This window comes from Poecilia mexicana, unplaced genomic scaffold (assembly GCF_051168715.1).
Source record: "Poecilia mexicana isolate PSO_F unplaced genomic scaffold, ASM5116871v1 scaffold_7, whole genome shotgun sequence".
Classification (NCBI taxonomy): Eukaryota; Metazoa; Chordata; class Actinopteri; order Cyprinodontiformes; family Poeciliidae; genus Poecilia; species Poecilia mexicana.
In genome coordinates, this window is record NW_028263376.1 from 12,344,118 (window position 1) to 12,415,762 (window position 71,645).

Sequence of the window (71,645 nt, forward strand, 5' to 3'; positions counted from 1 at the left end):
ACCTTTGCAAAATGTTTGGCTGTAAAAAAAAAACTTAAAAAGTGGTTACAGAAGAATTTCTAAACTACCAAAGGCTCCAGTGAGGACTGTATGTGTCATAATCCGGGGGGTGGAAAGAACAACTCATCATGCAACCCTCCCCCTGTAGAAGGAAAAGCATGTAAAAACCTGTTTAAAACGCGTAGACAATCTTGTGAAACACTAAGAACATACTCTGGTAGATGAGGCTAAAGTTTTTGTGTGTGGGTGCAATGAAACGCATCGTGTTTGGAAGCCAAAAGACACCATGTCATCCCATAATAGTGAAGTCAGAGGTGGGAACATTATAATGCAGTGGGCCTGGTTTTCAGCATTTATATGATGTGTTTTGTTTTCCTGCAGAATTTACATCAGTAAAATAACTTACTGACCAAATTGGTTTTCTAATAATATTCTAAAAGTATCTTAAGTATCCTTTGTTCCAGAGGAATAAAAATGTGAACAAGGCCTTGAAGTTGGTTAGCCCAGTCTATTGAAGTGCTTCTTCCTCTAAGCTAGCGTTTCACATTCTCCTGGGTCCATCCATCCATTGGCTGCAGCACCCTCTCTTATCCGTGCAGGCTGGTGTGTGAATAAGGTTTTCTTTTTCTTTTTTTACTCTAACTCCACAAGATGGCGGTAGAGAGCAACAGACACTATTTTGAGTTAAAGGTACACCAGTTATTTGGGCTCCAGGTGGAGAATTATGCATCACTTCAACCATTACTGAGCACACTAACATGTAGAGTGCTTCATAACGCGAAGCTTTGTTTATTTAAAAGATAGGTCAAATATCTATCTTCTTTTTGTCTGCATCAGGTATAATCTGCTTATCTTTTTTCTTGAAAATCATGTGCTTTGCCCTGAAAACTGGGGGGGGGGGGACATATTTATTTTTAATCTGATCAGATATTTTAAAATATTTTTAAAAACACTACCTAGTATTTTTGAAATCCTTCCAAGTGAAATAAAAAAGCCTGCAGCAACATGCATTTGTTTAGGCTTGAACCGTGTCTTTTGGCAGCGTTCTTATCTTGCAAATGCGATCTCACTTCAGTTGCGTGTCTCCTGACAAGTGGGAGAGGCTCTGAGTTAGATAGAAATCATTTGTCAGTGTGCTGTCACAATCATTGCTGCTGTCTTAGGCTGGCCTCTGTATTCCCAGCTGTTCCGTGGAAAAGAGGTGAGAACGGAGAAGTAATGATGTGGCGCCTCTTTGCATAGACAGCCTTAGACATGGGGCACGCATGTGGCAGCAGGCTGAACCTGCAAGAGCCAAACCAGCCAACCAGGGCACCATCATTGTCCCTGAGCATCAGCAACAGTGTTCAAAATCTAAACCAGTTCTAGCATGAGGTGCATATGTCAAAGTGGAGATTTTGGTTGCCACTGATGAGATGATTTTAGCTTCTGCACAGCCTGAATTTTGCTTTCAAATTGTCAGTGGAAAAAACAAAGTGTAATCCTTGCAATCCATCACTCAGGAATCCATGTTGACTTTATCTTGGCAGAAAAGTTATTTTGAGAAACGACAACAGATTGACACAATGCTATTTTCACTACAAACCCCATAAGCTGATACCTTTATGGGCTCAGTAGAAAGGCCAACAAGACAGAAAGCTCACTCGAGGAAAAGCTTGCAAGTGGAAGATAGACTGGAGGTATTTACAGTGAACCATGAAATTAAATGGATTTACAATATGTGCTAAAAGTATTCACATTGCTTAAACTTTTACACATTTTGTCAAGTTACAACTATAAACATTAATGTATTTCTTTTATTCATGTGATAGATCTACAAACCTATGCACCACAAAAGAACTGAAATGAAAATAACTAGTTTTAAGTTTCACTTGTATGCAGCCACTTTTACTGAGGTGCCACTAGATAAAATCTAGGACAAACAACAGCGTCCATGGGTAAATAAAGGCACTTTCTGAAGAGTTTGGTCTGGCTTTTATACAAGAGTGACAAGAAGAAAGCCATATTTTATTTAGGTAAAGTCAGAAAATTTTTTGTCTACAGTCCACAGACACCAGTGAAGGGACAAAGCAGAGATGTGGAAGAAGGCAGGATGACGAAGGAAGGTTTTGCTCTACATGTAGTGAGTTATGTGGGGAGGAAAACTAGCTCTACCCCTCGTTCAAACATGATAGAAGTACAAAATCACACACATGAACAAGGATTACGAAAGGCTCATATTTTTGTACCACAAAGCTCGAAAAGGAGTAGGAAGAAGAAATAAACTTATGAACTCCTACCCCATAAACTCATACAATATACTCGGATGCACCCTCATTATTAAAAAAAAAAATTAAGAGAATGACATGTTAATTAATTTTCCATCTTATCTGGGTTTACATGTCTAAATATATACATCCATACCCACATGCTTCAATTTACATATACACATTAGTGCGATCTCTCACCCATATTTCTGTATCTCGTGAAAATGACCTCATTATATTTCCTTTTAAATTGTATAAAATGTTGACTTTGTTTTAACTCGTCATTTAACTTGTTCCGTAATTGTACACCATGAACTGAAACACAAAAGCTCTTTCTTGTGCGTGTGCTCTGAATTCTTAATTCTGGCACAACACGGTGGAGGCAGAAGTATGCAGAGGGATTGCTTTTCTCCACTGGGACAAGCCTGAAGGAAAGCTGTTAAGAGGCTCAACTTGAGACTGAATGGAGGTTCGTCTGTCAGCAGGACAACTAAACATGCAGCCAGAGCTACAACTAAGAATCTGGGGCACGACTTAATGTTTGATTTTGACAGAGGCTCTTCATCTGATCTGACTGAGCTTGAGCTATTTGGAAAGAGGTGAATATGCAAAGGTGGTGAGAATACTTGTTTAAAACATTAAAACTGTGTACAGTTCTTAATCTCCCCCCCTCCACCTCCCGCCACCAAAAAAAAAAAAAACAAGAAAGAAAACTTGAACATTTGTGGCTCTCAACAAAATGTGGAAAAAGTGTGTGCATGTGTGTGTATAAATGAACATGCATTCATGCTTCAACAGCTTACAGATAAAGGTTCAGGAAGCTTGCAGCTAAAAGTGTTTTTCTAATGAAGGCGTTCAGGCAGGACAGGACTGGTGCAAGACTGGTTGGCAGTCAGTCACCGAGAACGCTGCAGAGTGAGTGGCATGTTCTCAGAAGACGAACAGGTCAACTGGATTGTGACCTGATCATGGCACTCATATTTTCGTCGCATGAGAGACAGCCACACCTAACAATGAGCAACAATCAGAGAGAGAGAGAGAGAGAGAGAGAGATTTATCTTGTATATGTCACTATTACACTTACATGTAGTTAATTTTTAGTTTGATTTATAGCCAAGCCTGTTTGGCTTGTCATTGTTTTTAATCTTGTGGATTAGGGAAGTCTGCTCCTTGAGCCTGAAATGACTACGGTCGGTCGAGAACTACAAAACCTGCTGCTGTGCAGAACGAACCTCTCCATCACTGGGCTTTCGTCCCCTTTCATCACCGCTTCAGCGGTGCAGGTGTCCTGGAGAGACGACTCAAGTTTCAGTGCGTGTTCATCCAAGAGCTGTTAAACGTGGGGTTTTTTGTTGTTGTTGTTTCGTTATTTCATTCAGGTCTCGACTTCCAGTGTTGATCTGAAAAGCCGTGAGATGGAGATGATTTGCATCGAATGTTTTGTTGCTCCATTTGGAGAATGAACTCATTATAAAATGACAGGGAGGAGTCAGTGAATTATTCAGCTCTGTGATCTGAGGCTGATTGATTTTAATAAAATTAATGTAAAAACATAATCATTTACTATCGTCAACACAGTCCAACCACATTCGGAGCAGATGACTTTATGTTTGACTCTTTAATGCGACATATAGAACAGTTTGTGGCGAGTTTTAAATCCTGCTAAGCAGGCCAAGATTATCAGCACAGAAACACCCAGATAAACGTGTCTGATGTGTTTGGCTTGCATCTAATACAATGTTCTTTAATTTTAAACATCTCCTCCGTCTACATAAATACGTTGGTCCACAAGTATTTCGTGTTGTTTAAACTCCTATTTTTGCTAAGCATATTCCATGCTGCAAGATGCTATTTAAAGAGGACACCTGCTCCAGGTAATCTGTCCCAACAAGCCACCCTTGTTCTTTGTTTTTTTCACATTTAAATTTTATCTTTTTGATATTTAAAATGCAATCTGTGGTCTGGAGAGCCCGGGAGGGACAGGAGTTCTTTGTTTTCGGCTTGCAAGTTTACAAAATGCTGCAATTGAACAGAGGGTAACCTCACGAGACCTCTGTGGAGTGAATTTATGTTCATGAATTCAGTTTCTTTCTTTCTTATTGGGAGAGTTTATGTTTTATTTGAGTTAACAGGTGTTTGCTTAACAACATATTGGATAAATTAGCTAAAGGTAGGTAGTTTTTACAGCTGTGTCCTCTGTTAAGGAGGAATCATAAGATATCAATGTGACAACAGACCTGAGAAAATGGAAGTAGCGCAAAATTTCCAGGATTATGACTTTTGGACCTTTTTGGTCTTCAAACCACCGTCTGTCGGATTCTCCAAGTGTTGAACCACCTGGTCTCTTTAAGGCGTAAAAATGCTTTAGGTCCACAGTGACTTCATAGGTGTTCATGCCCTTTGAACTTTTCCAAATTTTGCTATTTGGGACACTTCAAGACATTTAAATGGGTTTTTATGCAAAATACTGACACAAAGTAGTGAAGTGGAAGGGAAACGGTGCAGTTTTCAATTTGATTTCACAAATAGAAAATGCTAAAGAAAAGCATCTCCTCTAGCATGATGCCTGCACCACTATATTTTACCAGTTGTGTGCGATCCATAGCAGTAGATCTGGACAAATGTAACAGAACAGCTGGGTTCCTGAAAACGTTGTTCACAAATAAAATGTACAAATCTTTGCTTATCCATGACAACTTCAGAACTTGTTTTGATTCCTGTAGGCGGGTAAAATGTTTAAAACTTGCGGATGATCAGAGATTGGCTCTAAAACGGTTGCTTATCAGCTACAAAACAAGATGGAATCAGTAATTTCCCTCCTTCTTTTCTTGGTTCGGTTGTTTACATTTGAAGTTTATTTTTCTGGAAAGTGCACGGTTCTTTCCTTTCACCCAAACAGAAACTGCAGACTTGTCTTATTTCTGCTTTCCATATTTGTCCAGTAATTTGCCTAAATAAGTGTTTTGTGGTCTCCTGTTGTTTGTCCGACTTAGAATATAAACTGCAGTCATTCTAAATGATTATTTTTCATTTGTAGGCTGTCAATGATTAAACATATTTTTTTTTCGTAGCTTCAAATTGCCTCTCTAGTTATGTTTCATGAGTTCAAATATCAATCTTTTGGTTTTGGGAGGCGATTCCACACATTTCCTATGAAAACTGAAAAGGTTGGTGCAGCCTCAGTTACCCTGGTCCTGTCAGGATGAATGGTTGTTTTTAGCGATTTGTGCTTATGTTGTTGAACAAGCCCTGGATGTGTCTCTGGTGGGACCACGCTTTCTGACACTGGCCAGTTCATTTTGCTCCAGAAAGTCTTGACAGCACCGATTCAAGACACACTGTGACTGTTGTAGCCGCAGACTGATGACCGAGTCCCCTTCGTGTTTCACTGAAGGAACGGCACTGTTTACTTTGAACGCATCATTTATGGCTTGGCAAAAATCCACCATTTTGTGTGTTGGAATCTTTGCAGCTGGTTAATTTGTATTTAATTTGTAATTTCAAGACTTGATTTGCTTACAATTTGCTTTGAACAATGTTACCTCCTTAGTTACCTCTAAGTTCACCTGTAACCTGGTTGTGATCATAATTAGACACAGCCTCCCATCTCTACTTTCATTTGGTGTCTAACTTTGGAAATCTGTCTTTGGCTTCCTAAAGTTAGTTGTTTTACGTTCACACATTGAATACAAATAAAAGCTTTGCGTTGAGCAAACTCACAATCTGGACTGCATCAGGCGTTCTGGTAAAAATGATGAAGGTTGGTAGTATTCCTAACTCCGAACTACAACACTTCATCTTTTTATCCAACACAAGTCACTTTTTGTTTGAACACGCATTACATGAGTGTAATAAATGTATTTTGCTCCAATGATAATAATTTAAAAATGCCCTTTGATTGGCATCAGGGAAGCGTTTGTTTTTCACCTGGCTGCTCCCCTATAGATCAGTTCAGACAGACAGACTGCCTGGGCAGAGCAGGCGATCATTATCTGCTTCCCTCAGCATATTGACAGGCCCGCTGTTCATACCTGACCGTACGTGTGTAGGAAGTTGGGCGCTGATAACCTGAAAACCTGCTAAAGTACTTCTCAACCATGTCCACGGAAAATCCCAGCAGCTTGTTGCCATAGATAAGTACTGTGTAAAAGAAAATCACCTGCATGGAAAAGCGGGGGGAAAAAGAGTCTTTGTGTGTTGCAATAGGTTATATTCATGGATACTTTTAGAGTTCAAGTCAAATAAAAAATGAAAAGACAACTTTAAGTGCGGTCATGATAGAATGACATATAACAGAGCTGATCAAAGGCATTAGTGAACTAAGCTGCTGTTTGGGGCCCCTAAACTATTCGTCCCATAAAGGCCGGATCATAAATCTACATTTTTACAATTTTTTTTTTTGTTGGTAAAGAGAATATTAGTAAAAAAAATTGACACTTTCAGTATAAGTAAAATAAAGGATTTTAAATGGGTAAAAAAAATAAATATAAAGGAATTGGCAAGTTTACTCTTTAAATTGCTCATTTTAATCTTCACTGTTTGATTATTGTGTTACCATAGTTACAATCTGTTGCTTCGAGTTTAATCCTTTATTCTTTGTGTTGGAGCTTAGTTTGATTACAAATTACACCTTAGCAAAAAATAACCTTTTCTCAAAGCCAATTAAACTTGGTCCCCGCTCCCAGATTCTACCAAATCTGTAATCTGTTAGGGGTGGTGATGATCTAAACAAGAAGACAGGCCCAAATCTAATTCTGTTTAAGGCTCCCACCTTGAATCAGCCCTGTTTTATCAGTCAGTAGAATAGCCTGCTTTAGGCAAATGTAAACTGAAATCACTGCTTAAGACCTCCAGGCCACCAGGGGGCCTCCAAGAGCCCTTCAGATCCCACTCAGTATCCATCCATCCATCCATCCATCCATTTTCTTTACACCCTCGTCCCTTGGTGGGGTTGGGACAGTATCCATCTCATGCTAATTATTTTTTAAGTCACATGAATGAATGCAGGATTTCATAAACTTAAGTTTTAAAAGAACTGACAATTGTCAGCACAAAGTAAAGCTATAAAATGTCTGTTGTCTGCTATCAAAGTCAAATATAGACACAAACAAATGATGTGTCTATATTTAAATCATCATACGTTTGGCTAAAGCAAGATCACATTTCACACTTGCTGGTCTGTTTACAAAAAAATGTCAACAGTTTATTGAAGCTTTTACAAAATGCTCAGAAACACAAAGGGTTAAATTTGCATTTTCCCTTTTTTTGTCTTCATAAGTCAGAGAAATATCACAATATCCACAGTTGATTTCCTGCTTTTGCCTTTTAAAATACTTTGCTCAAATGCACTTTATTTAAATGAAGGAAATCAAATTTCACAAAACTTCTAATATATATATATATAACTTCTAACGTTCAATCCATAACCTTAGTAAATTTCTTTACCAAATGATACATAGTTTATCTGCATGTGATATGTAAAATTAGTACATACCTTCTTTCTTGTAGGTCTTTGAAATGTTTTATAAAACTGGTGTTTTTCTTACAGCTGGGCCAAGCTAACTCAACATCAAATGCAAGCATCAATGAGCATGAAAAAACTGTAGAGTTAAGAAACTTTAGGATTGTAGAATTTTATGTTAATAGGATTTTAAGTTGCATCTTCATAAATCACAATATTGCTGACCACAACACACACACACATATATATATATATATATATATAATTGCTGCTTGTAGTCCTTTTTCCAACACATGTTTTCCTTCCACTCAACTTTCCATTAATACAGCACTCTGCAAATAGTCAGCTTCTGTAGCAACAATGTCTTGTTTGTCATGAAAGACGCCAATGACTGTTTTTTTTATTATTATTATTATGGTATTTAATTAGCTGTAAGCCATAACGATAACACACACACACACACACACACACACACACACACACACACACACTTGTAGGTAATATAATTTTCTGAAAAACTGAATGAGTTTTTATTTGATGAAAGCCAAAATTGTAAACTATTAATTCAACCTATCTGTCAACACGTGACATTTCACGTGTTTAAGAATTTATTCTCTGTGCTTTTGTTTTATTTTATGTTTTTAGTGTATTTTGCACTTTGGGCATTTTGTGAATAAAGAAAATATATGTGTGCTGACTGGTTTATCACGTGGATTATTGAAATAGGTTAACCTTTTAGTGACATTCTAATGAATTAAAGTGCCTCTAGTTTTAAATAAATAAATAAAGTTCAAGTATTAGAGACCAACAAGGACCACTGTAATAAAATGCAGTAAGTCCTCATTCAGATGATTCTATGCTCATTTCTTGGTCAATGACTTATAAACAAAAAATCCGATTTCAAACGAGAGCTATCGTTTCAAGAGTCGCTTCAAAGTCCTAAGTATGTATTTGATTAAAGCGCAATCCTTTGACCTGTGGCTTTAACCAAAAACATTCTTATCAGACCAACACACTGGGGCATAAACAGCGTGAGAACCAGTGTGGCATCAAAGAAAGCGCTTGTTACTTCTGTGTACAACCTGTGGGCGGAGTTATCTGCACCTGCGGACATACTCACGCCACTCAAAACACTCCTCTTCCATCATCGGGACGCACAAGCGGACAGTCTAGCTGAGCCATGGCCGCAGAGGAGAAAACCCCCGGGACCCAGGAAATGCAGCTGCTGGATATCAGCTCCAGCTCTCCCCAAACAGAGTCGAAAGGTTCGGAGAAAACAGAGCGTGAGGACGGGACCGTCCAGCTGGAGAAGCCGCCGTATTCATACGTGGCTCTGATTGCGATGGCAATCAAAGAGAGCCAGGATAAGAGAACGACTCTGAGCGGGATTTATGAATACATCATATCAAAGTTTCCATACTACGAGAAGAACAAGAAAGGGTGGCAAAACAGCATTCGGCACAATTTGTCTCTTAATGAGTGCTTCATCAAGGTCCCCAGGGACAGCGGGGGGGACAGGAAGGGCAACTACTGGATGCTGGACCCGGCTTTTGAGGACATGTTCGAGAAAGGGAACTACCGGCGCCGGAGGAGGGTGCGGAGACCCTACAGACCCGCCGGCCTGCCTTACCTGACAGGAAACCCTATGGAGTATCCAGAGTCTCTCTACCTTCAGCCGTATGTGAGCGGCACCTGGGCGAGTGGGTACCCTGCGCCCCAGGTCGTCTCCGGATCCACCCGCGGACTGCCCATTGGCGGTTCCTACTGCCCGCCGCCACCCTTCCATCCCTCCGTTTACGGGGCCTACCAACATCGCCACCCGCCCGTGCTGGTTCCACACAACGCGTACCCTTACGGAGGAGTGACCCAGCCGGTGAGCCCGGACGGAGGCACGGTGTCTGTGCCTTGCCCGCAGTTCACTTCCTACTCACGACAAGCGGAGTCGCCGCTGGTTTATTTCTCGGAGCAGTGAGGACTGCAGGTTTTCTGACTGGTGGCCGCCTGTTCACAGGTTCACGGTTCATGTGCTTCACTATTTCAGGTCAGCTGGCTGTCGTTCATCAAGTTTGTTAAGTTTACTGTTTGATGGTTGAATTAGTTAGATCACACTTTGAAATGTTAGCTCTTACACATTTGTAACATGTCTAGATTTGATTGAAGTTGTTCAAAATTAAATAGATTAAGCTGCCAGAACATGAGATAAATACAGATATTTTTTTCCAGTTGTGTAAGGAAAATGTTGTCAGCCTACATATTTTATTAACTTTTATTTTTGTATTTAGAAAACGCTGAAATAGGCTGTTTATGTACGTTATTAACTGATTTTTTTATTGTTGTAATTCTTTGAGCTGCTACATTATTGATGACACTGATGCACTGACTCGTTTATATTGTTTAAATTGTGAATATTTCAATACCGTAAACATATATGACTGTTTAAATAAAATATTTTTGCATACTGTCATTCATTGTCTCATTCCTTTATGTTCTGAAAATATTGTTCATTTGTAGAATAAATGTTCATTTTTTGTAGAAAACAAATATTTTGTATATGGAAGCATCTTGACTTTAAAGAACAAATAGTTGTTTCAAGGCAAAATGAGAAGTTTAGTTTAATGATTTTATTACTTTCCGCGATTATAAAAGTTGACTGAAGTTTCCTGGGAATCTCTTTGGAGATTTATTTGTACGTTTTTGAAAGGAGGGCGATTTAATTCTGAACGACGTGAAAAAAAATGTCATAAAAAATATTTAAAAGTCAATCTCAGATAAAGATTTTGGTGTTGCATTTGAGGTACCTCGGAAGTAGTAAATCTGGAGGGGAAAAAAACTGGGAAAACTGTTTTCAATGTATTTTTCACTTAAACCTGGTGAATGGCTTTGTTTCTGAAATAGATGATGAAATGAGATTTGAATAAACAGCAGTTTACCAAAAATATAATACGTTTATTTTTTTATTGCGTACTTTAATGGAAATTAGGTCAAATATACCCCAATTTTGAATGTGTGCCCAATTTACTTAAATGTTTGACTAAATGTTACCCCAGAGAACGCGTCTTATAGTTTCTACGCACTTCCGCTTCTTGTACAGGGGGCGTGAACAAAAGGAATTTCTTTACCGCGTGCTCCCTCGCGCAGTGTTTACCGCTGCACTTAAAACACTACGATAATATTTTAGCTTAGAAATGGAGACATTTAACATGCTGCTGTTGGAGTACCCTCAGTTAATGTACGGCGGGGTCGGAGCTACGGCGTTTATTGCAGGCGGAGCGCTGATCTACAAAATAGCTTCTAGGTAAACGCTCCGCTTTTTCGGCCATCTAAACCAGTGTCCTACGGTTTCTAACACGGTTCGCAAAAAATGTTTTATGTTTAATTTGCTTTTTAAAGAACTGTTGCAACTATTTAGATGAAGTGTTCATATGTCAAGAATGCATACGTGCATTTTGTCTCGTGTTTAGTACTCGTCTGCGAACATACGCTAGCCTATGTGCTAATGATGCTAACAGCTGTATTAACCTATTGCGAAACACTTCCATACAGCTATTGTTTCTTCATGTTGCTCAAATCTGATGCTATCCAGTGTAAGAACAAGGTTAATAAGGTGTTGTCCAATCGTTCCTGACCCATACCGACCCTATGAGCTCCCCAGGTGTTGATCTTGAGAGTTACTTTTTCCTTTTTTTTTCTTTTCTTTTTATTTTTGTAGCGGAACATGTAAATTAAGAAAATGCTGCTAATACCTTGATATTTGTGGGTTTTTTTTTTACTTGTTAAAAATAACGAAAGAACTATAATATTGATCATAGCTTACACCCTTCAGCTTTGCCGGATTTCTATCAATCTAAAAATTGCTTTACATTACCTCACTTGCTTGTATGTATTTACTTATTGGTAATGATGGGAGTTCTTAGTTTTAATGCATTAAATTAACATGGGGAAAAATGTTAATTTCCATGTTTAACCTGCTGATCGGAGATCACTCACTGAGAGGAAAATTATTCCCCTCTTGCCTATTGACTGATTCATTTTTAATCCTAAATATGTAATGTTACTGAGGGTGATGAGTAGCATTTCCCTCAGTTTAAACACCATGACTGTCAACTTTTCACAGCTGGAGTTGTTGCCACTTACTCCACCACATTTCTCTTGTATATTTGACAAATATGTTACAGGTCTTGTTATTGTAACCTTTTTAAAACCTCTGTATAGTTTTTGCACATACGGCCATGAGTTTTTAACCGTTCCACACCTTCCTCTTGTAGCATCCTGCCTCTGGGGCGTAACGTGATGGAAAGTGCATCAGCACGTTTGGTAAAGAACAGAATCAACTAAAACTCGCTTATTGCTTGCAGGAAGAAGCCCGCTTATGCAAATGTAAACTGCTGGTTCTGCAATCAGAACACAGTGGTGCCTTATGGAAACAGGAACTGCTGGGATTGTCCCAACTGTGACCAGTACAATGGCTTCCAAGAGGTAATTTCCAAAACAATTTTTTTTTTTCTTTTTAGCTTTGGAATCTTTTTTTTTTTTTTTGTCACATAGAAGCATTTTTATGTACTTCTTCTGTTTTCTGTTTGTTTTGTCTTTAAAAGAATGGCGATTACAACAAACCCATCCCAGCTCAGTACATGGAGCATCTTAACCATGGTGTAACTGGAAGCGTTCCTTCACCTGAGACACCCAAGACTCTGCAGTGGGTTAACTGTCAAATGCTGCTGTGCAGAAAGTGCAATAATAACCAGACTGTGAAAATCAAGCAGTTGGCTTCGTATGTTCCCAGGGATGACGTAAGTAATCAGTTTAAGTGTGCTCAAATTCAAATAAAACATCAAATTTTCAAGCAGGGTGGCAAAATTCCAAATCTGATCCCTTTTTTTTTGTCTTTTTCTTTGCTTTTCTAGGACAATTACGATGAGGAAATCGAAGCCTACAAGCATCACCTGGAGCAGACTTTTAAGTTGTGCAGGCCATGTCAGACTGCGGTGGAATATTACATAAAATATCAAAACCGCCAGCTTCGTACGAGGCTCCTGACCCACCAGCTCCGGCGCTCCCGAGAATCAGACTTGGGGTTTGTGAAGGTCAGTGCAACCAAAGTCTAAATAGGTACATATAGTAAAGTTTTTAGCAAAAGGAAAAATATAATAAATCAGTAGCCATGGAAATATCACCGTGAAAATTATCACGTTGAAACATGAAACATGTTTTATCACAAACGTACAAAGTTGTTGAAGCAAAGGTTGATTTTGTCAACCTTTGCTTATGTCCCAATGATGCATTGTTCCTTGTTTTTCTTCAATGAAAGGAGTAGAAATGGAGCTATGCTTTCTCTCCCACAGAGCTCCCATTCTCTGTCCTCGCCCACCGGAGTCGTACTGTTACGGTCCCTGGCCTTCCTGATTTGTGCGTTCCTTCTCACTACGTTTGTCTATAAATTGCCGGAACAGCCTCTCCCTCCAAATGGGCCTCAGACCTTAAGTGGGGGCGTCGTTCCTCAAAAGCCAAAATCCAGCAACGAGTCCACCGCCAGCAACACCACAGATTTGCCTGTGTGGCAGGGTCTGCTGGACTTCATCCCAGAAAAGGCTGTTGAAAACGCCAAGCTAGTCTGGCAGCACGGCAGGGACAACCGGCTGGCGGTAGTGTCCGTGGGCCTGATGACGTGTCTCACGGCTATTTTCTTAGCCGGACCGACGCGGTAAGCGTCCACCGCGTCTTTGTCGCTTCTGTGCAACATTTTAACTTGCAATTCGTAACTAAAGCGACTCTGGTGGTTTGAATTCCCAGGTTGAGGAGAATCGACGCCATAGCCTCTGTCCTGTGGTTTGTCGTCCTGTGCCTCTGCCTGGCTGAGAGCTACTTGACCGACACGCCGAGCTGGATGGACTCAGTGAAGCTTGCTAGCGTCTCCCTCTGTTGCCTCATCGGCCTCGCCGCCGCCGCCGCGACTCGCAAGCCACTGGGTCAGCGAAGAGCCAGATATCGAAGGTCAGATTCTGAGCAGTAATACATGTTCACATCGTGTTTGAATGTTGGGAGTCTACATGTAGTCTTCTCTGGGTGGTTTGTGTAACAAGATCGAACATGGCTGTGGTCGGTTTTTCCTCAAATAAAAACCCATACCCTTATTAGATAAATAACACTTTTAATTTATCAATCATGGTTTGAATGAGTTGTCATTTTCCTGCAGTGACTGTCAGACTGATCTCAGAACAAATGACGGCATCTTTATTGGATAACGCAACACTATAGAGCTTAACCTCAATCCAGTCCTGTACAAATGTTTTAAATTACTTTGTTTTTATTTGAGGAAATCTATTTGTCATTTCTCCCTATTTCACTGTCTTTTTTTATTCTGTCCCTTTGCTATACTGTTGTGAGAACAACTGACTGTGCTATGATGACATTCAGATAGCAAACTCTTTACTGAAGGACAGTGTAATAATTTACAATAGACACATGGTTTACCATAGCAACTGATTCATGGAAGAAAAAGTTGAAGAGATCAACTTCAACCGATGAGGTACGATGATTTTAGAAAATGTCCTCCATGTTTCTCAAAGGTGGTCCAAACATTTCTATAATCCATTGTGTTTTTACTAGTTTAGATTATTAACTATATAAACCATTAACAGAATCACATTTAAGGTGAGGGACTGTAGTCACATTCCTGTCAGTATTAACTACTGTATGTTTTTATAGTGCTAGTATTTCTGTTTAAAAATGTCTTGAATGTGCTAACCTATATTAACACTACCTAGATGCTATTGCATGGATTACTAATGTTAACTCTCAAAATGTGAAAAAAAAAAATCCTGGCCTGTATCCATACAAATCACTCGCAGCTGCACAAAAGAAAATTTTTTTACCTTGAGCGCATAAAGCAGCGGCTTCTAAAGCTGAATGACGGTTTAGTTTCATACAAACACTCAGTATGTTAGCTTTGCTGCTTGCACAGTGTTGGTACAGGAAAAAAAAAAGTTGCACATGTAACTTTGGCTTTGCTAATAATTGCTTGAAAAAGCCTTTAATTGTCATAATACTGAGCACTGAAAAAACGGAAAACTTACCAAGAACTTTGAACTAGCTGAATACTTTAATAAAGAAAAGCATGTGACCTTGTAGGTAGCATACTGTGGGGGACGACGCCCGTTTCAGGCAGATCTTGTTACGTTTTCGGTTTGTACAGTAGCTCTTTGTAGCTAAGAGACCAGACCGTTATGTCATCTAAATATGTTACATTTCTAGATTTATTTCTTAAATTATATGTAAAGCATTTAAGCTGATTCATGTCGTAATCAGATTTGATATTTAGACATTTAAATCTTAACCCTTTTCTTTTGCCTCAAGTTCTTGCACAGCTAATTACTTCTAACTGTGCATGGTCACAGTCTCGGCCTGGTTTCCATGTGAATATCCTGACATTTTGCAGTCTCTTTTTTTCAAAATAATCCTCCATCTGTCTCCACTAATAAGCCTCTAATCACTGGAAAACATTTGCTCTGTACAGTATTGTGCAAGAAGTTGAAATGCTATTTGTCTGTAGTGATCAACTGTAAATTGTAGAAACTTAAAGCAGTATTAAGATTGTTACAGAGCTTTTTCAGGGCTTCCTATGCTGCCTTTAATAGTCTGGAATCCAGCTTCAGCTGTGTGTGTTTTCATTAGTTCTCAGTAGAATAACTAGTAAAAATCCAGCTAGGTAGCTATTCAGTTACTCAAGTGTCTAAAATGTAATAAAAATGAATAAATCTGAATTGGAATGTTGAGTGGAAAGTTCATAGCAGTTCTGCCCTCACATATTTGATCTTTTCTGCAACATCTCTGTTACACACGGCTTTCTCGTTTCTTTATAACAGTGGACCGATGTATGGTAACATGTTGGTAGTGGTGACGTCAATTAAAGCAGGACTGCGTACTCTTAACAACAAACATTTTAAGTCTTTGACACTTGGAATATTTAGTAACATGATTGGATCTGATCAAATGCCTCCCATAAGCAAAATCATGTAAAGTGCCTACATTCTTGCACAGTACTGTTTGTAGTTATCTAAACATGTTTAACTTGATCATAGCAATCTGATAGTTGAATGCCTGACAACTAAACAGCTTGTTTAGGTTTACTTTGCAGATTAGAGCATTGCTAAAGTGTTTTATGGGATTTTACGTAAACAGAAATATTCTGAAAATCCGGCGCACTGATTGCTACAATATTTGTAGGATACTAATATTCCTCTAATCATCTTTCTAATTTGTTGATGCATTTGTTCTAACACTAACGTTGCATGAAGTTAACACGTCAAACCACACCAATTCTCAGTATTACTTTATTTAACTTCACTAAATGAAAATGGAAAATAAATTAAAATGTGTCTCCAACTGCACAGATTTATTGTTTTTTTTGTTAGTGCAGTTATAAACTGCAGTGTTAGGCGGCATTTCAGCGTTTGACAGGCTGTGAAAATCATTAGATGAGAAATGTAGTTTGTTTGTTTTTAGAAAGAAAAATCAACTTTATTGTAGTTTTCTGTATTTATTGCTGTGAATTTTCTTTTGGTTCTCCATCACCGTGGAACGCCTCACATAAATTAGACGCTCTGAGGTATTTTTAGCGTATTGAGTATCCTGACAGTTGCTGCCACGTCTGTTGGTTATGAAATTTGCATTGCAAAAGTATTCATGCCCCTTTTGTTTTTCCACATTGTCGCATTACAACAACAAGCATCAGGGTGTTGTTTGGATTTTATCTGATAGAGCAACACAAATTGCTTCATATTTGTGAAGAGGAAGAACATCCTGCAGTGTTTTTTTTATTGTTAAAAATATTGTTAATATGTTTGTCTGTATTCAGCCTCCTTTACTGATGTTTTGAGTTAAAAGTTGCTTCATGTTTGTGGGCTTAATAGCAGAAAGACACGTTGTGTTGCCTCTTTTACCATTTAAGAATAAGATTTATTAACGATCTCACTGTAAATAAGTACAAAAAAGTGTCCGTCTGCATCAGATCCATTTTGCTGAAGGGTCAAATTAGTACTCATATGGGCCATCAGTCGGGGGGGCCATACAGAATTATTCTAAGGGCCGCAAATGATCCCAGGCCGCACATTGGACACCCCTGGAGTAAAGGACGCTGAAATCAAATGCATGTCTCATTTTTCAGATTTTCATCTCTAAAATTTCTTTAGAATTTATTATTTTTCCTTTCCTAGAGGAATGCATAAAGGTTTGTGGTTGTAACAAGATGAATGTGGAAAAATTCAAGTGCGTCTTACAGTCGTAGCAAACAAAACTTTTCATACTGTAATCGTTGCAGTAGAGAAGGAGAAATTAGCCTTTTTCAAAACCCATCAGACTGAAAAACCTTTTTTGTTTCCTCAAATGCCAAATCGCTACTTCAGTAACTGTGTCTTACGTATTTATGTAAAAGCACAACTTGCCAAAGTTTTACATACTGTGCCCAAAACTGGCTATAAATATAGAGTTTGCCTGTTTGGTATGTTGTGATATTAATTATCCCCAGCCTCCATATTTATCAGTTTTGTTTTGTTTTTTTTGCCATTTTGGGTGAATTGCTGTATCAGTATAATAAGCTGTCTGAGTGTTAGTATTTGCTAAGTAAACATTAAGCTGTAAAAGCACTGCATTACAACCCTTATGGTAATTTTCATATATAAGCTGCCATTTATGAGAACCGCAAACATATTTTGTGTGGTTTAAATATTGATTGCTCCTTTCTTACAGCATAATGTTGATATTTTTCACCTTCTCTGTGTTATTGTGAATGTGCAGCACGTAGCTAATAAATGTGAAATTTCATACATAGATGTTGCAGCGATGTGTGGACCCCATATATATATGAGGGCTGGGGGTTTTTTTTGGGTTTTTTTAACAGAAGGTCATATCTGTTTCCATCATTTTGTCTCAGATCAATCTGTTCTCTGGTTTCTGATCTGTAGCAGCCATGAAAAGGGAGCTTCATCACTGTAGAGAGGTTTCTTGGAGTTTGCACATAGAAACATTGTGTTCTGGATACTAGCATGATCTTGATGTCTGGCTTTACTTTGCTGATTTTTTTTCTTCTCTTTTTTTGTGCTTCCTGTTGTTGGCTTTAATAAACAAATAAATACAAAATTGACTTCTGGTATTTTATTTATCAACCATCATGTCACATCTGTGCTCATGTCTCTTTCTCCTCTTCTTTTCTCTGTGTATGTTGCACTATAAACTCCCACTGTAGCGTCTTATATCGTTTCTCTGCCTTTTTACAAAGATCAGATCTCTGCTTTTGCGTTTTCTTGAGCTTTTCTTTCTTGTAAAGCCAAACCTGTGTGGTTGGTTTTCTTCTTCACATGCAGCATTAACGACACACTTGAAGTTACAACCCCGGTTTGGATGTCCACCTGCAGTAATTTGTTGTTTGAGGTAGTTGGGTCTGTTTGCTGTTTTGGTCTCGGCTGTTTTGTCTGCGTTTCAACTAAACCCAGCTGTTTTTATTGTTCCGTCTAGCTTTCCACACCGATTATTGACGCTGCCCACAATCGTTTCTCAGCAGCGGACCAGTTTGGTTCTGACCGTGTTTTCTGCCAGTAGACCATTACATTGCCTTTGTGTTGCAGATACCTTGCAGGCAGCGCTGCAGTCCCGCCCTTCAGCAGCCAGCCTCCTCCCTTTCACCCACCCGACATGGCAGACAGCTTCATCCTCACCCCGCCCCCCAACATTTCTGAGCTTATCAGCCGCCAGCACAGTCCTCGCGAGCGCAAAGCTTCCCCCTCCACTCTGCCCGGACGCCTCAGCAGAGCCCTCTGCCTCGGGACGGTCCGCTCCCTCACGAGGACAGGTAACGCTCAAATCTAAATTGGAGTTTATGAAACCATTTTTTCTTTTTTTCTTTTTTTTTTCTTTTTCAGCTTCTGAGTAGGATTCAACTTATAGGTTGGAGTTTGCTATTGTTCTTTTTGAGTAGATTTGAATTCTTCTTGCGATAGTGTGATCAACTCATTGATCACAGTATCATCCTGCGATAAGTAAATCATCTGTGATTTACTTATCATCCTGCACTATATTAAAAAAAAAAAAGTAAACGAATGGCTCAGAAATGTCCAGTTTGAAAGTTTTTATGAAAATAGTACGGCTTTTGAAACGTATAACAAAATGCTTAATTTTAAGTTAAGATTGAAACTGGGGGGAAAATTTTAAAAAGCAAAAACCTAAAAAAAAAAAAAAAAAAGGCTGCTTATGTGGGCCAAGGGGATTTTTACACTTTCAGTGATATAGTTATGAATATGTATGTATATAAATCAAAGTCAAGTTTGTTTGTGTAGCACGTCAGTAACAAAGCAGCTCAAAATGCTTTACACCATAAAAGCATAATATTGTTACCAATTACAAAACAAGCAATAAACATTACATTTTGTCAGACATCATCAACAAAATCATCAGGCAAATATCCATCAGATATATTTAATCAATGCTCCACCACCTACTAATCAAAGGCAGCTATAAATGGATGGAGTTTTAGCCTCAGTTTTTTGGCATCTTTGCAGTTTTCTGGAAGTCTGTCCCAGATTAGAGGAGCATAAAACTGAATCCTGTTTCTCCATGTTTGGTTCTGACTGTCACGGCAAAGAATAAAAACATCCAGTGCATTGCAATGTCATATCAAATTGCCAATTTGTTGTTTGCACAAATAAATCTGAGTAAGTAATCCTGAAAAATGAAAAATTCAAAACTTCTTTTGTGTGTGTTTTCATGGCGTTATACTGGTTTTCTCTTATTGAGCTCTACACGACAAAGAGTTGTTCTTTTTCGCCAACAAAAATACATTTTTAGAGGTATTTTCTGTTTATAGAAAATATCTACATTTTGTGTTTTTTCTCATCTTCAGGTTCTGGCTACCTTTTTAGTGGTAGTAGACCTGGCTCACAATACAAAGACTCACCATCATCAGGTACCAAAATGTCTTGTTTTCTCTGATGCCACACTACAGAGTGAGGTTTTTTTTGTTGTTTTTTTCACCAGTTTGTTTTTCTCAGATTACTTTTCTCTGAAGTCCGGGAGTCGCCCATCATCCCCGGCCCCCTCTCCTACCCCTTCGGTGGCCGGGTCGGTCACGTCCAGCTCTGGTTCGGCCAGACAGCGCCGTCCCCTCATCAGTCCGGCTCGCCTCAACATCACTGGCCAGAAGCTCCGTCTGTTTTCCAGCGAAGCAGAGCCAAAGCTCGTTTCTCCACCTTTGTCCTCGTTTCCTTTTTGCGTTGAGCCGACGCCTTCGATTTACAGCGGCTGCTTCTCACGAGACGTCTCTCCTTTCCAAAGTCAGAACGGTAAGAATCTGCGGTTGACCTGGACAGAGAAGTGGTTGTTGCAGGCTGCATGTAGCACCACTAGATGGCAGTGTAGAACATTGTCACGCCTGAGTGTGGGTAAGGCTAAGGTTTATTACATGGCTGAGCTGCTTTAGCTAGGGGTTTTGGGTAATTTGATGTGATTGTTTTGTAGATTTAAGTTGCTTACTGAGAGATGGAAGTGTGATAGAAGAAGAGGAGAAACAAAGCAGCTCCTCGGCGTCCTCCGCCTGCCAGGTTGGAACAACAACACAAAGTCCTGAGAGCTTCTCTGCGCAAAAAGGTAGGCATCCCATTTGTAAGTGGAAGCAAGAGTAACTCATTAAGTCAATAATTACTGATAAAATATGTTAACCTACACTAATCTGTGTAGTGTTATTGGTCATTTTTATCGGTTTTATTCCCAGGTGATGTTCAGTGCATGAATTTACCCACAGAAAAGCTGAAACAGTGACTACTGATTTTGTCATTGCATCAGCAAAATAAGGGCTTGACTGCTTTTGTGTCAGTATTTGAACTCTTCCACCCAAAATGAGTAACTTTAAGTAATTCTGTAGGATCACATCGCATGTTTTGATATATAAAATTTAGCTGTATGGGAATATATATTGGTGTATGTTGGCCAATGAAAAGTACAGTTATCTGTTTCATGCTGTTCACTCTGAAGGATGGACTCATTAGTTGTAGAAAAGATTTTCAGCTGCTTCCGTTCACTGCTGCCATACTTTACACACCCATATAGAGTATGTTAGAGAGTCATTTGATGCCTGTGCTAATAATAATAATAATATTTAATGATAATACGAATAGTCAAGACTTAAGCAGTCTTGCTTAAGTCAAGGTCTGTAAACATGTTTTTAGACAGACCAAAAACAGAACATGTTTTTGGTCTGTCTAAATGTTGCCATATTTCATTTTTTAATTGTATTATTAAATACCATGTCAACGCAGCAAATTACCGGGCAGATTGGGTTTGCCACAGGACTTTTTGAATTTCTTGGCCAGGTGTCAATTTATAAGATCTCCAAGCTGCTGCTGTCAAAAAGCCGTTTCTACTGACTGTAGCAATATCTATAAAACTCTTCATTGTGTGGCTCACGATTGACCTGGTGTTCTGTAATAAAGGCTGAGCTTTTATTACAAAAAAAAAAAAAACTCAAACTGCATGCGAGTCTAATGCAACTGTTGACTGAGTTGTCATCTGCTAAACGCATAAATAAATGTAACTATTGTGAGCCTGAGCATAATTAAAAAGAAAATCACAAAGTTTGCCCTTTCAAGCAGTGTTTCTTAACCCTGGTCCTCACCACCCCCCTTGTCCTGCATGTTTTAGGTATTTCCCTTCTGCCACACACCTGAATTGTATCTCTGGGTGATTAACAGGCTTCTGCAGCACTTGATGGTCATGCAATCATTTGAATCAGCTGTTCTGGAATAGAGGCACATCTGAAACATGCAGAGCAGGGGGGCTGTGAGGACCAGGGTTGAGAAACACTGGTTTAAAGTGTTAAATTTGGGAAACCATTGAGATGCACACATAGTTTTTGTGGTAATGTTTTATAAAGCAGTGTTATCCTGAGAGCTGTTCAGTCTTGTGCAGATTTCCCCACCATTAGAAAACCTGCAGCTGCATGCTTAATTCATGTGATCTGTACTTATTTACCAATTCTAATCATCTCAAGGTCAATCTGGGTTTTACGGTAAACGGGAGAACGACAATATTTAAATATTTAGTGTTTTTAGCCTTGGTCTAGAAGAGACCTGTTTCCGGTTTATTGAAATTTGAAATGCTGACAACAAGCTGAAAAGTTCCTGTTGCCTAATTGAGATTCTTCTTCTTCTTCTTCTTCTTCTTCTTCTTTCTCCTCTCAGGTTTTGTGAAACATTTGATCTTACCCTCGGTTTTATTGACGAGCCTGACTGCCAACCTGTTGTTCGGCTGCTTCTATCTCTACCACAACTGGGGCTGAAGCCTCAGCGAGTCTGCTGCTGGTTTTCTCATGAACTGACCAGAGAGCCTGGGCCTCTGGACCTTTTTTTTATGTCTCTGGCCTCCAATACCAGAAACCCCCCGTCCCCCCACCCCTCCACCCCACCATCTGCTGGCGTTTGACTTAAAAACACAGCAGATTTCAGCAGACACGTTTCAGTTCGAGTAAGACCTCCTGTTTTGTGCTAGATTGAAATAAGAGAGCGTGAACCAATTGGTCGATGGTGTGTCAGAACCCACATTTGGACGTGCGCTACGTGCACGATTGGGCGCTGAGGGGGTCACACGTAGCCTGCTGGCACCGGTTGTGATGACTGGGTGCCTTTCATTAGCAGAAAATCTTTTCTGGTTCTCTGTCAAAATGAAGGGGCACGCTTTGTTCCTGAGATAAAACATGTTCTGTTTTGAAATGTAAAGATATGTGGTGTTGATGTGTATTGTTGTGTACATGCAGGTGCAAAACGGTTCCCTGGTGCTCTGTTGTTAACTCCACCTAATGCAAAGGTTACATTTATTCACTACTGAAAAGATTCTCTGAAAATAAGGTATCTTTGTTTATATTTATTTATCCAATCAACCATTAGCGCCATCAAGAAGAATATCTTTTTTTTGTTTGTTTTATTAGTATTTAGTCATTGCGAGTTTTCTTGCACTGTTTGAGTTAATTGTTTAGTTCTTGGACTATGTGGGTTTAAAATCGTGTAACACGAGTGCAGGTGTTTTCACACTTGGTGTGAATGTTGATTTGATGTAAGTTACATTTGTGAAAATTGTATAGGATTTTTTTTCCGGTGTAAATGGGGACTATTTTAGTTTTATGTTTTGCTGTGACTTTTTCTTTTAGACAAGTGATGCTAATTAGAATTTTTAATTCATCTTTTTTTAAGTGATTCGAAGCAATGTAAAAACACAAAAATGCTACTGTAAGGTCTCTGAATGACTGCTTAATGACAGACGCATGAAGCTCTCATTAGGCAGCCTTAGGTTTTTCAATTTACTGTACACTGAACGTACCTATGCATTTATACTTGAAGTGTGACGGGCTTACGTTTGAGATCATGTTTGAACGGAAGTGATCTTTTCTACTCCAACAAGATTAACCTCAGAGAGTTAAAACATTTTTTTTTGTTTCAAAATGATTTTATCTTATTGGTAACATGAACACAGTGCATGTTTGTTTTCTTTGGACTTCACTAGAGCTAAATCAGAGACATTGATGAGATGAAGTTGTCTGTTTACAACAGTGGTGTGAAGGTTTGTGGTTCTGCTGTTCGGCTGAGTGTGTTACTCTCTGGTATAACGCTCATCTGTACCCGTGCTTCTTTTTTTTTAAATAAATGTATTTTTTGTAACTCAATTTGTGTGCTTGTTCTACTTTCTTTCTTTTTTTTTTTAAGACCAACAGATTTACTTTTCTCACACAATTTGCTGCTTTAGGGTTTAGTATTTTTGTCACACATTTTTTTAAAGCATACTGATACTTCACATTAAATTTCTTTTTAGGTTTTTAATTTACCCTGCTGTGCTGGAGATCCTGGTTTACAGTGATGCATTCCTGTTTTTTAAAGTTTGACCCACAGGTTCTTGTCTGGGGAAATTCCTGATAATTAGCCCAACCTTTCATTGTTTTGACCTCTGAACCACTTAGTGATTGCATGTACATATGACCTTATGTGCTCTTCCATCATGCTGGAAAAAAACATTCGTCCTCCTACCAGGAAAGTCATTAAAGTTATTTCTAGTCTTCTAAATTTGATAGTTATTTATTCATGGCGGCATTTTTGGCCATTTACGTGCAGAAGAGGTATCCCATAATAGACATTAATGTTCTCAAAATGCTTCACTGCATGTGTGAATATCTTATGGTAAACATCCCACATTTCCAGATGTCCTAAATGGTCTGAAAAGAGGAAGAAACTCTACAAGTTGTTGGTTCACATTGAATCGTAATAGCCTCAACTTCCTACCTGTGTAGCCAGTTTGTTCCAAAGCAAGGAAGACGACATCTGTCCAAAAAAAAAAAAAGATCTGAACACTTTTCCTTACATTAACCATAAGGTCATTGACATGACGCTAACACATCATGTCATGGCATCACTTATACCGAAAGTTAGTTATTTATGGGTGAATATGGTTTTTAATGAACTTTCGTTACTTTTGCATTCATTTACCCTTTATCTAGGAAACTACTCGATGCAAAAAGGCCACCATCAAACATAAAGCATCAAATTTCTTTATTGTTTTATGAATTTCATCATTCATAAAACTATTGTTCCTGTTTTAGATGGTTGTTAAATCTCTACTTTGTGTTCTTAAAAGCACATCTGCCTGTTAAACAGGATTCTTCTCTATGTCGTCTCAGTGTTTTGTCTTGTTTGTGTTTTTTTTTTTTGGCGTCTTACGTAAGCAGTCCTTCTGCTGACTCTGAAGCCTCTGAGAATAAAATGCGACCAGATAAGCTGCTGTGGCATCAGCTCAAAACCATAACTATGTAAATATAAAAATAAATATCTGGGTTCTGGTTAAAAACCTATGTTATATCACTTTTACATCCACAGATTTCCTCTAAAACACATTTCTGAACGAAACATCATCAAGGGGATTACGTATCAGAGTGTAAGCTGCTGCACTCTGTTTTTAATCATTCGATTTTATTTGTTTCCATATGCATTCAGTTTGCTTGTCGCGTTTTATATGCCCATACTTAGTTGATTTGAGTCCTGCAGACTGGAAATTCAAGGGTTTTTTTTTATATCATCTTGAACTCTGACTACAGCCAAGTCGAAAGTTAGTTGTGTTAAATATTCCATTTCTAAATATCGCTCCCTCTGGCCGCTTTGTGCATCCACTTTGTTTTTTCCTTTTGTTCTAAATTAGTACATGTTTTGCTTCCTCTTTTTTTTTCTTCTTTTTTTTTACTTGTTTGATTTGGGCCCCCTTCTCTGTAACTCTCAGAATAACTTTTTCTCGGAACTGCCTCTCTTATTTAACCTTTCTGTACAACTGGTTTCAAAAGAGGAAGCTCGAGCCCTCGTCACTAAAGCTGCTTCACAGCAAAGCCGGGTGGTTAAAGGAATCCAGAAAACACCTGGCTCTTGGAAACATGTAAACAAGTTTGTTATTTTATGGATTATATTGTCCATAAAGGCCGTTTCTGCAGATTTGCTCACAGCTTTGAGGAGGAGGCTGTCATTCTCTGGACTGCTAAAATAAGACTTTGGTGACATGAAGCATGTTGAAACCAATTTTGATATAAAGCAAAAATAACCTGATTAGCCAATAAGGCAAAACTCAGCCTGATCCCATATGAAAAAGTATTTGATGAGACTTGCTGGTGAGCTTAGAAATTACTTTGAAGCTTTAACCAAACTGAAATGTTGTTTCCAACCTGATCTTGAAATTCTTGAGATTGATGTGTTGCTTTGTGAGGCCCTTGAGCCCATGAGCTTCACGTTGTCAGATTTTATTACTGATTCCTTGGACTGTTCTATCCAACAACAAATGGGTTTTATTTCTACACCCATTCAAAGTGCTCAACTCTTTAGTTGAGTTTAGGGTCACTTCTGTGTTATTGAACTTCATCTACTTTCCCATCGGCTCTGTTTCCATATGAGAAAATGTCTGCGTCATGATTCTTCCACCACCATGTTTCGCTATGCAGACGGTGCATTCAGGGTAATATGCAAAGTTTTGCATTCAGGCCAAAAAGTTCATCTTAGGTCTCGTCTGACCAGAGCACAATTCTTCACATTTGCCGCATACCTTACATAGCTTATTGAAGTTTGCCACTCTTTTGTAAGTACTTGATATTTTTCTTCTTGCACAACTTATTTGTCCTTTTAGCAGCCTTTAGCCTTTTTTTTTCCCCTCTAATGCTCTCAAACACCACATCTCTGAGGCGTCATCAGATCAGATGGATTTATACTCGCACTAAATTACACTCTGACAGACTCTGTTTAACAGTCAGGTGTCTCCTGACATTCGTAGTTGACCTGGATTTTGTTTGAGCTTATCATAGTAGGAGAGGCTAAATTCAAAAGCACCCTGCATGTTTGATTTTTATTTCTAAAAAAAAAAAAAAGAGTGAGAAGCATGTTTCTTTCATTTAACAATTAGCTACACATTTTCTTGTACACAAAATTAATATGTTTTTTTTTTCCTTTAATTGAGAGTTTAATTTTTTTTAAATCAAAGTTTGGAGTTGTAATGTGAAAAATTATGTGGAAGACTGTAGGTGATTTGAATATTTTCGTTAGACACTATTTAGGTTTATGTGCATAAGCATCTCCCAAATTGTTTCCATCAATCCCACTTTTTTTTGTGTATATATATATATATATATATATATATATATATATATATATATATATATATATATATATATATATATATATATACATCAACCTGTGCTGACTACGTTTTGCAGTTCATATCCAGGAAGTAAAAGACCCTCTCTGGTCTCCACCACAGCGCTGCGGGTAGCTTCAGCTGAAAGACAGTAAACAGGTCACCCATCTGAACGTCACATGGTTCAAACTATTATTGCGTGTTTGTTTATTGTGTGAGATGATCGACGGTAGATCGTGTTGTTGCTCGATGTTGAAGCTGAAGCCCCCAGTTTAAATCAACACCAACAGAGATGCTTCCCTCAAAGAAAGCGAAATTTAGCAAAACATCAGGAAAACGTTTGACCAGCGTGTCAGTTCTGCACCTTGTTTGCCGACGGGGGATTTTATTTTATTTATTTATTTAATTTATTTATTTATTTATTTCTTTTCTTTTCTTTTCAGGCTAAGCAGTCGAAAATAGTTTACCGGCTCTGTAGAGTGAAAGGGTGGGAAGCATGTTCGTGCTTTCAGTCTGCCGATCTGGCCAAAAAGGTTTCTCTTCTGCACTGTCGTTTCCTGTTTTTTTTTTTTTTTTTGTACCAGCTGGTCTGAATTGAACTCAGAAGTTCATGTTTCATTTTTTTCACAGCACTTGATAAGATCTACTAAAGCAGGTCTTATGTTCACACAGGGAAGCAGCCTTCTGTGAAATTCAACGGTTATAAAAAAAAAGGGGGGGCTTTCAGAAGATGTGTACCACAGAGAAGCTGAAGCGAACTGGACAACTTGACCTGGGCAACAAACAAGTTGTCTGTCTTGATGTAACTCTTGTATGTTTTAGTCAGAGTTGTTCTATTAAATTCAGTTTGAAAAGAAGCCCTTTGCTTTGCAGAGCGCTCTATTGTCACACTGTTGACATTTCCTCTTTCTTACTGTACGGTTGTAGCTACTACTGTGGTTTATGTTGCACTTCCATGAACTCACTGTTCGCACTGCAGCGGAGCCGAAATGTAGCTGATTGTCATGTTCTCACAAAGAAAGAGAAGAAGAAGAAAACAGAAAGGGAGATTCCCATAGAGTTTATTTACCGTGAAGACTTTTTAGCTTGGAATGCTGTGAACAAATGTATTTACTTACATTCAGATTTGACTAGCGATCTTAAATTTGTGAATTTGTTTAAATGTCTGTGTTGCACACGGATGTGGGGACTTGGTGTTTGATTTAATTACAGAAAAGCAGACTGAAATCCACAGAGACACTGGCACTCTGCTCTGGGTCACAATACATCTCAATTAGGATACTTGCAGTGAAATTGAAACTGATTATTTACCTGCTAATAAATAACCAGCAAAACTTGTTGAAAGCTTTGTGCCTCACGGATTTGAAGTTGTACATAATGTGCTTCAATCTCCATGCAAGAAAAGACATATAACCACGTGACAGCAGCATTAGTTTCCCTTTTATTAATTAATACGGATTGTTTTTACATGTGACGATTTCACCAATGGCTACGACGAGCAGGGTACACTGCTTGGAAAACCATTGATTTTTATTCTTTTTTTTTTAAATAACTTCACAGTGATTATTTTAGGAGAATTATATACCGGGAGATAGGAACTACTCACAGCCTCCCAGCAGAACCCCATTTCAAAGACATTTGAAGAATCCCATTAGGATGAGTTTTGATTAAAAAAGACAACACATTTTCAGAACTTAAATGTGTAAGTTAGCAACTGTTTTATTTTGCTAAAAAGAAAATATACTGAAGTGAAAGAATAGCAAACTAGCACAATGCAACGCAGGAATCAAAAATATTTTTAACACTATTAGATTTTTGTTTTTATCTCTATTAAAATGCTTTCCTTTTAAGGTTTTGTCACAGATTAATGACCCTTAACCTAAACTAAATAAATTAGAGTGTTAGTGTTGTAAAATCACACTTAGGTTAGTGAGGGCTAAAAAAGCACGTGGCAACAAATCAATACATTGGACTTTTAAGTGCATTTGAAAACATGAATTTTTAGACTTAGCTGTTATAGCAGTGATTCTTGAAAATAGGGACAAAACAGGTCCTATGGATAAAGCACAAAATTTGAATAAAATATACACAAAATATAATATTTTCAAATATCTGACTAAACTAACCTGGGTCATGTGAGCACAACAATGTATATTTTCCTGGTGTTTGGTGAATATTTTTTATTTTAAACATTGTAGTCGGTGGATGATGCCTGTAAAATCCCTTATCCCAGAGCAGAACTCAATACATTATAATAGTTTAAAACAATTAAAGAAATACTACAATTATATATTATGAAACTTAAGTATAAGTAGTCATATAAAAAAATTATAAAAGTATCAATAAATTGAATTAAAAATAATTTTTATATATTTTCCAACTCCACTGAAATTTGTCCCTAGTTTTTGTCAACACCGTTAGACATGAAAAGAAAGTAAAAACATCAGGCATTATTGGGGGGCACCAGAACATCTAAGGACCCCATGACCTCTTCCTTTCTCTTCCTTTGCTAAGAGGGCTAATTAGCTCTGGTTAGCTTATGTTATTCTTTAGTTTTTTCTTCTGTTTTATTCCTAAGTTGCTCGTCACAACCATGATGTGTCAACTCCATAACTGACAATTGACAAAACTTTGATGAAATTTTGTGAAATAAAAGCTTAATTTTGGTCAACTGTAAAGATTTCATGGACCTGACGAGCTACAGTATGGCCTCCTTCAGAATAACATCATATAAATTGAGGTAGTTTGGCATTTTGTGAACTCCGTCAGATGTCAACTCCATCAGAGTTTATGTGACTCTTTCAGTGAAATTCTTCACAAATTTCACTTAAATGTGCAATTAATTCATTGTAATGTATTTGACATAAATTGCATTACTTCACATGTATCAAGTTTTTCATTTTACTCACTAGTTTGTCACCACCTTCAGTTCTGTGTCAACTCCGTCATGCACTGTCAACTCCGTCAGATGGACTTTTTGTTGTTTTTTGTTTTAAATAATATTTCTTTTGTTTCTTGAGAAGCATTTGTCTGTAAAATGAGTAAAAATATCACTAATAGGGTATTTTAAAAATCATTTTATATTTATGTTTGTCAGATGTTGATGACAAAGTTCTGGGGCAGGTAAATTAAAAGTATAATTTGCACCTTAGCCTCTTTATATTTCCAAAACATTATTTGTCATATTTGCATACATAAAGTTGAGAAATAATAATAAAAAAAATATTGGAAAATTAAAACCCATTTTGTCCCTATTCTCAGGAATCACTGATAGACTGTTTACTCAGTTTGTATTTAAATGATATTAAAACCGCCCATTAGACATCTTTGCTTTTTCCATGTATTAATTCATTTTTTACATGTTTATTAGAAATGCAAACTTATTTCAACCAAGTTAAATAAGCATAAAAAAAACATCAGAATGACCGGGATTCCAACTCATGATCACTTTTTCACCCACTATCTTTTTACCTGACAATTGCGCTTTGGTACCTTAGCTGGATAATATTTAGGTCTAGCGTTTCTGAAGTGGGAATTTCATATGAAAACTAATTACTTTTTACGTGCAAGCAAAGGTTCAACTCTGTTCCTCATCTGTCAGATTCTTGTCAGTATCACGTCCTCTGTCTGTGTCTCAGACTTATGAACAGCTCAGCCACAGAAGTGGAAGTCCAGTAGTTCTGACTGGAAATTAAGATTTGTGCTGAATGTTGGACATTTTTTACGGAAAAAAAAAAAAACCTGACACACACACATTGATGTTGTCACCTTATCTGGAACAAGGATAACATTGGTTCATGTAAAGCTGTCTGAGTTATGGTTAATTCTTTCTGGTATTATTGATATTTTTGTCCACCTTATAAATATTTAATTTAAAGTCTAAGCACAGATGCCTTTTAGATCAGGCAGTTTGTTTAGACAAACATCAATGGAAAAAATACACAGGTCTGAATCTGGGCACTTTTAAAGAAATCTCTTTTTTTTCATATTTGTTAAAATATGTTGTGACAGCACAATATAAGACAGATAATCTGTAAAAAAAAAATCGAGCTCCTCCACCTCCACCAAGTGCTATTATTGGCGTCAGCAGAAATGCACCACTCCCAGTCAAAAACAACCAATCAATTAGCACTGTCAATCAACTCGTGTATGCGCTGCTAAGTATGACATTGGTGGAGAAACAACTTACCTCTCCAGGAAAACTGTTTACCTGCCATTATCAGTAGCTATGGTAACTAGACTGAGTGTTTGTAGCAGTTTAGTTATGAAGACTGGTTCATGTTGGTGAACCCTCTTTCTCTCTAATGTAGCAGAGAGAAAGAGGCATGGTGGGACGAGGATGACTGACAGCACTGAGACCCTCCTACTGCCTCTGATTGGTTGTTTCTAGCATCGAATTTCTGAAAATGGCTGCTGGACTCCAGGGAGAAAGCAGAGGGGTTTGATTGTTTTTCACTAATTATTTGTCTCACATTATACTATCAAGACATAGTGACAGTTTTAGCAAATATTTTAAAAATTAAATTAAGTTAAATATTTTTTTTCAAAGGAGTGCCATACTGCAGCTTTAACTCAGCGCTCCAGTGTGTGACAGGAACCCAAAGGAAGATTAAGATCTTTAAAAATAAAAAATAAAAAATCGGACCCACATTTTAGGTTTCTTCATAACAAATCAAATATAATTACTAAAATGTGAGTGTTAGTCATTCTAATTTGTTGTGCCCTCGTTCACAAAACTTTCTAGAGAAGCCCCTTGTATTTTAATCAGCTTCAGAAAAAAAAAAAACAGGTTCTACAGCTTCCTTTAACTACATGTTTACTGATGCTAAACTAACGGAGCTTATCTTACAGCGTAACCTCTGAGGAGGAAGAGGAGGAGGAGGAGGTGGAGGCGTTTCTGCAGCGCAGCAGCGTCACCGCATGAATGACAGCGCGTCGCGTCGAGGCAGGGAGACACTTTACCGCCGCCGCCTCGCAGGAGCTGCTGGAGCCGCGCAGGACGCCCACAACCCGGCCCGAGCAGGTGGATTTCCGAGCAGCGGGCAGATTCGTCGGGATGCTCCAGCTTCCATGTTCGCCGCGGTGAGACCATGAGGAGATGACCGGGCTGTGGCGCTGACAGGCAAGTAATGTGCGCCAACAGGTTGGCAAAGCTTTTCGCCATCACGTCAACTAGACCCGAGTTGCTGAACGTTTCAATATCGGCTTTTTCTTTCTCTCTCTCTCTCTCTCTCTCTCTCTCTCTCTCTCTTTCTTTCAACCCCCTCTTTCGCGTTTTTTTATTGAATGTTTCCCAGCAGCAGCGCAGTAAATATTCTAATACCGAATCATAGATTGAAGTGAGACGCGTTTCTGTTGTAAGCCAGCTCTGTTCTGCGGAGACAGAGGGAGAGAGACAGAGAGCGGCTCTCGGCGCACGTTTCCTCTTAGTAAAATCAAACATGGTAGTTTGAGTTCAAGGCAAACCGTCAGACTGTGCTCTGTGGGGGTTTGTGGGAAGCAGAAGCAGCTTTCAAAACTGTCTGCACTTTATGGTTTAGCTCAGTTGAACTGAAGTTTACGTGTTGCTTGTCCTGACTTTATTTGTCCTTTGAGTATTTCTGTCTGTGGAAAGGCAGTTATTTAAAAAATAACAAAAAAAAAACCCATAAAACAATCAAGGCCAGTGGCATCCAGTTGAGAGCAGCATGCACAGAAAAATGTATGATAGTCACCAGAAATCTGTTACTGTGGAAGAAAGCTGATGAGAATAAGCAGAGAGACCCACTTTGCTGTCATATTTCATGTCATTCATTGGCTTTACACTTGAACTACACATCCCCCGTCCCCCCCCTCCTCCTCTATCAGATGAGCTGGGACGGTTTTGCTTAGTGCTCATATGCTAATCGTGGCCCTATCATGTTGAACTTGGCCGCCACTTCCTCTGACTGGCTTGTGTTTTCCGGCCAGCAGCAGGGGAGCTGACAGTAAATGAGAGGCCATCACCATGCCCCCGGGGAAGTATGGGACGCAGGAGGAGTGGGAGCAGGACGGAGACCGGGAGATCTACATGGACTTCCTGCTGCCCACCGGGATCTTCCTGAAATTCCCCGTGTCTCGAAACGACACCATCAGAAACATCAAGAAAGTACGTCTCCTCACCTCGGTTCACCTTCTCTTGGTTTAATATTTGTGTTTTCTGTTTTTCTTTTTTTTTTTTTTTTTTGCTTTGTTATATCCCACATTGTTCATGGATCATAAGATTCCCCTGTATCGTTAGTGGGCTTTAATCGATTGACTGCAGATATGCTCTGTGGCTCAGATGACCGCACAGAAGCAACTATAGCTGTTGTTGTCACTCACAATGCATCCGTTTAAAGTAATTGGCTGGCTTAAGATGTGGTTCAAACATTAAACTAATAAAAAATAAATGAATAAGCCGCGGCTCTAGCAGCGCTCGCTGGTTCTCATCCAGCGATTCGAGAGGGAGCTGCAGAAATGCTTCCCAGAGCGAACACGGCCAGATCTGCTGCGAAGTGTGAGTGTGCCAACAGTTCTGCCACTTCATGCTGCTTCATTCAGCCGCGTTGGGTAATGATTCTCTCTCTGAGGCCTCGGGGAAGATTATTTAAAGACGAAATCCCTTCCCGGTCATCCAGAGTTATTTTATTGGAATAGCTCTCGGATGTGATCAGCAGATTTCCCCAAGTGTTTCTGTACTGGTTTCTGCAACAGAGAGCTCTGAGTTTTGTTTGTGTTTTATTTCCACGTTTGTCAGATGGTTTGGAAAAACGCCAGTCGCGAGCCCCTGTTCTTTGGACTGGGTGATCCAGACCTGTACGTCTTCACCTGCATCAACCAGACGGCAGAGCGGGAGGAGCTGGAGGAAGAGTCGAGGAGGATCAGCGACGTGCGGCCTTTCATGTGTGTTTTGAGGCTGGTGGCGAGGGAGGGGGACCGCAGCGAGAAGCTCACCAACGCCCAGATCAGCCTGCTCATCGGCAAAGGTGAGCTGAGCTGCGTCCGTCTCCCAAAGGCCGCCATGGTTCTTTTGGAGCCACTTTGCCACTGGCACGACCTGCTCTGAGGTTATGAGAGGTCAATGTATTACCTGAACTGGAAAACTCCAGTCATTGTCTTTGCAACCTGGAAGTCAGATTTTCTGAGTTTCTGGTTTGAAATGGAGCAAGAAAATCCTCTGAAGTCTGAGTGGGAACGCCGAAGGTCGTAGAGAACCTGTAGAGAGTCGCAATTCCTAGTCCTGGGAATTCTGAATGGATTCAAAAATGCTCGAAAATCGATTTTTAGTCCGCTTAATTGTTTTTAACATTTTTCTTTTATTTAAGAAAAAGCCAGCTAAGCTTAGCTAACGCTCACAGAATTTTATGCGCAAATCTATTTTTGTTCAAATATAAACTGATGGGATTTGATACTGTGTGGCACAGTAGAGAATTTCTTTAAATAAATGTAAAAAAAAAAAAAATAAAGGCTTCTGAATCAAAAATAATTTCCGAAGTGACCATGAAAACTGTAATCGAACTGCTAGACACTGAAAGATTTGCATCTCTGGAAAGTTGCAGAGCAGTATCCAATATGGCTGCTTCAAAAGTTGCAGATCGTGTCTATTTATTATCTCTTCTGAATGTTTGAATCACGTTAACATGGTGGCACAGATAGTTCTCTACAATCTCTGTATGTGATCATGTTCCTTTTATTGTTCATCTGTCCCTTTATAGCCTTGGATGTTGCACACATAAGATGCATTTGGGAAGAAAAACAAAATTATTGTTCTCTTCTGCTTGTTACTTTGTCAAATAGGGGAAATAAGAACCTCAGAAAGTGCTTTATCAGACATGTATGAATAAGCTAAAGCAGTGGTTAGCAGAATTTGTTCAGCTTTTTTCCCCCCAAAGAAAATTAACAAATTTCTTGCATAAAGCAGGAATTTAGCATTAGTTGCTCTTGATAAGCTATATAAAAAAAGGGAAAGGACTCAACAGCTGCAAATTCACAACACAGAAAACAATCTAATGAATTAATAAAAATGGGGGGGGGAAAAGTGATCATTCATGCATCTCCCTCAGGCAGGGTCTTTTCGATTGTTTATTTTTTTCATCACTTTTGCGAAAAAGCGAAGCTTGATTTCCGCCAGAGAGATTTGTTGTTGTGTTTGCGACGTCGCACGTCTAAAGCGTTTTCCTTTGCAAAACGCCAGGTCTGCACGAGTTCGAAGCCCAGAAGAATCACGAGGTGGACGAGTTCCGGACCAAGATGCGGACGTTTTGCGAGGAGAAGTCTCTGGAGCGGCAGAATTTGCCGTGGCAACGGTGGATGGAGTACAGCTTCCCGTGCGAGCTTGAGCCGTGCAGCTCCCCGGCGACCGGCGGGAGCTCCAAATCAAAGCACGGCAAAAAGCTCTTCGTCAACATCAAGTTTGAGTCGAGCGATGTGAGTCGTCCTGCTGTTTTACTGGGTTATGAGTCAACTTGGCAAACGCTTGTTGGTCTCACAAAGAGCGCTGTCGCTTTGATTGGAAAAACATCGGTTCCGACTTGAGTAGATTTAATGTGGGGGTTGATTTCTTTTTTTTTTTTTTTTTTTTGTAAGCAGCATTAAGAAAATTTGGAAATCCCCCACCTACTGCATCAACCCAGCCTTCTAAACATCTCTCAAAAAAAAACAAAAAAACAAGCTCGACGGCTACTTACTTTAAAGTTGCCACCTAAAATTTGTCTTTATTTATTTATTTTTTACGTTTGACTCTTGCAGGAAAGCTTCATGCTGCAGCAGGACTCCCAGGATCTGCCTGTGGCTCTGATGAAGAGCGCTCTGAAAAAGAAGGCCACCGTCTTCCGCTCGGTTCGACAGGAACCCGAGGACTACACCCTGCAGGTCAACGGGAGATGGGAGTTCATCTACGGGCAACACCCGCTGTGCCAGTTCAAGGTGAGGAAAAACACCCCTGGCCAATGTTGCTTACATTCAGTGTCGAGCTAAAACTGCATCCAAACCCAACACATTCACATATGAATCTACATAGACGCGTAGTTTATGACGAATTGAAAGTTGCAAAAGTGCTGATGTCATGATCGGTCCCTTTAATCTTTCCAGAGACGAGAGTAAAACACGATGGCTTTAGTTTAGTCTGAAAATGTGGATTTTATCTCACACGTGAATCAATTTTATTTATTTATTTTTTTCAGACTGAACTTAACAAAGTTTTTTTTGTTTGTTTGGGGTTTTTTTGCACCAAGGCTTTCGCAGAAAGAAATCTAAACTGAATGAAAACACCACTTTGTTTTCAAAATGTTCCAGCTCTGTAAAGAGATGTCGGCCTCGACCTTGAGCGCGCAGTCAGACGTACGACTGCACGCTGATAAGTCATTTTTACTTTGTGTTTCAGTTTGTGTTTATATAACATGAGGGCTTGAGTGGAGATGCACCGATCGATCGGCCACCGGTGGGAATTGGACTTTTTATTTTTATTTTTTTCTCATTGCCACTTTCTGTTTTCTGTTCATTAAATGTATAGAAAACTAAAAACACTCACTGTTTTTAATCTATAAACACACAAATTAACAGCATGTACTGCTATATTGAGCTGTTTCATTTAAAATTAAACAAAATAAATACTGTCGTTGATAAATACTTGATACTCCATATTTTGATTTTCTGCTAAATTCAAAACTAATGCTTCTGGTAAAAGCTGCTGCACATTTTTTTCTCTTTTCTGTTTTATAATCCTTAGAAAAAAAGATCTGATTTAATAGGTCAGTCCTCAAAATAAAACCTATAATTGGTATTGACCAAGAAAACACACCTCGATTGGTTTGTCTCCAGTTTTAAGCCTTAGCAGTCATAACTGTTCACGCTTTTTATCACCTGGACCAAACATTACGTCGTCTGTCTCCCCGATCTCGTCCTTTTCTGTTTCATGTCACAAAACCCCAGGTTATGTTTCTTAACAATGTTTTTAATACTTAAAGACCATCCTCTGACGTTTGCTCAGCTTGGCTGAAGCTTCGTTTCAACTTCTCAAAGCTTTCCGCTATCGTTTTTGCAAGGAACTACGTTATCTTAAGAAGCTATTTTTAGATTTTTCAGCTATCGTTTTCCATTAATCAACTTTCACTTGAGAATTTACCGGTAAGAGAGAGGCGATTTTTATCAACGCTGCAATACCGTGTTGATTTCTAAATGGTGCTGCAGTCGGATAGCTGAATGAGGATGAAACACCTCCCACTCCACTGCTGCTGCAGCTCCTGCAGCTCCCTCTCCTTAACTGGAAAATATTCTCCAAATTTTATGTGATACTATTCAGTGTCCAAAACTGATGCCATATAATACACACCTGACCTGCCAAGCACAGACAACAGGTGGTGTTTTCCATCATGGGGTTTGTTTTTTCCTGCTTTCTTGTAATCCCAAGCATTTCAGAAAACCCAACTCCCTGTGTCGGCTTGTAGATTTGTTTTTGTGCATTGCAACTGATTTTATCTTTTTTTTTTTTTCCTGGGGACTGAAAAAAACAAAAATGAGCAAAAACATGCTGCAAGTTAGAGCTAGGAGTTTTGAATACTTTGGGGAAAAAAAAGTATTCAAAATTATCCTGAGAATTTCAGGATAATTCGCAGGGTGTCCTTGAAGGGTGATCAGAAAGTTGTGAGCCTAATATCAGCTTCAATCTGCGCCCACATGTCGGCGGCTCCTTGGAGAAGGCACCAGGCCTGCCACAATAAGCAGTAAATTTAATCGCATGGTAAGTTAGAACAAACTCAGTAATTTTCCATTTTTCTCGTTTCTTTCTCTCTTTCTACCAAAAACTGGATGTCAAAAGTCTCCAGTCTGGTGCTTTGGGTTCAACTAGCCTCTTTTTTTGAAGGGTTGTTTACAGAGACTTCATAAATCATTTTATTTGTTGTTTTTTTATTATTTATTGTGGATATTTAAAATGTCTTCCAGTTCCAGAGTTAAATCTTCATTAGAATTTAAAGTTTATCGATCTTTGAGAAGGTATTCTTGCATTATTATGCCATTACCATTATATATTCCTTGAAAATGGTCTCAAAGCAACAATATTATCGTTTATCGCGTTAACTTCTGGGACAATTTATCATCCTGGAAAATTTTACACGTGTTCTTGACCTTTACCTTATTTTATTGAACTTAAAAAAGTGCATCAGAGTCCATGTAGTCAATTTATGGTTTATAACCTGGATCTGCTTTTTTATTTAGAAGATATTCAATAATTAGGGGGAAAATGTATCGTTAAGCAATGAACAGAGAATTTATTAATTTCAACTTCTGGCTAATCTTTAGTTTCCTTTAGTCTTTAATTTTGGTGTATGATGGCTTTTCTGACAACAAATAAATAGATTTTTCTTTTGTTTGTTTGCTATTTATTCTTTTTTCAATAAACCTTTTATCGATAAATCCACAGGTCAATTAGAGCGGACTGCTTTTTGGTGAAGGGGTCCCTTAAAGTGACGGGAACAAAACATTTCTGCTCTGCAGAAATGTGTTGAAAAATTAAGTGTTTGTTTAACTATGAATGCTGTATGTAAATAAATATCCAAAATAGTATAGATATTTTAAAGATAAATTTTTCTCACTTTCATGTAACGGTGAAAGTTACTGCCAGTATTCTTCACACGGCTGCCAGGTGTCCAAATGAAGAAATCAGTTTTGTTCTGGGCTCAGATATTGTTGAGTTTTATCTTTCTGAAGCAACGTTTCCCAAAATGTGGTTTCATTCAGACCGAATCAGATATTTTTATAGTTTGCTGTATTTGTTCCTACGCTCTCGAGCCTGCTGGACCTGCTGCAGAGAGGCACTTAGCACAGATGTCACAGTAATTCCTCCAACAGGCTCTCTCTCTCTCTCTCTTTCCATGAAGAAATGTCTTGCAGAGCTGCCAGTAACCTCCCATCATTTATGTCCTTCTTCTACAGGAATTCAAAGCAAATGTACACGTTTGTAGCTAATTTTAAGCTGTGTCGCTTAAAAAAAAAAAGTAAAATAAAATAAAACACACTTATGCGGACGGACAGTTGTGACAAGAAGCGAAAATCTTCATAATCAGTTGGTTTCATTTCAGGTCTGCAGTTTGGGCTTAAGGAAAAACTGCAGCAGCTGAAAGCGTGTTTATTCACACGTCTGTACGTTAGTCTGGACCCGTGCTGGTCGTCCGACGTAAAGCCGGGGCGGCTGTCGCATCAGAGGCGGGTTGAGTCGAGACTTTTGGTGGCAGGAGGCTCCCCTGTTGATTTTGAAACCCCGGCTACCTGATGGAGTGACTCATATCTGTCCGGCAGTGCTGCAGAGAGGAACTGCTTCCATCCAGACATAATGAGATTTTCACTGCATTAACTTACAGCAAATGAACAGCCTTCAGGAGTTTAACCAGTGCCATCAGGACGCTGGGAGATATCTGTGGCTGCTGAGCTGACTGATTGCTCTACCGGTAAACAAAAAGAGAAAATAAAAAAAAGTCCTCTTTTGTTTTCTCCCCAGTACATTTTCTTCTGTATGAGGAATGGTCAGAACCCCCAGCTTACCATGGTGCACCACTCCACCATCAGCAAATACCAGGAGGATCAGGGCAGAGTGTGCAGCCAGATGTACAAGACCCGCTCCCTGTCCAGACCGCCTCCTCTGCCCCTGAAGAAGGTAAGGAGTCGTCGCCCATTAACCCAGCAGCGCTCTCTGTTTCCAGTTAATCCTCCACCAGCCTGTGAACTTTAGCATGCTTACAACTGCAGTGCAAAATGACGCGGATCAGACGGAGCCGTCTCAATAAATACAAAGATATCCACAGGTTGAGCAGGGCTTAGACTTTCCAAGCTTGTTTTAAGTTATTGAATAAAAATGGATGTTTACTTTCACTAAAATTTAAGGAACAGATAAAAAATGCCAACATTTTAACAATTTTATTCACTGATTAAAAGGCTACTCGGAGGTTGTTTGAACTTGGTAGGAATGAACAGCACGTCGTAATCCTTTCAAGGTTTTGCACCAACCTTGCCCAAAAATCCAACATGGCTGCCTTGCACGTAATTCTTAGTGACAGTTGCAGTAAACAGTTTAGGCTGTTTGATTTCTGTCAACATGTCTCAGTAAGTCTGTTGCGCACACTGAACTGATTCATTTAGGCAACGGGTGTGAAAGTGGAAAAAGCAGAGAAATGTGTTGGCTTGTGTTTTTGTATCAGAGATGTTCAGAAGCCATTTTTTTCTGATTAAGTTTTTTTTACCCAAAGTCAGAGTCATCAATTCTTTAACCCTACTTTCATCATAGTTTAAGGACTCTAATTATTATACTGTGATAATTAACATTGTTAATTATCTTTCAATTTTGAATACTTATTAACAGCCGTGCTTTGTCAATTTATCATTGACTTTAATCTGCTGAAGTCTTCTTCATATTATATTGAACATTTTATCAAATGTAATATGGAATATATATATATTCCCTCTTTAGAGTCAAATTTTGAGTTCCTGTGTGGAAATTAAATAAGTTTTGAACATCTGAATGAACTGGAAGTGTTTTTAGTTTGACGATGTCAGACAGAAAGGAGATAAGGTAGGACGTTACGTTTAAGTGTATTTTGTTATGAAATCATCCAAAGTCACTCCTTTGGAGAACCACTCATGTGGTCGTCATTATGACTGTTATGAGCCGTTACCTTCCCATAATTCACAAATGCCACTGATAGGCCTGTCACAATAATCAACAGATCAATTAATCGCATGATAAGTTCAAACAAGCTCAATAGTTTCTGTTGATATGATTTATCGTTTACCTCTTTTTTTTTTTCTCTCTTTCTACCAAAAACTGGATGATAAAGCCTTCAGTTTGGTGCTTCGGTCTCAACTAGCCATTTTTAGGAGGAATAATTTTGTTTACAAAATTCATTTTATTTGCTGTTTTGTCTCTTTATTTTGTGTTATAATTTAAAGTTTACTGACCTTTGAGAATGTGTTCTTGCATTATTATTTTTGCCATTAACTTTTTATTACTCACAAATGGTCTCAAAACAACAATATTATCGTTTATCGCGATAACTTCTGGAACAATTTAGCGTCCTGCAAAATTTCTTATCGTGACAGGCCTAGCCACTGACTAATAATCAAGCGCCTTCTTTCAGAGTAAAACATATGCCGCTGTGCACCACCTATCAGAGGGATCTCTAGCTGACTTAGTTCCTTCCTTTTTTTTCTTTATACATGTAAATAATATTTGAGTCTTAAACTAGGAGTCAGAGTCAAGTCTCACGTCTTCAGGACACGAGTCTAGGTCAAGTTTGAAGGTTTTTATTTTTGTAATTCAAGTCCAATTTGAGTTTTAGTCTTGCACTCAAATCACCGTCTCTAAAGCCATCCAGAGGTACATGCAACACAGTTTTAGAAGTCTTTCACCTTAGCAAATGACGTAGATGGCTTACTTTCACTTGCTGTAATTAAATATAAAGGAATCCAACTGTTATTCAAACCAGAAGAAATTAACTTAGGCTACTGTTTGTAGAGAGCTTTTTCTCTCTCCTTTTTTTTTTGACAGCTTAAAGCTGCAGTGGCGTTTTGTTTGCATACTTTTGAAAGAGTAAGTTTGTTGTGCACTTTGAACGTGTTGCCAAACAGGAAACTGCGCCAAGAGCACTTAGATTACACTTAAGGCAGGGAATGCAAATTTATTTTTAGGTAAAAAGGACAAAAAAAAAAAAAGAGAGAGGGAGAGAATAATCTTTCCTCCTCATTTTCCTCCTTTCTCTCTCTCCTGCAGCAGAACACCTCCTCCCTCTGGTCCATACATGAGCCCTTCTACATTCACCTCGTTCACGGGAGCAAAGTCAATGCAGACGAGGGAATGAAGGTCGGTGTGGTTTTGTGGAGGTTTTCTCACTTTGCTGCTCAATGAAATGTGGCATTCGCTTGTTTACCAATATCTCAACTTCAGTTGTAGGAACTGTCAGGTTGACATGCAAATGACAGAAGAGGGGGGGGAGGGGAAGAGAAAGGTGCAGGCCGATGGGGGCTGGGGGGGGAGAGGTGGGTCACATGTCCAAACCGCACGTTTCCCATAATTCATCAAGTCGGTTGGTTAAAACTTCAAAACAGGAAGTGGGGAGGGCCTATCTGGCTTTTTATGTCTCACTCTGAGGCCTAAATTCTAAGAAAAAAGGCGGGCTTCGTGCTCTTTCCCCTTCTCTTGCTCTCAGATGCGCTTCTTTTTATGGCTGTTCGTCGCACACGTCTTGTTACCCTTCGCGTGTCGGCCTGATCTGCAAAAAATATCCTCCTCCTTCGTTTGTGTTTTGTGTTTCCTCTCTATGACAAAGTGCGTAACTACCTAGGCGTTTTATTGTCAAGAGTGTGAACTTCGTGACTCACGCCAAAGTCGCCATGTTGCCTTCCTTTGGGTCCATCCAGCCACTGGCATTCAGAGACTTTAACCATTACGAAATATAGATTAAGATTTTTCCTAATTTAGGATGAACATTTTGTTTGCGCGGTGTTCAATTGTAACTCTGCGCTCTTTGTCATGCTTCCTGGACCAACCCTGAGAGTCACAGCAACCTGTTTACATTGAGAAGCGTCGACCCTTTGACTCATAACTCGAGTGACACAGGAAGCTCTGAATCATCTATCGCCAATTCTGTGAATCTTCCAAAAACAATCATCCTCACGCAAACAGCTAAGCGCTGCAGCATCCAAACCGCAGCTGGCGGCCTTGTTCTAATCGCCCCCACAAATGTGTAAATGTGTGTTTGCGTGTTTTGCTCCAATGCAGCTCGTGGTGCAGGCCGGCCTCTTCCACGGCAGCGAGCTCCTGTGCAAGATGATGACGAGCTCGGAGGTCACGGTGTGCTCCGAGCCGCTGTGGGACCAGAGGCTGGAGTTCGACATAAACGTGTCCGACCTGCCGCGCATGAGCCGCCTGTGCTTTGCGCTCTACGCCGTCATCGAGAAGACCAAGAAACCCCGCGGCACGAAGAAGAAGAACAAGAAAGCGGTGAGCGGCCCGTCGGGGTTTTGGGATTTAGCAGCTCAGGCTGACGGGTGTAAATGAGTTGGCAGGTGCAAACGCTCTGCTGCTTGTGTTTTGGTGCGCATTGTCTGTGTGCGATCTGTGGGTGTGTTCTACTGGTTGTGCAAGTGTGTTCAGTGGCAAGGCTGTGGTTAGCGTCTCATCCGGTTTTGCTCTTTTATCTGCACATTAGTCCAAGGAAGGAAGGAATTCTAAATGCATACTCACAGTTGACACCCACACACTCAAAGCTGGACTTTTTATTCATTGCTAGGCATTGGAGCTTACGCTGCGACGGCCTATAGGAGCACCAAGCAAATCGTTCCCACTGTGGAGCCCTTTTTTTGTGTGTGTTGTTGCAAACGTTAGACTCAAATCAAGATGCGAGTTACTGGCCGATTCTGATTTCTGAGTCATTTGAGTCAGAAAGGTTTTGACTGATGTCACAGTTTAACTGTTTGTAATTTGGATGCAGTCATTTTTAATCTAATCTAGTTATTTCATATTTGAGTCAAGGGAAACCTTCCCAGCACACTCCTTTATGTCCACAAACAGCAAGAACATCAAATAACACACAACAGCCTTGCTTAACTCTTTAAACCCATTGAAATGTTGCCACATTTTGTCGCATTACAACCACCAACCGCATTGTCTTTTATTGGTATTTTATGTGACAGACCAACATAAAGTAGGGAGGCAGAAGGAAAATGATCTGGTAAAAATCTTAACCAATAAAAATGTGAAAAGTCTAGATTGTATTTGTAATTTGGGCCATTTTACTTTGCAAAATTGTCCAACCCAGTCGGGTTGGATGAAGAGTGTGTCTGACATTGATTTTTACATTTTTCCACGGATTCCACTACTGTGTTGAGGATTCCGTGAAATGCATGGGAAGGAATTGCTAATATTTCATTCCCTTAGTACAAATTACAAACATAATGATCAGAAGAGTCTAAAGAAAATACTTGCAAAGTTTATGGTTGCAAATGGAATTTAAAGACCAGAAATAATTGAGACAAAGTTATGCGCCGCTTTTCATCAAGATTATGTAAAAAAAAAAAAAAAAAAATAGAAACATGAAAAACATTTTGATACAATTTAGATTAAGGTATAAAAGGTATAGGTATAAAAATTGACCTAATATTTATCATTTGTAAGGGACATGATTCTCTCACTGTGTCTACAAATCTCAAAACATTCAATGTAAAGAAAATATAACTCGGAGAATCAGAATGTAAACTTGGATGATTTCAAATCCCCTCACATTCAGAGCACCACGGTGCCGTCTCATTTGTTTAAGGACAAACTGAGGTGTTTAGTTGAAGTTGAAGATGTTGCACACTTTCTGAAACTAGTCGTCAACAACATCAGTGCAATGAAACAAAACTGAACAGAAACCTATGCCTTCTTATTTCACGAACCAGTCACCCTGCGACTAACCAGTTCTAACAAAGTGAACGATTCTCTCCTCTGTCCATTGTCAAGCTGGTGTTTTCAGCACTAAACTGTGAAACCAGCGTGAAAGGTAAAGAAGCTTCCCCACACCCACTCGGTGAACAACAAATTCCCCTTTTTTTCTGCAGCTGTGGTCTGAGCATCTTTTGTTATGACAGCGCTGCAGCAGCTGCTGGCAGCATGTCTGGCTGCGCCTCCCTGAATAAGTTGCCCAGGTGTGTTTCCAGGGTATCGGAGCCACTTCTCCTTTCTTAGCCACTTCTCTTTTCTGATGTCCAGAAGAGAAGTCTCGCAGCCAGACGGCAGGCGGAAGTGGGGCTATTTTAGCTCGACTTGTTTGTGCCTCCGTCTTAATCTGCGCGCATCTCGACTCAGATATATTTGCGCTGTTTGGAGAAATGATGAAGTAACGAAAGTTGTTGTTTCTAAGCCCTGCTGGGAGCTTAGTTCCTTTTATCCATCACGACAGAAACGACAACCAGAGAATGTTTTTTTTTTTTTGCTAAAGCCGCACAGGTTTTGTATCCATAAAGTGTAATTAGCACTGAACAAAATAAAGGCAACGCTATGAGAGAAAGCTATTAATCCAAGACCCAATTGTGCATGAGCTCAAGCGCACTAGATAGGCACATATTCACCATCAGATCAGGATGTTCTGTCAAAAAACAGAATTATTTGAAAAAAGTTTGAATGAGTAAAAAGGTTTTTTTTTTTTTTTTTAGGTAGTTCGCTATATTTCTTCTTATATGCTGTGACTACTTGTTTGTCGTTGAAACCTAACCACCGCTGCGTGTCTCCAGGACTGTCCGATTGCCTGGGTAAACACCATGGTGTTCGACTACAAGGACCAGCTGAAGACCGGGGACTTCCTCCTATCCATGTGGCCATCTGTACCTGGTACTTCCTGTTCCTGTCTTACATTTCCCTATCTCTAAAAACACTTGACATGATCACAGCATCTTTCGCCGACCCCTATGATGCCATCAGAAATGCCCACAGTGGGGAGCGATGCAAAATAAACCCAACGTGTGTGTTGCCAGTTGTTGGCAGACAAGCTGCTCGTTAGACTCAGTGGTATTTAAAATGCAGTCGCTTCTTGTTTTTCACTTGTTTACATGCTGTTTTTATGTTCAGACTGAACGCGCAGCAAAAGCTTACAGGGTTATTCGCAGATAACATTTTTCTCATAACGATGTTTACCTCCAACGCAAAACGTTTTAATGCACAATTTTGTTCACCACAGATGACAAAAGTGACCTGCTGAACCCGATGGGGACGGTCCAGAAGAACCCCAACGTAGACAGCGCCGCCGGGCTCCTCATTCGCTTCCCTAACATCCGGCCTCATCCGCTCTACTATCCGCCCCTTGAGAAGGTAGTTTTATCCTAAATGTATATGGGCAGCCTTATTATTATTATTATTATTTCAAGATGTCACATCATGTTTACACCCCCTAAAAACAGGAAGTACTGTATAGCAACTTCAAAGTTACCAGATCCACTGAACTTCTCTGAAGTTTGAATTAATTATTTCTCAAGAAGCAATTTTTTTGTACTAAATAAATGTACTCAAAATAACGAATCACAATCAGCGATTTTGGCTCACACTGTTTGCACAAGCAATTAATTTGACTTCAAGTTTTCAAGGTGTGCAGACACAAAGTATAGACATTTAACTCTATATTAAGTACAATATTGAGAAAAGAACAATACGTACATATTTTTAAAGACGACATATTGTTTGATTGTTCGGAAAGGATGGATTTTTCATAAATATTCTCTGTAACTGTGCACTGTTGCAGTAGTGAAAGAAATATTAATTTTCTGCCTCCAACCCATTTCAGACTATCGATCCAGAAATGAACGGCAACACTGATTTTCCCTCCAAAGACGAGGTAAAACAATAAAACCCTGAGGCGTTTCTAAAACCTGAACGCTGCCAAAGTAAAATGAAACAAAGCTGAGTGAGTTGTGTGCTGCTTCTTTGTCTTTTTGTAGTACTTGAAACTAAAAGAAATCATGGACAGCAAAAACTACACCGAGTTTTTTGAGGATGAGAAAGAGCTCCTGTGGAAGCTCCGAATCGAGGTCCGCGACTATTTCCCCGAGTGCCTGTCCAAGCTGCTTCTCATCACTAAGTGGAATAAGCGTGAGGATGTAGTTCAGGTGTGGAGACAGTTAGATTCTTTTGTTGTTTTGTTTTTTAACTCAACTCATGTGCAGCTTATACATATTCCAAACCCTACATTAGCTTCAATGGGTTGTTTATTTTATTTTACTTTCAACTTGTGAGAGGTCTTATCCAGACTCCATACTCTCTTACTTGAAGTTACATGTTCTCTCGTCTTTCCCATTTTGAAGAGTACTAAGAGAAATTAGATATTTTTTATGTTTCATTTTGCGTTTGATGCTCAAAAGTACACATTTTACAGTCTGCCATACTTTTTGTGGTTTTACCTAAACAGTTTGGACACTTTTTATAGCCTTATAGGCAAAAAAATAAAATATTCAAATAATATTTTGAACATATGATATTCAAGGTTTCCCCAGTTATTCATCCAGTGGCCCGTCGTGTTTTGGGGTTAAAAAAATGTTTAAAGTTGACAGAAAATTTGAAAATATCACTTAATAATTATATGCTATCGAAAGATTGGAAAATTAACACCTGAACACCAACTATAAAAGTCTTAAAAAATACAAACATTTTAAAAAGCCTTAAAAAAAAAAAAAAAGCAATGCTTAGCCTGGTGGGGGCAAAAGTAAAGCCTGGTCGCCCACCAGGCTTATAATACACTGGGGGAAACCCTGATATTACTTGACAGTATCATCAATGAGTTCAAATGCACCCTAACACCAAGGCTTTGATCATACTTTGGATATGGCATTAAAAAGATTTGTTATTTATACCTCAGTCAGTGGAGGGGTTCAGCGGAGCTAGCTTACTGAAATGGCAGCCTTATCAGTAATTAAAGTAAGAAATTGTCTTCTTGTGCTTGTTAGATGGTGAGTTTACTGAAAAGCTGGCCTGAACTCCCTGCCATCCAAGCCTTGGAGCTGTTGGACTACAGCTTTCCTGATCCAGCAGTCCGGTACTTCACCATCAGATGCCTCAAGAAGCTCAGGTACATCCACTCGCAGAAAACAGCCATGAGTATTTCTGTTTTTGAATATCAGCAGTGATTAAAAAAGAAAAGGTTTTTTTCTTCCACAGTGACGATGAGCTGCTGCAGTACTTGATCCAGCTGGTCCAGGTCCTGAAGTACGAGTCCTACCTGGACTGCGACCTCACCACCTTCCTGCTGGAGAGGGCGCTGTCCAACAGGAGGATAGGACACTTTCTGTTTTGGCATCTTAAGTAAGACATAGTCTGATCTCATAATAGTATTTAAAAAAAAAAAAAAGACACAAGATACATTTTTTTTCTTGACATTTTTTGTTGTTTACTGTAGATCGGAGATTCACGTGGCATCAGTGAGTTTACGTTTTGGCTTGATTCTGGAGGCTTACTGCAGGGGAAACATCCACCACATCAAGCTTTTATCCAAACAGGTAACACGCCGCTCGTTCAGACGTTTGACTCCCACAGTGAACATATCTGCTGTTCTAAAACTCAACCTGCGCCCTCCCCCCTGCCCCCAGAACGAGGCTCTGGGTAAAATGAAGGCCCTGAGCGACATCGTCAAGACGGGCTCCCAGAAAATGACGGTGGACGACCTGAAGCTGTGCATCAGGCAGGAGTCGTATCTGGAGGCGCTGTCGGACCTGCTGTCGCCGCTCAACCCCAGTGTCATCCTGTTTGAAATCTGGTCAGCATTACACACACATACGCACAGCGGTTTATGCCCTCTGTCTGAAAAATAATTACCAAAGTCTTAAGGTTAATTCACCATAAGAAATGGTTCCATCTTTATTTACTCTCTCTAAAACCCTACAAGTTTTGTTTTACGAATAGTTGCTTAAAATAAATAATTATCAGTATAAATGCATATATTAAAAGGTATTTTTAGATATTAATTTAGGGGAAATATAAGAAAACAGAAAGTATTTTTGTGAACTCTGAGACATATTTAAAAGGTGGAATGATTTTCATTATGTTTATTTTCACAGCGCTGACAAGTGCAGATTTATGGATTCAAAGATGAAGCCGCTCTGGCTGATGTACAAGAACCCTCTGGAACAAGCAGACATGGTCGGCATCATCTTCAAAAATGGAGACGGTGAGAAATGAGATGATCCTAAAACGCCCCCTTGCACATAAACACTTGACCTTTGTTAACTTAGAAGGTAACTGTGACTTTAAATTAACAAAAGGTGAAAATGAAAAGGTTAGACTCTAAACTGTAAATGAAAGATGCATTTACAAAGGAGATGACGCCTTTCTGGATTTGAAAGGCATTATCTCCCAGCTTGTAACCTGGAAAATATAACACGCGGAACTCAATTAACATCGCAAAAGATGCCGTGGTAACGTGTGGTAGTAGCAGCATCATGCTGCAGGGAAGTTGTCTTCAGCGCGATCAAGGAAGCGGGTCAGAGTTTGTGGGAGGAAGTAAATCTGTTTGAGACTCCAAAAGTCGAGGCAAAACATTAATATTGCAAAGTGTTTCTCCATCCAGTTCGACTGGGTTTTTTTGCAAAGAGGAAGTGAATTTTTTTTTGTATCCTTAATATGAATGAAACTAGAATCCTAAATAACTTCTTTGCACGGATAGTGGTTAGACAAAGTGTTGACTCAGAGCTGCTAAATATAAACGCAAAGCAAACGGTTCTGTTCATGCTGAACTTGAATTCCAGACTATATTTACCAATGATGCTACTTAAAGTATTTTGTCCTTTCAATTTATTTAGGGGTAGCAGAATGAAGGGGGTTAAATACAAATGCAGGCCACATCGGGGTTTTTTTTAATTATTTGTAAAAATGTTTAAAGTGTGTGTTCATGAATTCTTTATAATTATGTCTACATAAAAATTAAATACATTGACGTATTTATTTGAAATATGGCAAAATGTGTCGCAGTTTGAAGGGGCATGAATACTTTTTGACTCAGTTGTAAATTTTACAATACGTTTTTTTTTTCTACATTTTTTTCTCTTATTTTCTTGCTTTGTTTTTGTTTGTTTTTTTCAGATCTCCGGCAGGACATGCTAACCCTGCAGATGATCCGGCTCATGGAGAACCTGTGGAAGAAAGAAGGCCTGGATCTCAGGTGGGATCCGCTTTTCTCGTCCTGCTTGATGCTTTGAAAACGAGAAGAGCTCGTTTTAAACTAAATCCTGCTGATCCCGCGCTGTCAGGATGATCCCGTACGGCTGCCTGTCCACCGGGAACAAAACGGGGCTCATCGAGATCGTGAAGAGCTCCGACACGATCGCCAACATCCAAAGGAACAGCAGCAACAGCGCGGCCACCGCTGCCTTCAACAAGGACGCCTTGCTCAACTGGCTCAAGTCCAAGAATCCGGGGTGAGTAAAGTCGACGGAAACGATGTGAATTAAACCGTCTAGATACATTATCATTCCATCTGGAAAGCGCAATTGCCTTTTATTTCAAAAACTGCATCGTGTGCATCATGTTTGAGCCGAAGGACTATTTTAAGCTTCTAAGAAGCCGCATGGGATCAGTGGGGTTTGTTTATGCAGATCTTCTACTAGCAAACGGCCCCAGTTCCACACAGGGGCCTCCCCAGTGCGCCCAGGACAGCTTCGTCATCAGCCCCGTCCCAGTTGTGAATGTGAAAGTAGCTCCTGCCGTCTCTCTGCGTGAGATGTAATGTGTTCGCCTCCAGAAAATTAACGTCTCAAGGAGGCAGACGAGATATTATTTCCAATTTTGTCTGTTAAGATGAAAAGACTAATAGAAACTTTATGTTTAAAAAATCCTAATAAGGTGGTGTTATGTTATAACTTTATTTTAGCACAAAATAAAACTAATCTGACGTAGTGTGGCAGCCTTACTGCTGGATGTGTAAAAAGCACTTTCTAACACTTTTTATGGATTAATATTAACATCAATCAGATCAAATCTAATGCACTTTATAGACATTATAACATATTCTTGTTAATAATCTACAATTCGCTGCAGTGCTGAGGAGGATCTAAAATGCTGAGGAGGATTGCAAATAATTTGTTTGTTTTAGACATGTGTTTCTCATGAAATTACATATTCAACCACTAGTTGGCAGCAGAGCTTGCGCTCCTCTACCATGTTGTGTATTTCTGCAAACAACCTAAGCATCACATGTGTTGCTACATCAGCGATTTTTCTCATTACGCTCAATGGAAATGAATATGTACATATTTTTGGCTTTGTAATATAATTTAAAACAGCTGGTCTGAATTTGTGTACATCCCCTGCTAAAGATGGCTCCCAAAGGCTGGTTTCTGCTCAGTGACTGTCAGCTTCTTGTTCACGGCCAGCATGGGTATAAATCGGAATGTCATTGATAGAAATTAGATTACTATAATATATAACGATGGGTTAAACCATAAGCTGAAATGGATTTGTCAGACGTTACCCGTCTTCTTCAAATGGTTTCCTGCTCAGACCAGAACAATTTGCTAACATCTTTTCATGGAACAAAGTGAGGTTCAGGCAACTTCATCAGATTTACAAAAACATCAAAGAACACATTAATCAGTAAAGATATTATAACAATCTCAGATGCCAGGGCTTCTGTCCTAAGAGGTACCCATTTATGGCAATTCAAATGTTTGAAATACTTTAAGTAAACCATCACATAAGTTTATACATGTGACTTTTCCATCTGCAATATTTTTTTTATCTCTCATGAAATTACATATTCAACCACTAGTTGGCAGCAGAACTTGCTCCTCTACCATGTTGTTGTGTATTTCTGCAAACAACCTAAGCATTCAATTCTGCACTCCATAAATTATATTTAGCAATTTTTTCTTGATAAAGTAGGAGTTGCTGTTGTGACAGAAAAATGTAAGAAAAAAAATCTTTATAGTTCTGTTTAGACCTGAAGCAGAAGAAAGACTTACGTGTTAAAAATGAAAAAAAAAAAAAATGTTTTTTTATTACTTTTATGTTTTTTGCAGGGGCCTATTTGGTTTCCAAGTGTCCTCAATGGGAGTTTTACCCTGATCATCATTAAGATTTAATGAAAAGAGTTTTTCCCACAGCCTTCATCTTTTTCGGGACCTAATCAGATGGTGAACAAAGCTATGAACCAAACTCAAACCTAATATAATCCATAATACATTTCCTCCTCAAAGTAAATATGTTAGTCATATAGTACATGTGGGCTTCTCTTTTACTCTCTGTAGCGTGGTGGTGTCCTATTCCAGTCTTTTAGACATTTAGATGCATCTCTGCACCAAAAAAACAAAAACGATTCAAATGAACCTTTTAATTCTTATAGCCCTCTGTGAAATATTCATCTTTACTTCTACTAACCAGCTGCCATGTAAGGAGGCCATTCTTTAAATATGGCTTTTGGCCTTTGAGATATTCAAAGAGGCCTTTCTGTTTCCTGCCTCTCAAAGATATTTGTGTGACTGGAATATTTAATTTTTAACCTTTGCGTCAATGAAGTTTGAGCCAAAAGCTGCAGCGTGTACAGCAGGTGGATTCCCGTTCATCCTGCTGTTTTTCCGAGCTGCGTTTCAATGCTGCAGCAGGACGGGACGAAGTGCACCGGCAGCTCCTTGAACAATAAACGAGAGTAGATTTTTATTTAGTGCCAAACCGTCTGAAGGTCTCGCATTCTCTAAAACCTCCTTGAAGACATGGGACTGTTGGACGAAATGAAAACAGGCTTTGTACGTCACTCGGCAGCACAGGCGCAGCTGACCACACGACAGAACAGAAAGGTGATTATCTTAAACGCTGCAGAGACCGAAGAAGAGCGGGGGAAATTATCAAGAGCTTAACACAGCGGAGTCCATGCTCCTGTAAGCTAAAAGGATGTGACGGTTGATCATTAAGCTGCCACAGGATCTGTGAATACTTTACGCATTGTGTGCAACAGCAGGAAAAACTGGAACAGTAGGAATGTGCTGCACGAATAAAACCCGTTTATGCTGTCTTTCTTTCCTTCTCTGACTTCATGTTTCTCCAGGGACAAACTCGATCAAGCGATAGAGGAGTTCACTCTCTCCTGTGCTGGCTACTGTGTAGCTACTTACGTGCTGGGGATTGGAGATCGCCACAATGACAACATCATGATCAGGGAAACTGGACAGGTCAGGTTTAGCGCACTCGCATAAATCAGTATTATTTTTCTGTTGAGTTATTTAGTCTGAATATCGTGGGCCTGATCAAAGCACGTATCCTCCAAGAGCAGAGGGTTTCAGAAAGACGAGCAAAGTTTGTGTCAGACTTCACAAGAAACGTAAGGGTAAAATTCCTGGAAGTTTTTCGCAGGACATCTGAAACACTGCAGCATATTTCAGACTGGTAGTCACGCACACTTCACATTTCGTAGTAATAACACAGCAGTTGTTCAGATGGCGTCGAAAACGTCCAAACCTGACCTGCAAGAACAGAGTGGCAGAATGCCATTATTTTTTTCTCTTGCATTCATGGGAGATAATGATGTCTGTTCTCTTGGAGTATGTGCAGGCCTTAAACTTTATACATCCAGTGAAAAGTCTAGTTAATCAAGGCAGGCCTGCAAAGTAAAATATTCAACAGATTCTATGCATTGCCAATCTTTCTAACGGAGACAATAATCTTTCATATTTAGCTGTTTCACATTGATTTCGGACACTTCCTGGGAAACTTCAAGCGGAAACTCGGGATCAACAGGGAGCGTGTGCCTTTTATCCTGACATACGACTTTGTCCATGTGATCCAGCAAGGCAGGACAAACAACAGTGAGAAGTTTGAAAGGTACTATAGCACGTAATGCATTCACCAAGGGGCTTCGGGGTTATGTTTAAATACTTACAGCGATTGTCTGCTCTGTCAGGTTCAGGGAATACTGCGAGAAGGCCTACAAGATCCTGTGTCGAAACGGGACGCTGTTTGTCAACCTTTTCGCCATGATGAAGGCAGCGGGGCTGCCTGAGCTCTCCTCCTCCAAAGACATCCAGTATTTAAAGGTACTAAACTTAGATCATTTTTGCATGAGTCTGTATATGGTTAGTATTGTGATAACCTTCATCAAAAGCACTACATCGTATCTGGAGTGATTTTATAAAAAAAAAAAAAAAAAAAAAGTTTTCTGTGACATTTATTCTAAAAGGACTGTAATGAATATCAATAACTGTACATACCATGATTATGTTAAACACATTATGTCTTTGTTGGACTTTCTATCATTTTCAGTGTGAGATTATTTTACTGCTATACGACTAAGCATTTCCTTTAGGATGTTGCGATATTTTTTGTGATTATTGCAGCTGACACAGATTTTATGGCACCTTTTTCAAAAAGTTGAGGTCACAGTTGCAATTTTTTTAAGGTTTATTTTTCCCATTACATGGTCTTACCAAAAAGTTTAAATTGCTACACATAGCGTTCCAAAAACAGACAAGATGGTTATTATTTAAAGGACCTTCTTAAAATAACACCCTTAAAACAATAAAGTCCTGTCCTAAGGTGCAAAAGAGTAATTCTTTATTGGTTGTTCAAGTTAACAAAAGATGTTTACACATTGTAAACAAAAGAAAAAAACAAAAATAAGGCAGATGTTACCAGTTAGCATCACATGTTTTCATCTTGCAGGTTCGACGATCGAGACGTGGAACAAGAAAATAAATTAGAATAGGTCAAAGGAGATTGGTCAAAAGTTGTAGTGATTGGTCAGAAAAGAAGGAAGTACAGAAAACATTAAGGTGATTGGTCAGATTTGCCTGAAAAATTGTGATGGCTGGTAAAAATCGCAGGTTTGCGCAGAATTGCGACTGATGAGAGAATTTACTTCAATGGTTGCGATTGCGATGCCATCACTTCGGGGAGTTTTCCTTCTTTGCACACATAGCTGACTGACAGCTCACAGGCTCTCACATTTGGAGCGGTAGGAGTTGTGCTGCCTGGCATGTTATCAAAAGAGCTTCATGAGGGCCTGTGCCCCAGATACACAGGTTTTTTGTCCTGACGGCAGCCCTCTAAGATTCGACTCCTAATGTCAGGATCCTTCCTGCAAGTCTTCTGCCTCTCCTGTCTTGAACACTTTGAATACTGCCACTTCCACCACAAAAACAAACTGAGATGTAAAATTTTAACATCTTTGAAAAAAGGGTGATTTTTCTTTTTTTAAAATAGTGGTATCCTGGAAAAAGAAAAATCAGACTTGTGTGCCTTTTAGTTACAGTGGCTTCGTGACGATGAGAATAATTTTTCCATTTGTGTCTCGTTTTCAACAGGACTCTCTAGCTCTGGGCAAATCGGAGGACGAAGCGCTGAAGAATTTCAAAGTGAAGTTCAACGAAGCTTTGCGGGAGAGCTGGAAGACGAAAGTCAACTGGATGATGCACTCCTTGGCCAAAGACAACAGGCCGTGAAAGAGCACCGCACCGGTGAAACCTGCCAAAAATGATGACTTTTAACTTATAGACAGAAAAAACAAACAAATGAGAGATCTAAATGTACTTTGACACATGGCATTCAAACACAGACAGCAGCAAATGTTTACATGCCAGCGGCTGAGAAACAACTAAACAGAAGCATCCAGCAGTCATTTCAACACAGGCCTTTTCAAAGTCAAGGACATCTGCTCCCGTTATCTTTCTTCCATCTAGAGAATGAACCGTCTTACCCAACCAAAACCATAAATGTATATTGGATTTAGTGGAAATTGGTACTTGAAAACCATCTGCTCCTGCAAAGTGCATCACCGAAACAGGAAGTTCATCTCGGCAACTGCATTACTCAGCAGAGAGCGAGCTGCAGACAGCCTGTGGGATGACTTTAGATGGCGACGCACCGGATGGCAACGGCTCCGTCACATATTGTCTTGAACTGCCTCTCTCCGACAGTGTTGTGTATTTTTATACTGTGCTTTATTTAATTAAATTGGTGTAGAGAACTTGTAAATTCATGATGTTTATTTTAAATTAATTTACTGTCGTCGTGTCATTGGCCTTGAAGCTTTACTGAGTGCCAGTATACGTTAAAGCCTTGTGCACATTTAATGCGAGGCACAAAGTTTCTCATTTCTGTTTTCATGAGCGCACCAGAGGACCAGGCTTTGTCCAGAATCTAGCTATAGAGTCATTTTTGCATTAAAGCTTTTAATGCCATTGTTAATGTTTTGTTGTTTTTTTTTTTTAATAAAAAAAAAGAAAAGATTATCTTAAGTTTGAGTGCGATGCAGGAGGAAGCAACATGTTGCTTTGCACAAATACGGGAAACAGGCTAACCTCGCATCTGCCTACGTACAACTCTAAATTTCACAATCTGTCGGGTATTGAGCATAAGAGTTGCTTGTAGAGAGAAACACAGTCAGACTCATTTGTTTACCTCATTTTTTTTTTCCTTCTGCAAAACAAAGCAACTGTCTGGAGTGTTGATGCTAACGAACCAACCTGAAAGTGTGCTTCGTGTAAAACTGATGGATTTTCTTTGAAATGCCTTAACTTTTAAAGACGCACGCCACTGGCAGGTGGGAGGAAGAAAACTTGAGATGCTCTAAAGCAAAAATATCTTGTGAAGAAAGAGGAAAAATGCTGAGGGTTGCTTCTTGAGACAATCGGTTGGAACAAACAAACAAAAAAAAAAAAGCCATTTACTTATGGATGTGCTTCTCATACTGTGATTTTGGTCACACCGTTGATGTCAGAGGTCAGTGTGGACAATGCATACTCTCTAAGAGTGTTCACTGTGTTTGTGAGTTTGTGTGTGTTGTGATATTTAAGTTTTGCACTTCCATTGACATTCTTGTCAAGTGTGCCAGGTAACATGAAAATATTTTATGCTTTTAAGGTCAATCACTGTCATAATTTAACTGCAGCACAAAGTGCTTTTTGTCAGCTTAAGTGGGGCTGTGTACTGTTTGATTTTATTTCCAGATGTTTTTTTTAATTATTATTTTACGTGCTGCATACTCCACTGTATGTCCTGAAAGGACTGCTTGCCTTTTTAAGAATATATATTGTTAAACAGTCTCTTCTTATTATATGAGTCTCTGTGCAATGACGACGAGAAGAAGAGCAAGTGTAGCTGTAGATCTAACAGCACCGAGTTGACGATACTTATCATTTCTGTCCTTTAAAAGGGGCCTCACTAAATACTGCTTCTTTAAGCAACACTGGGGGAAATCAGTCGCTCCTTTGGCCAATTAAGTATGACGCTGTTGCCTTTTATGCTGGTTGTCATTTTTAAATTGTTAGAAGCTCCTTTAAGGTCCATGCCAGATTGTCAGTTGTGCAGCTATAGCAAATAAATTATCGTCGAAACATAAGTTTGATGTCACCTTTTCTTTTGCACTCCTTTTTTAAACATTTGCCACACTTGCTGTTTATGAGTGAAATTTAATTCTGAATATAAAAAAAAGTCTGCAACCACTGAGGCTTTCAGGAGGAATTTATTTGCAGCCTGGATGTTTCTTCGCTGAGTCGTCTCTGTTTTTTCTTTTTTAGAAATATTTTGTATTTTCAAGCAATGCCCTGTTCAAATCTGTTGAGAGCTCACATTTCAAAGAGATGATTTTGAACTTGCAATGAAATGTGAAAGGACCCAACTTGAGTTCTTATCCGTATCTGGACACCACTACTTCTCCCTCTGTCTTGGTCAGCTTTTTTAACCCCTAGTTCAGAGAGTCTTGACAACTTCTGGTCACTTCACTTTGAAAAATGTTCCCTGATTTCAAAACTGTGCATAAAAAGTTAAATATGTTAATCATATTTGTCTGCCTGTTGTCTGATGAGATGTATCATAAATTCAGTGGTGGAGAAAGTACTCAAAAAATGTACTTAAGTAAAAGTACAAATACACAGGCAAAAATGTACTCAAGTAAAAGTCAAAGTACCACATTAACATTTTACTTAAGTAAAAGTAAAAAAGTACTGGCTTTTAAAAATACTTAAGTATTAAAAGTAAAAGTACTTGCTGAATACATAACCTAATCGCTAATATCATTAAGTGTGCCGATAGTATTTAATTTGAATACATCATAAATGTGCCATTTTAATAAACAATGTCACAGATTAAACATGTTCTTATTGTGTTTATTCTCTGTAAGAGTTTAGACTTAGATATGTGATTCTATGCATCATAATATCAGGGATGGAAACATCTTATTTCCTGTCCTAACGTAGCATGAACTTCATTAGTGACATTTATTTAGAAAGAAATCCAACTGAAAGGGGATGGAACAAAGGTGTGGGGGGGGGACATGCAACCAAGGAGCCACGTAGCAGAGTTGTAGTCAAGAACACCGAACCCGAGACCAAGACCAGTGCCCTGCGCTACATGACACAATAAAATGAAGTGCACCTATCAAAACTGGTTCTCAGATTGATCTGAAAGATCCACATTTCCATAAAAACACCTAGATATTAAATACTTAGAGCTGAAATATATTTAACCAGTATCAATTACAACTCATTTCATTCTGTTTTGCTTTCATCGCTGTGCTACAATCCACAGAGGTCTCCTGCCATCCCTATAAAAATAACGCCCTGGGCGGTTGCCCATATTGCCCATGTCAGAAACCACAACTGTCTGCACCATTAAACCATGAAACATAGCAATTAACTGTAAACAACACTATGAACACTGTCCAACGGCGCAACAAGAAGAAGGAGCACCATGACTGTTCTCATCCTCCCTCCCACTGTATGTTTGCCACCATGACAGGAGACAAAATCAATCAGTGAGCATGCTCTGTGTTCATACGTTCAACTTTTACTTATTCGGCAATTAAATAAATGTGTGTGTGTGTGTATATATATATATATATATATATATATATATATATATATATATATATATATATATATATAGCTATTGCAGTGTACACAAGAACAAAGAACGGCTCTCAGTGAGGCTTCAGTCCCATCAACCTTAGTAAAGATCCGTCCAGAAGAATCGGATCGTTCCTGAATGTCATATCACTATATTGCACTTTGGTCACAGCTTTGTCCCATATTTGCGACACCTCAGTCAACACCTCCACACAATAATTCAGCGCATGAATGACAACTTTTTTTCATCGCTGATGCAACATGTGTCTCAGTACAGCTAGTTTTGCTAGCATCACGTCCACAGATCTTACCTTTCTTTAAGCTTTCCTTCCAAGTGACGCTAAAAGTTGCACAAAGTCCCACCGTCTGTGAAAGCGAAGCGCTGCTGATTTTACATGTCGCCATATCGTATGATTTATGCAGCTATTATCGTTTAGTTAGACATCATCTTCTCCCGCTCAGAGGAAAGCACTGCGCATGTCTGGAGCTCCGCGTGCGAGTAAAGGTGGAGGCGATGGGTGACAACAGACACTAAGCCAGTTATTGCTCGGATTTTACGGCGCCACCTTAATTAAGACCCTGAACTTCATATTTTAACGGACAAAAAGAGAGCAGTGCGACTTGGATGTAACGAGTAACGCGACACTTTTGTAGAAATGTAGTGAAGTAGAAAGTACAGATACTTACTGTAAAATGTAGTGGAGTAAAAGTAGAAAGTACCCATTATTAAATCTACTTAAGTAAAGTACAGATACATGAAAATTGTACTTAAGTACAGTAACGAAGTACTTGTACTTCGTTACTTCCCACCACTGCATAAATTCTCTGTTTAGCTTGTTGGAATATTTTTTAAACTAGATGAAAATTAAATGCAATTGAATATGTCGATATCATTCTAAAAATGGACAGGTGGATATAGATTATATTAGACTTTTTTGATAACAAATGATAATGGAAAAAGTCTAGCACAATCGTTGTCCAACATACTATTTTAATGAAGCTTTTCCGCTTTTGTTTTTAGTCCATAATTTGACTAAGCCATGTAACTTCTCCCATTTTTAGCTTTTGTTTAACAGCTTCGAGCTCCATTTTGTTGTTGCTTGTTGACAGCAAGAGTCAAGTGCAAATCATCTGGGATGGGTGAGTGATAAGAGCGGAGCAGGTTAGCAGTGTGTGTGTTTACTGTGCAGTCTTTGTGCTCTTGTGATGGTTTATTACGGTGGCCGACAGGTGCAAATGCGCAGCAAAAGAGAAAACATGCAAACAAAAGAAAAGACACCCCCCCGAATCAAATGCAGCAAACAAAAAAGAAAACACCCCCGAATTAGAAAACACCCCCGAATTAGAAAACACCCCCGAATTAAATGCAGCAAACAAAAAGAAAACACCCCCGAATTAGAAAACACCCCCGAATTAGAAAACACCCCCGAATTAGAAAACACCCCCGAATTAAATGCAGCAAACAAAAAAGAAAACACCCCCGAATTAGAAAACACCCCCGAATTAGAAAACACCCCCGAATGAAATGCAGCAAACAAAAAAGAAAACACCCCCGAATTAGAAAACACCCCCGAATTAGAAAACACCCCCGAATTAAATGCAGCAAACAAAAAAGAAAACACCCCCGAATTAGAAAACACCCCCGAATTAGAAAACACCCCCGAAGCAGCAATGGCGACAAAATAATTTTTGCTGTATTACACTTAAAATTACACAAATTTATTTTTTACAATGTTTTTAGGCGAGAATGTAGATGTATAGATCTGAAATATCTGCTCGGTTCATTAATAAATCACCTACTTCCAATATTGCTCTGACGTTTTCGGAGATGTCTTCTCCCGCTGCATTAACAGCCAGCTTCACTCGCAAGCTGTCAGCTGGCCGGGCGCTCCATGTAGATATTAATAAAGTATTTAATTTATTCCTGAGCAAATGGGTTTGACTGATTAAAGTTAAGCCTTCAAACATAGTTTATTTAACTGTAATGTCTTACTACCTGAGATCTGGAGAGTATTTGAAAATGAATAATATCCCTTGTATACATTAAACATTTTAGAATCAGACAGATTTTCTTTTTACTATGGAACAACTTTTATTACAAAAGGTGAAGAATAATACAGAAACTAGAAAATTCCACAGAAATTTTAAGGGGCATGCCAAAGTGTGCCCGTCGGTTTTTAATCAAGCGTTCTGATGCAAAAAATTAGCATTAATGCTAAAGAAAGCTTCAATGTAGTCAATAACCTGTGGAGAGTCAGAAGCATGTGGACTAAGCTGTACTTGTACCATTCAGTATGTTGCATACGGTAAAATTAGCCAAAATGCTAATAATAGCATGAATGGTATCAGTAGAATGTGGGGTATCACCACCATGATGTCACCCATTGACTCAGTCCAATCAGTATTCTAAACATGGCTAATAAGTAAATAAATTGGCTAAAAGCTTATTTTAGTTAAAATGCTAATGCGTGCAAGGAAGTGCACTAGTGGGTGGCAGTGAAATGCTAATGTTTGTGCTGATGTTAATGAACTGCCTTGCTGCAAACATAAAAGAAGAAGAATATTTTTGCACCGCCTGCGTCGGTGCACTGACGTGAGGGGAGTATGCAGGCTTTTATTTTGAAACTTTCAGTAAGCTTCATTTGAAATGGCAACACTAATCCCATGTGTAACAGTGGTTTGGTTAAAACGGTTTTCTAACACAAAAAAGAGCAATTACATGATGTAAAAATTGTCAAGGCTTTTATTTTGAAAATTTTCAATAAGCTTCATTTGAAATGGTCACACTAATTTCATGTGTAATAGTGATCAGGTTAAATCAGTTATATGATGCTCAAAGCACAAGTAGTTCAGAATACCAGCCAACTCCTCCTCTGTAATAATTGAGTGTTCCGCCATGTTGTAGTTCTGACATGCTGCTCAGGCCTCTGTTTTAACTGAGTCTTTGCCATAGATAGAACTACAGTTATGGCAGTTCCTTTCTCTGGATTCTGTTGCTATAGCGATTGGCCCTCAGCCAACTGCTGTGGGTGTGAGACAGAAAGCTGGGGAAGGATTTCTATCTTTGAGACAACCATGAAATGCTAATGTTAATGAACTGCCTTGCTGCGCAAGGCAGTTCACTATCCTGAGAAAAAAAAACATTAAAAAAAAGATTTTCATTTTTGCATCGCCTACGGCGATGCACTTTTGTCAGTGCAATTTTCAGAGTTTTATTTTGAAACTTTCAGTAAACTTAATTTTCATAACCACACTAATCCAATGTGTAACAGTGGTTTGGTTAATCTACCTGTATAATGCCCAAAACAGGAAGTAGTTCGAACTGCCAGCTGAGGCCTCCTCTGTAATAATTGAGTGTTCCGCCATGTTGTAGTTCTGACCTTCTGCTCTGCCCTCTGTATTAAAGTGTTCCGCCATATTTAGAACTACAGAGTCTTTGTAGTCCAACCAGCAGTTCTCCCTATCTCTGCATTCTGTTGCTATGGTGATGAAACTGCCCTGCGTGTGTGTCAGAGACTTTATCTATCTTTATGAGACACCCAGTCAGTTTTAATGAAAAAAGCAGTCCGAACAACTGCTTCCCGTTCGGGATCCGTAAGCCCGATCCAAAAACCGTTTGAAGCATATGAGAGGGCTATTTGTCGTCTCATTTAGTACCGCGATTCATATCTGTAGCTCAATCACAGTAATTGCAGTGATGAGAGAAAAATGGTGTGCGTTGAGCTCAGAGATTTTTCAGAAATATATGTAAAACACTGGGGAGGAACGTCAGTTACCCTGTCCCAAAACTTTGCTCTGAAGCACCTGGACCGAAAACCGTAAGCCCTAGGGAAATTTTGAAAACATTTTACCGGAGCAGGCATACGTATCAATGTCATGACCAACTTTCATACCAATAGAGCAATTTTTGCACCCATGAGAGCAATTTCAAAATTATTTTGGGGTCAAAATTCCACTCTTTTTCTCACTCTAAAAAGCGGCAGTTGGTTTCAGTTACACTCTAAGGTTTCGGCAGTTGGAAATTTCGCTCGTTTTTCGCTTTTTACGTCGCCGTCGTAACTCCGATCCCCAATAAAAATAATAGCTCCAATGCCGGGATCGAGACACACGTTTTGATACCACTTTTGTGGGTGGGCACGCAGCGGTACGAGCCGCATTAACGGTAATGGAAGAAGTTGTTATAATAATAATAATATCCAGGCGTTCTATTGGGTGTAGATTAATAGGTGCCTGCCATGCAATGCATGGAGGCAGTGACTGACCTGCTTCGCAGGTCAGTCACTGCTCTCCCTATGCATTGCTATGGCATGCCCCAATAAAGAGTAAAAAACAACTGAGTCCGTTTTTTTTACTTCGTTGCTCTGTGCTTCACGTTGTCACGGTTGCTAAGCAACATAACGCCGAGATGGAGGCTAGGCAGCTAGCCGGAGGCTACAGCTTCTCTCTTCTGGTCGTCCATATTCGTGGCCTTCGAAGGATCCGTCTTCTGTAGATCGGGCCGTTTCTCACATAGACATAATATAAGGACAGACGCCTAATGGACCGCTCTCGTCTTATCAATACATACTTATATAAGTATACAAACATAAATAAATAATCATTAATACTGAATAATATACATTAGGCTATGCATGATTATGCACGCACACACACACACACACACACACACACACACATATATATATATATATATATATATATATATATATATATATATATATATATATATATATATATATATATATATATATATAATGTTTTCCAGCCTACGAGTTCTGGTTTAAGAGTGATTCAGCAGCTGAGATTGGGTCCAAAATCCGATACGAGATTCATCCGTGCTGTGCAGTGAATCTGTCCCTTCTTCTCCCTTCTTCCTCACGTCGTAGGAAACCTTCAAAACAAAAACGGGACATTTTCGAGTTATCTTACGTTGACTGAGTTAAATAATTAAATAATAGCCATTGTCATCTGTGTAAACTTTGCTGGTGAATGTTATGATTTTTATAATATTGTTTCATTTCTATAGTAGGCTCTTGTATCAGATAATCTAAATGTTGGAGAATGACTTAAACATTTTAAGATTTACGGAATCTCGGTTAGCTGTCAGAGCGGGGGCTGAACACCAAGCACTATAGCTAGCATTAGCTGGTATTTCGCCAGTGGACATAAATACAGTATAGTAATATTCTAATCACAAAAATACACAGTAATATGTCCATCTTACTTGCGAAAAGTCTGTCGAGCCCTCACGTCAGTAGTCCGTCGATCCGATCAACAATATTCCGCAGTGCTGAAGGCATCTTCTGCTGTTTTGGTTGAGCAAAGCAAAGTGTATTTGCGCCGGAGCAGCCAATCGTGGGGGGGAGGGTCTACTCTTTTATTATGTCTATGCTTCGAAGGATCAGTTTCTCAGGGCCCTTGAAAGGATGCAGAGCCTGAATGGGCTCTTTGCACCTCAGCTTCCGCGTTCGGGGTAAAGCGGCTCGATTGTTTCCGATCCAATACAAATATCATTTACATTAGGTGCTTTCAGGGCTTGGCCAAAGTTTGTACATCGATCCGAAGCCCCAACAAGTCAGCTGGAGAAAGGTTTTAAGATGTTCGCCTCGTTATACATTCACTGACACGAAGGTGAGTTTTACTTAAACTTTGTGGCTAACATTAAGGTTAGCTTATGCTAGTAGGCAATATTCTCGGACATTGTTCTTGTAAAATGTGCTATTTAAGTATCTAAACATTCTAACGGACAATGTATTTATCTTATTTTCAAGTATATTATGTGTGTTTATTGTCGTTAGTGTCACAGACTAACGGGGAGGTTCCGGTTCGGGCTTTTAGCTTCCGAAGCCTGACGGAGCTCAACAAGCCTCATAGCTTAACAGTAGCGCAGCTCTGGTGTCAGAGATCTGGTTCAGCTGTTCAGGTTCAAAGTTGCTGCTTTTAGAAAAATATGACCGTGTTGCTTCATGTCTCCGTGTTATTTCGTTTTATTACCTTTGCATGTTTCTTGTGAAGAGCTCAGATAGGACGGTGTTTACAGCAGGATGTACAGGCGGATCAGTCGCTCGGCTGTCTGGCTCTGGTCTGCTCTCTCGTTCCCATAAACTCTTTCAGGCTGAATATAGAAGTGATTCCATGGAAATAACTCAGGGAGGCTCCTTTATTTACCATCCGTGTCCCCGGTAGTTTTAGGCTGATCCGGAGTGAAGTGAAGGCTGCAAACTTTGCTGTGCGGCATTAGCTGGTAGCGACAGATATTTACAAGCCATCTTCTTAATTCAGGATCGCTTGGAAATTAACGAAAACTTAAAAGCCCATTATATTAGGAAGACAACAATGCTAATAGTATTGTTTTTTTGCATCTGAAATACGACTTAGTCTTTTCTACCAGTCATGGTAACTCAAAGCGGAAAAAAGTGAGCCGCATTAGCTCCTGGAGATGTGACGTCAACGCCTTAGGTGCAAAGAGCCCATTCGGACACAGCTATTTTTTGTTAGACTCCGCATAGTGGTCTGGAGCACTTCCGTTTTCAACACTTTTTGTTTGCTGCATTTCATTCGGGGGTGTTTTCTAATTCGGGGGTGTTTTCTAATTCGGGGGTGTTTTCTTTTTTGTTTGCTGCATTTCATTCGGGGGTGTTTTCTAATTCGGGGGTGTTTTCTTTTTTGTTTGCTGCATTTAATTCGGGGGTGTTTTCTAATTCGGGGGTGTTTTCTTTTTTGTTTGCTGCATTTAATTCGGGGGGTGTTTTCTAATTCGGGGGTGTTTTCTAATTCGGGGGTGTTTTCTAATTCGGGGGTGTTTTCTTTTTTGTTTGCTGCATTTAATTCGGGGGTGTTTTCTAATTCGGGGGTGTTTTCTAATTCGGGGGTGTTTTCTTTTTTGTTTGCTGCATTTGATTCGGGGGTGTGTCTTTTCTTTTGTTTGCATGTTTTCTCTTTTGGTGCGCATTTGCACCTGTCGGCCACCGTAGTTTATGAACATCTGCATCTTATTTTCCTTCCTTCCTCAGCAGGGTAAATTGTCTACTCCTCTATTTAGACTGCAATACGTAGATTAACAGAACATTTTCTTATGCTTTCTCACTTAGTTTTCTCTGGGCTGCATCTGTTGTAGGGCTATTAAACATCCCACAACACAACCTGTTCATTAAGCTAATCATTTTGGAGCTCTCTAATTTTTTAAATCTTTTTTCTCCTTTATTAACTATATCTTTTATTTTTCATGTGGAAAAAAAGACCATATCTGTTTGGTGTAAGGTCAATGTTAAAAGAAAGCTTAAATAAGCTAATGGTACCCTATGTTGTTGAAGAATCTTTTGAATTAACCCAAAAATTGTACTCAAGTAAGAGCAGCATTGCTTTAACACATTTTTACTGAAATAAAAGTAAAAAGCAGTCTTCCAAGAAATTACTCAAGTAAGAGTAAAACAATATTTGGTTAAAAAAAAAGAAGCTAGTACTAACTTTGTATTTAAAATAAACAAACAAATTACGTCTTGAGTTAGACAAAAATATAGTTTTGTGCAAATTCTATTATTTTAAAAACTCAAACAAAAATAATAGAAATAAATTACATAATTATAAAATAACCACATTTCCACCTGAGTAAATGTAGCTAGTTACTGCCCACCTGTGTTTAAATAAAAGAAATGAAGGAATAAAAACCATAAACTGTAACAATCGGGGAAAGTTTAATTCAACCTTAGGTGCACTCAAGAATATCCTCAGCTTGGTCGTTAGCGCCCCCTGCGGCATGCAGCGGTACTGTAGCTCCAGCCGCGGTCTCTGCTGGTTGATTCAGTCCGCCGTAGCTCTGCCGACTGGAGGGATGTGACCCCGGAAAAGGACGCCCTGCTAATACAACAACACCCCATTCAAACAGATCACACAAGAAAGTAAAGCTGGACCAGGAGGGGTGAGCTGTCGTTTACTTGACGGGTATTAGTTTGTCAAGGGGGTTATTTTTTCTAGTTTGAACCGCGGTGCTCGGACGTGTAGCGGCGGCACCTGGATGTTGTTTCCCTCCGCTGGAACTTCATTCAGGCTTTTGTCTGGGGCATGCTAGGCGAGCTAGCTTGGTTGGTTAGCTCTGCGGCTCGGCTTTGGTTCCCTCCAATTAAAATGTCAGTTTATATTAAAACATAGAGGACTTATAACTGGCTAGGGCTCATGCTTATATGCGTTACAATAATGGTTCTAGCTCTGAAACGGTTCGGGGATATCGGTAAACGGTTTGCTGCTTGCTAATGGAGCTACAGTTTAACTGTCTACGTCCCGCAACATGATTTCTAAGCAGCACTAATATGCTTTAAAAAAGCAATTTAGGCTTCCTGAAGCTGTGACTTTTCAATTTCTGTCCACAAACATTAATAGAAAGTACATTTTCTCTAAATTATATTAGATTTCAATTGACAGTAACTGCAGTATATATTATGAATTCCTACATGTTACAACAGATATCCACAAGGCAACCTTGATGTTGTAAATACACCTCAATATTTAATGTTTTTTTTACCCTTAAGTTAGTGCCACAAATACCCCCTTTTAAGAGGTTTTCTATTTTTGAATGCAGCCACAGATCCATTGTGCTGCCCTGCCTTTTAGAGTGTCTGCTGCACCCCCCACTCCCCGGTATCTGACAGCCCTTTTAGTGGCAAAGCTGGCTCCCTGTTGGCAGCAGGACATTGATGAGTGCTGCAGCCAGCAGGTGTCAGGCCTTGGTCATGGGCAAACACACAGAATCCCCCTGGCAACTGGCACACTTGGTCGTGTACCACAGCATGTTAAGCCTCTCTTAGTTTGCACATTCTCTTAGCTGTTTAGATTTTGCGGAAAGATTAGGACCACTTGCCTCCTTATACCCCATGAGGGGTCATCATCAGCTGCCTGCATGCGGCCGATACTGGAAGGGGAACGGCCGATTAATCTCCGCGATCACTTGCTCCTTTTTTGGTCCAAGTCTTGCTACCCACATCCAGCATGTCATCATCTCACACTTGACGTTTTCACAAAATCACTTAGCAAATCTTTTGAATAATTTTAATCAATCACCCTCATATTTTTTATATATTTTTCTCCCCCTTTTCTCATTTCCAGATATCCTTGTTTCCTTGTCTCTTATTCACAGGCACTTACATTAAATTGTTCCCGGAACATAGAACATATATATAGCTGTTTGTAATCAGTATTTTCTGCCTTGCTTTGATGCTGGCGCTTTTGAAAATTGTGCTGCTGCACCCCCCATGGGACCAGCTTAAGGCAGCAGCTTCTGTTTCAGGTCCTTTGAGGGACCCTGAGGAGTGAGAATAGATGCTCTGTGATCATAGACCAGATGAGATGTTCTTTTTTTTTCTTTTTTCTTTTTTTTTTTCCCACAGGGTTTCAATGGAGTTTGGAAATGTATGGAAATAGTCTAGAATTTTAATTAAGCATCAGCTAGTTTCTGGGTTTGAGAAGTACGGAAATGGTATCTTCATCTTAGGCATCTGTCAACTTATCTATTCAAGTTTGTTGAGTTCTGCCAAATTATTTGAATTCACGCATTGCATGACGATGACAAAACATGACCCACTTATCACTGATGTTTTCACAATCTAGTTCATCACCATTGTCCCAAATACTGTCACTATTGTTGTAAGGCCCCTGCCTGAGCAGAGATGCCTGCGATACAACCAGCAGGTCCTTGTCGGACCCTTTCTAGCCTCTGGTGTCTGCTTGGCACGCTCGTGGTGTCGGAGGACCAAAACTGGTTTGACCTCATAAACGTGTTTCGAGTTCCAGGTTAATGACTTACTATCTGGGCTTAACTTGTGTTGTCTTGACTTGATGTGAATGTTCAGATGAGAATTTAATCGAAAAATGAATGAGTGCTTGGGTCTAGAACAGTGGTTCTTAACCTGGGTCCGATCGAACCCCAGGGTTTCGATGAGTCGGTATCAGGGGTTCGGCGGAGCCTCTGCCGCGGAGGTAAAGACACACTTGTGTAAAGTCGTGATGACGCGCCGCTTTGCCATCACTTGCTGCAGAGGATCACGTTACATTGCTTAGCCAATCAGTGCTGCGGAGGAGCACTGATTGAAGGAGCTCCACTCTCAGCATGGATTTGAACTTGTGTCTTTAATTACTTCAGCAAAACTCCCCGTTTTTACCAAATTCTGTAGCTTTCTGTGTACTTCTAAATCTGCTCCTTAGTCGCATCTTTTCGGGGTTGGTACTGCCTCTAGTGGCGTGGGGGTGGTAACACAATTACATTACTAACTCAGAATACCGCAAAGTCTTTATTATTAATTTTTCATTCTCTTAAGAATGTAGAGCTAATTAAATGATCTAAACAAGACCTTAAAGTGGTTCCAGTTTCTCTCGATGGCCAACCTGTTGAAACTGTGGCACATTTTAAATACCTAGCAAAGTTGAGCTGGACAGTCAGCTCAACTTTGCTGAAAACACTGACTATATTTTGAAGAACTCTTCTCAGAGACTCTACCTTTTAAGAAGACTTAGTGATCTTGTCTATGTCTTTATGATCTTTGGGGGGAAAAAATCATTTTATTTATCACTACAGAAGGGTTCAGTGAATGCGCATATGAAACTGGTGGGCTCGGTACCTCAAAAAGATTAAGAACCACTGATCTAGAGTAAGACTGGGCATTTATTGTATCATTTATTATTTATTATAATGGTATTTTTGGAAAATGTTCTTGTCATAATGATAATTTTGATTCATCATTATCTTTATAAATTCCAATTAATGATGTTAAAGTTAAACAAAACCTGGCAGCATTTATGGGTAATGTTATTTTTTCTTTTTTTCCCCCACTATTTATCCTACTGGAGCATCAATAAAGATCACTAAAATATGATTAAATGCTGTTACTGTGTGCAGTTTAGTGATGTCGATAAATCACACTTTTTCTAACTAACTGACATCCTGAAAAAGACAAATTTAAATAGAAGTGTTTTTCAAGGGCAGTATTTGTTTTTGTTGCACTATGAATGCTGTGCCATAGAATTACTTAATTTATCACCATCTTAATTCATTTCACATTATTGCTCCAAAATATTGTGATAAAATTCTCATTCCATATCACCCACACTTGGTCTAGAGATTATTATAAATGTTTTTTGGAAGAGGGATAAGCAATTCATTGCTCTGAAGTAATTGATGTGAGAAATCCAAATGTTTCATCCCTTAAATTTTATGTTGTGTTGTTGGCAAATACAAATATGTGCTTTAGGGAAATGTTATTGTCATGTATTTAGCCTTAGATAGTTCATATTTTAAATTAGCAGTAACATCTTAAATATGTATTATTCAATGAAGAAAGAGTCTTCTAATATATTTACATATTTATTAGAGTTAATGAAGACACCGACTGCGCCAGTTTTTTCCCCCCTCTAATTTCTGCGTTCGTTCATGAACAGCTGATTGCATAAACACTGCCTGTATTTAGAGATGAAGATTCGTGTCAGAGATTTCGTGGCACGTGTTGTCCAGAGGCCCCTAAAAGCAATTAAGTCTTTCTCCACCCATAACGAAAAAAGCAGCTCCAAAGCATAGAGTTTCAATCTATGCCTGACTGCGGGGATTATGATCGGGTCGGGTGAGTGCAGAAGAGCTCAAATGCGTCCCCTTCTGTCCACAACACATTCTCCCAAAATGAATCATTCAGATCTTCACTGGTGCATTTAAGACGGACCTGAACAGGGAGGCATCTTTAATTCATTTGAAGATTTCAAATCCATCGTGGCGTGTTTCACCGTTCCTGTAACCCGGAGTAGTATGACATTTGATAAAAATAATTTTTCCAGCTCTGGCTCAGTTAGGGAAAAGAAAATGGCGTGAAAAATAACTTCTGCAATACATCTCTATGCGTCTAATTTAGTTCTCTGTCTGTCACTGTCTATCTCTCTATCTATCATTTATCTGTCTATATCCGTCTGCTTTCTCTTTCTTTTTTTCACAAATATTGCTCCAGAAATGATTAAGAATCGATTCTGTAGGCAGGTGTGCTTTGTACAAAAAGAGGTGAGTTTGGGAGAAACACTGACCGATTAGTTGATTGTGATCTGTGGCAGCCAGAATTTTAAGCTATTCTTTTGATTCAAATAATGCTTTAAGTTCATTAAAAATAATAAAAACAAAAAAGGTATCAATAATAACAAATTGGCTTAAGCTAGATTTAATAGACCAGGCTTATGACACAAATCAGTATCGGTGATGTTTGCTGTTAAAAATGTATTGTAGGGACAGATTTTACTTGTTAAAATGTTTTATTAATAAAACCATTGACTGAAAAGTGAGCAAGATATGACGAGATGTTGGGTGTGTGTGTGTGTGTGTGTGTGTGTGTGTGTGTGTGTGTGTGTGTGTGTGTGTGTGTGTGTGTACCTGCAGTGGCACAGCTGCTCTGCAGAACCAGGGCAGGCTGATCAGCTGGCAGCCACACCAGCCTCATGGCCTACTAATGTTTCTCACACATTTGCTCAGGACGTTGGAGCAGCTCATGATTGAATTCAGGTTATTTTTCGCTCTCAGTTTTTCCTATCTGTTCAAGCCATCAAACTGTTCGAGTCGTATTGCAGGACTCGTGCTTGCTGTTGGAATGTGATTTGTAAACCGGATGTTTCGTGTCGTACGAGCATCATGCAACGAACCGGGGTGGGTGCGACTGTTTCTGTGCTCTCCGACGGACTCTGGCCTTCTTGACCTTCTGTAGATGTGTGAGCATATCACGTTGCATAATGTGTACCCTTGTTGCACTTTGTGGCATGTCTGGAATCTGAAATGTTTTTGAGAATTGATCTTTGTCACTTTTTAGAAATGACAATTGATACTTTTGGTAATGGATGGACCATTTGATTGTTTGACCGTAACTGGACGATATTCAAATAAGGAGAATCAAAAATCATGTGCTGTTGTTAAAGCAGCCAGTAATTGTTGGAAACAGCACATCTTCACTGTGAAAAGTTTTCAAAGTTATGATTAAAAATGACTCGCATAACATTTTTATCTTTTTGCTTTAACAGTAGAAAGTCCTTTTGACTACACTGTTCATAAATCAGAGCCCCATAAACAGAAATACTGCTGTAGTTAAAATGACTCAAAGTTTTCTACTTTTACTGTCATTAAGATGTTTAGGAGAAAATCAAAGGAGGCAAAGACAATTGGGGATGCTATTTTCTCCAGTCTCTTATCAATGTTCAACGCCACCTCTGTATAACTTCTCTGATTGCGTTTAGGCTTTTAACTTGGTACGGTCCGGGTATCCGTATCAAAACAGTGAGGTTTTAAAAAGCTACAGTTTCAGAACCGCTATAAGCTTCTTTCATGGAGTTCCTTTGGTTTAAAGTCTTTTATAATTATTTTGCCAGGGAAAACTCGAAGTGAGCAGGATTTTGTTTGCTTACATCTCCTTACGCAGTCCTGCCCCCGCCCCCACATGTTGCTGCACACTACCAGAATTGTAGCTCAATTAACTATCATTTAAAGGAAAGTAGGGCTGTGCAAATAACAAAATGTATGATTTAATTTTGATTCTGGCTCCAAAAGATTACAAATATAATTTTTTTTTCCAAATCTCAGTAATTGGATTTTATGTTGTTATTTTGGCCACTTCCAAAGACTGGACCCATGGACCCAAAAACAAGAGGAACAACAGATTAAAACGGTAAAGGCACAAGAGTGTCAAATGACCAGTAGTTGCTCTGACAGTACAGTTGTTTAGCCACCAATAAAAGAAAGCAAAAGTTCGCTTCTTTCAAGGTTTCCACCAGAAGACTTGCTAAGCCGTGTGGTTGGGTGTCAGGGCAGTCATTCATCCAGCAGCTCGTAGTGTTTTTGAGTAAAAAAAAAAAAGAAGCTTAAAGTTGACAGAAAATTTGAAAATATCACTTAATAATCATGTGTTACTGAAAGA

At 39.2% G+C, this 71,645-nt stretch overlaps 4 protein-coding genes across 5 annotated transcripts in view; all 4 read left to right on the forward strand.

Moving 5' to 3' along the window:
* Positions 1–8,832: 8,832 nt before the first annotated feature.
* On the forward strand, positions 8,833–10,171 carry foxl2l (forkhead box L2-like). Its single transcript, XM_014985862.2, has one exon. The coding sequence runs from the start codon at positions 8,888–8,890 to the stop codon at positions 9,677–9,679; it is 792 nt and encodes a 263-aa protein (XP_014841348.1). The 5' UTR covers positions 8,833–8,887; the 3' UTR covers positions 9,680–10,171.
* A 607-nt stretch (positions 10,172–10,778) lies between these two features.
* tmem201 (transmembrane protein 201) lies at positions 10,779–23,404 on the forward strand. Its single transcript, XM_014985866.2, has 11 exons — positions 10,779–11,002; positions 12,063–12,183; positions 12,303–12,497; positions 12,612–12,791; positions 13,050–13,408; positions 13,498–13,698; positions 18,327–18,550; positions 19,598–19,660; positions 19,746–20,036; positions 20,212–20,340; positions 21,930–23,404. The coding sequence occupies exons 1-11, from the start codon at positions 10,893–10,895 to the stop codon at positions 22,025–22,027; spliced, it is 1,971 nt and encodes a 656-aa protein (XP_014841352.2). The 5' UTR covers positions 10,779–10,892; the 3' UTR covers positions 22,028–23,404.
* A 7,865-nt stretch (positions 23,405–31,269) lies between these two features.
* On the forward strand, positions 31,270–56,222 carry pik3cd (phosphatidylinositol-4,5-bisphosphate 3-kinase, catalytic subunit delta). Of its 2 annotated transcripts, none has more exons than XM_014985865.2 (23): positions 31,270–31,516; positions 32,347–32,521; positions 33,152–33,380; positions 34,589–34,821; positions 35,143–35,319; positions 38,888–39,043; positions 41,156–41,242; positions 42,161–42,382; positions 44,653–44,749; positions 45,096–45,226; positions 45,696–45,746; positions 45,850–46,017; positions 46,852–46,973; positions 47,063–47,206; positions 47,301–47,400; positions 47,491–47,657; positions 47,959–48,068; positions 48,980–49,058; positions 49,147–49,314; positions 51,936–52,059; positions 52,563–52,708; positions 52,788–52,920; positions 54,187–56,222. In XM_014985865.2, exons 2-23 carry the CDS (start codon positions 32,381–32,383, stop codon positions 54,322–54,324), a joined length of 3,123 nt encoding a protein of 1,040 aa, XP_014841351.2. In that variant the 5' UTR covers positions 31,270–31,516; positions 32,347–32,380; the 3' UTR covers positions 54,325–56,222. The 2 variants fall into 2 exon arrangements, with proteins under 2 accessions (XP_014841351.2, XP_014841349.2); XM_014985863.2 differs by having other exon boundaries at positions 31,271–31,516; positions 41,153–41,242.
* Positions 56,223–65,472: 9,250 nt separating this feature from the next.
* Positions 65,473–71,645, forward strand: part of ctnnbip1 (catenin, beta interacting protein 1) — a 26,552-nt gene continuing 20,379 nt past the window's right edge. Inside the window, exon 1 of the mRNA XM_014985867.2 lies at positions 65,473–65,644. The gene's annotated coding sequence lies outside the window, so the exon portion shown is untranslated. The remainder of the gene's footprint in view (positions 65,645–71,645) is intronic.

Coding starts and splice junctions, on each gene's coding strand:
- foxl2l (XM_014985862.2), top strand. CDS start 8,888: ATGGCCGCAGAGGAGAAAACCCCCGGGACCCAGGAAATGCAGCTGCTG.
- tmem201 (XM_014985866.2), top strand. CDS start 10,893: ATGGAGACATTTAACATGCTGCTGTTGGAGTACCCTCAGTTAATGTAC. Junction 12,792..13,049: donor CAGACTTGGGGTTTGTGAAG/GTCAGTGCAACC, acceptor TCTCTCCCACAG/AGCTCCCATTCTCTGTCCTC. Junction 13,409..13,497: donor TTCTTAGCCGGACCGACGCG/GTAAGCGTCCAC, acceptor TTGAATTCCCAG/GTTGAGGAGAATCGACGCCA.
- pik3cd (XM_014985863.2), top strand. CDS start 32,381: ATGCCCCCGGGGAAGTATGGGACGCAGGAGGAGTGGGAGCAGGACGGA. Junction 35,320..38,887: donor ACCCGCTGTGCCAGTTCAAG/GTGAGGAAAAAC, acceptor TTTTCTCCCCAG/TACATTTTCTTCTGTATGAG. Junction 42,383..44,652: donor AGAAGAAGAACAAGAAAGCG/GTGAGCGGCCCG, acceptor GCGTGTCTCCAG/GACTGTCCGATTGCCTGGGT.